The following is a 72,089-nucleotide window of genomic DNA, read 5'->3' on the forward strand; positions in this document are numbered from 1 at the left end:
CAATCCCCAACGTAAGCCCACTGCCCCGCTTTCTCCGCATAGCCCTGTGTTATATCCAAACTAATCCCTCTGCACCGTGCTCTCCCCATAGCCGTGTATCAATCCCAAACTAATCCCACTGCCCCACTCTCGCCTCTAGCCCTGTATCAATCACAAACTAATCCCACTGCCACGCTCACTCCCCATAGCCCCGGATCAATCCCACGCTTATACCGCTCCTGCTCACTATCCAGTGACCTCTGTGTTAGAGAGAGGGGAAATCAGCCAGGATACCTGCTCCTGGTCACTGTCCAGTGACCCATGGGTTAGAAACAGATGGGAAATCAGCCAGGGTTCCTGCTCCTGATTACTGTCCAGTGACTCCTTGGTTAGAGAGAGGGGAAATCAGCCAGGGTTCCTGCTCCTGATCACTGCCCAGTGAACCCTGGGTTAGAGAGAGGGGAAATCAGCCAGGGTTCCTGCTACTGATCACTGCCCAGTGACCACTGGTTTAGAGAGAGGGGGAAATCAACCGGGGTTCCTGCTCCTGATCACTGCCCAGTGACCCCTGGGTTAGAGAGAGGAGGAAATCAGCCAGGGTTCCTGCTCCTGATCACTGACCAGTGACCACTGGGTTAGAGAGTGGGGAATTCAGCCAGGGTTCCTGCTCCTGATCACTGTCCAGTGACCCCTGGGTTAGAGAGAGGGGAAATCAGCCAGGGTTCCTGCTCCTGATCACTGTCCAGTGACCCCTGAGTTAGAGAGAGGGGAAATCAGCCAGAGTTCGTGCTCCTGATCACTGTCCAGTGACCCCTGGGTTAGAGAGATGGGAAATCAGCCAGGGTTCGTGCTCCTGATCTCTGTCCAGTGACCCCTGGGTTAGAGAGATGGGAAACCAGCCAGGTTTCCTGCTCCTGACCACTGTCCAGTGACCCCTGGGTTAGAGAGATGGGAAATCAGCCAGGGTTCGTGCTCCTGATCTCTGTCCAGTGACGCCTGGGTTAGAGATAGAGGGGAAATCAGCCAGGGTTCGTGCTCCTGACCACTGTCCAGTGACCCCTGGGTTAGAGAGAGGGGAAATCAGCCAGGGTTCGTGCTCCTGATCACTATCCAGTGACCCCTGGGTTAGAGAGAGGTGAAATCAGCCAGGGTTCTTGCTCCTGATCACTGTCCAGTGACCCCTGGGTTAGAGAGAGAGGTGAAATCAGCCAGGGTTCCTGCTCCTGATCACAGTCCAGTGACCCCTGGGTTAGAGAGAGGAGGAAATCAGCCAGGGTTCCTGCTCCTGATCACTGACCAGTGACCACTGCGTTAGAGAGCGGGGAATTCAGCCAGGGTTCCTGATCATGATCACTGTCCAGTGACCCCTGGGTTAGAGAGAGGGGAAATCAGCCTGGCTTCCTGCTCCTGATCACTGCCCAGTGACCCTTGGGTTAGAGAGAGGAGAAATCAGCCAGGGTTCCTGCTCCTGATCACTGCCCAGTGACCCATGGGTTAGAGAGAGGGGAAATCAGCCAGGGGTCCTGCTCCTGATCACTGCCCAGTGACCCCTGGGTTAGATAGAGGGGAAATCAGCCAGGGTTCATGCTCCTGATCACAGTGCAGTGATCCCTGGGTTAGAGAGAGAGGGAAATCAGCCAGGTTTCCTGCTCCTGATCACTGCCCAGTGACCCCTGGGTTAGAGAGAGAGGTGCAATCAGCCAGGATTCCTGCTCCTGATCACAGTCCAGTGACCCCTGGGTTAGAGAGAGAGGGGAAATCAGCCTGGGTTCGTGCTCCTGATCACTGTCCAGTGACCCCTGGGTTAGAGAGAGAGGTGAAATCAGCCAGTGTTCCCGCTGATACAGGGCTTTGGGGTGAGAGCGGGGCAGTGGGATTAGTTTGGGGATTGATGCAGGGCTATGGGGAGAGAGCGGGGAAGTATGATTAGTTTGGGATTGGTACAGTGCTATGGGGAGACACGGGGGCAGTGGGATTAGTTTGGGATTGATGCAGGGGGAACGAGGCAGTGGGATTAGTTTGGGATTGATACAGGACTATGGGTTGAGAGCGGGGCAGTGTGATTAGTTTGGCATTGATACAGGGCTATCGGGAGAGAGCAGGACGGTGGGATTGGTTTGGGATTGATACAGGGCTCTCGGGAGTGATCGGGGCAGTGGGATAAGTTTGGGATTGATACAGAGCTATGTGGAGTGAGCGGGGCAGTGGGATTAGTTTGGGGATTGATACAGGGCTATGTGGAGAGAGCGGGGTAGGGTGATTAGTTTGGGATTGATACAGGGCTATCGGGAGAGAGCGAGGCATTGGGAATAGTTTGGGATTGATACAGGGCTATCGGGAGAGATACGGGCACTGTGATTACTTTGGCATTGATACAGGGCTATGGGGAGAGAGCGGGGCAGTGGGATTAGTTTGGGATTGATACAGGGCTATGGGGAGAGAGTGGGGCAGTGGGATTAGTTTGGGATTGATGCAGGACTATGGGGAGTGAGCAGGGCAGTGGGATTAGTTTGGGGATTGATACAGGGCTATCGGGAAAGATCGAGGCAGTGGGATTAGTTTGGGAATGATACAGGGCTCTCGGGAGTGAGCGGGGCAGTGGGATTAGTTTGGGATTGATACAGGGCTATGGGGGGAGAGCGGGGCAATGGGATTAGTTTGGGGATTGTTACTAGGCTATGGGGAGAGAGCGGGGCAGTGGGATTAGTTTGGGGATTGATACAGGACTATGGGGTGAGAGCAGGGCAGTCTGATTAGTTTGGGATTGATACAGGGTTATCGGGAGCGAGCGAAGCATTGGGAATAGTTTGGGATTGACAAAGGGCTATCGGGAGAGATCGGGGCAGTGTGATTAGATTGGGATTGAGACAGGGTGATGGGGAGAGAGCGGGGCAGTGGGATTAGTTTGGGATTGATACAGGGCTATGGGGAGAGAGCGGGGCAGTTGGATTAGTTTGGGATTGATAAAGGGCTATGGGGAGAGAGCGGGGCAGTGGGATTAGTTTTGGGGATTGATACAGGGCTATGGGGAGAGAGTGGGGCAGTGTGATTAGTTTGGGATTGATGCAGGACTATGGGAAGAGAGCGGGGCAGTGGGATTAGTTTAGGATTGATACAGGGCTATGGGGGGAGAGCGGGGCCGTGGGATTCGTTTGGAGATTGATACAGGGCTATGGGGAGAGAGCGGGGCAGTGGGATTAGTTTGGGGATTGAAACATGGCTATGGGGAGAGAGCGGGGCAGTGGGATTAGTTTAGGATTGATTCAGGGTTATGGGGAGAGAGCGGGGCAGTGTGATTAGTTTGGGATTGATACACGGCTATGGGGAGAGAGCGGGGCAGTTGGATTAGTTTGGGATTGATACAGGGCTATCGGGGAGATCAGGGCAGTGGGATTAGTTTGAGATTGATGCAGGGCTTTTGGGAGAGAGCGAGGCATTGGGAATAGTTTGGGATTGATACAGGGCTATCGGGAGAGATCGGGATAGCCCTGTATCAATCCCAAACTAATCACACTGTCCCGCTCTCTCCCGATAGCCCTGTATCAATCCCAAACTAATCCCAAAGACCCACTTTCTCCCGATAGCACTGCATCAATCCCAAACTAACCCCACTGCCCTGCTCTCTCCCCATACCCCTGTATCAATCCCAAAATATTCCCAATGCCTCACTCTCTCCCGATAGCCCTGTATCAATCTCAAACTAATCCAACTGCCCCGATCTCTCCTGATAGCCCTGTATCAATCCCAAACCAATCCCACTGCCCCGTGCTCTGCCCATAGCGCTGTATCAATCCCCAAACTAATCCCACTGCCCCGCTCTCTCCCGATACCCCTGTATCTATCCCAAACTAATCACATTGCCCCGCTCTCTCCCCATAGCCCTGTATCAATCCCAAACTAATCCCAAAGGCCCGCTTTCTCCCGGTGGCACTGTATCAATCGCAAAATAGTCCCACTGCCCCGCTCTCTCCCCATAGCCCTGTATCAATCCCAAACTAATCACACTGCCCCGATCTCTCCCGATAGCCCTGTATCAATCCCAAATTAATGTTACTGCCCCGATCTCTCCCGATAGCCCTGCATCATTCCCAAACTAACCCCACTGCCACGTTCTCTCCCCATAGCCCTGGGAGTGTTTGATGGGACAGTGTAGAGGGAGCATTACTATATATATCTAACCCGTGCAGCACCTGCCTTGGGAATGTTTGATGGGACAGTGTAGAGGGAGCTTTTTGTCTGTATCTAACCCGTGCGGTACCTGCCTTGGGAGTGTTTGATGGGACAGTGTAGAGGGAGCATTACTCTATATCTAACCCGTGCTGTACCTGCCTTGGGAGTGTTTGATGGGACAGCGTAGAGGGAGCTTTACTCTGTATCTAACCCGTGCAGCACCTGCCTTGGGAGTGTTTGATGGAACAGTGTAGAGGGAGCTTCACTCTGTATCTAACCCGTGTTGTTGCTGCCCTGGGAGTTTTTGATGGGCTGGTTTAAAGAGAGCTTTACTCTATCGATTCTGTAGCAAACCTTGATAGATTGCAAGTCCGGGGATTCAGCGCATACACAGCGCAGACGGAAACACGGAACTTGCGGGGCCTCTACCAAGGCTTAAGTCATTGGTACGGAGACCATGATTTCAGGGCCATTATCTTTGTTTGATGTAATCCTTCACTCCTGTGTATAAGACAGTGAGTCTCACGGCCTAAAATTCATTCAAATCTCAGTAAGAATACCCAGAACAGACTTTAATTGTCTTTTATTTGCTTCATTTTTCTAAGGAGTACCCAGATATCTGCAGACCAACATTCAACCGCATGTGAATCCCTCCTCTGCATTTAAATCAAATCACGGTAACACTTTTATTTAATCTACCGAGGATCAGTATTGAAATACACCAGGAGATCCAGGCACGTTTTGATAAAGCAGATTAACAATGAATTCAGTGGGGAAATTTAGCAAACAACAGGCCGATTTTAATATGATAAGGCAGGATCTGTCCAAAGTGGACTCGGAACAACTACTTGACAACCCTCTGTCTCAGTCACAAACTAATCCCACTGCCCTGCTCTCTCCTGTTAGCCCTTTATCAATCGCCAACCTAATCCCACTGCCTCGCTCTCTCCCCATAGCCCTGTATCAGTCCCCAACCTAATCCCACTGCCGCGCTCTCTCCCCATAGCCCTGTATCAATCTCCAAACTAATCCCACTGCCCTGCTTTCTCCCCATAGCCCTGTATCAATCACAAACTATTTCCACTGCCCTGCTCTCTCCCCATAGCCATGTATCAATCCCCAACGTAAGCCCACTGCCCGCTTTCTCCCCTTGGCCCTGTGTTATATCCAAACAAATCCCACTGCCCGCTTTCTCCCCATAGCCCTGTGTTATATCCAAACAAATCCCACTGCCCGCTTTCTCCCCATAGCCCTGTGTTATATCCAAACTAATCCCACTGCCTCGCTTTCTCCCCATAGCCCTGTATCTTTCCCCAAATTAATCGCACTGCCCCGCTTTCTCCCCATAGCTCTGTATCAATCCCAAACAAATCCCATAGCCCTGTATCAATCCCCAACATAAGCACACTGCCCCGCTTTCTCCGCATAGCCCTGTGTTATATCCAAACTAATCCCACTGCACTGCGCTCTCCCCATAGCTGTGTATCAATCCCAAACTAATCCCACTGCCCCGCTCACTCCCCATAGCCCCGGATCAATCCCATGCTTATCCCGCTCCTGATTACTATCCAGTGACCTCTGTGTTAGAGAGAGGGGAAATCAGCCAGGATTCCTGCTCCTGATCACTGTCCATTGACCCATAGGTTAGAGACAGATGGGAAATCAGCCAGGGATCCTGCTCCTGATTACTGTCCAGTGACTCTTGGGTTAGAGAGAGGGGAAATCAGGTAGGGTTCCTGCTCCTGATCACTGCCCAGTGACCCCTGGGTTAGAGAGAGGGGAAATCAGCCAGGGTTCCTGCTCCTGATCACTGCCCAGTGACCACTGGTTTAGAGAGAGGGGGAAATCAGCCGGGGTTCCTGCTCCTGATCACTTCCCAGTGACTCCTGGGTTAGAGAGAGGAGGAAATCAGCCAGGGTTCCTGCTCCTGATCACTGACCAGTGACCACTGGGTTAGAGAGCGGGGAATTCAGCCAGGGTTCCTGATCCTGATCACTGTCCAGTGACCCCTGGGTTAGAGAGAGGGGAAATCAGCCAGGGTTCCTGCTCCTGATCACTGTCCAGTGATCCCTGAGTTAGAGAGAGGGGAAATCAGCCAGGGTTCCTGCTCCTGATCACTGTCCAGTGACCCCTGGGTTAGAGAGAGGGGAAATCAGCCAGGGTTCCTGCTCCTGATCACTGTCGAGTGACCCCTGGGTTAAAGAGATGGGAAATCAGCCAGGGTTCGTGCTCCTGATCTCTGTCCAGTGATGCCTGGGTTAGAGATAGAGGGGAAATCAGCCAGGGTTCCTGCTCCTGATCACTGTCCAGTGACCCTGGAGTTAGAGAGAGGGGAAATCAGCCAGGGTTCCTGCTCCTGACCACTGTCCAGTGACCCCTGGATTAGAGAGATGGGAAATCAGCCAGGGTTCGTGCTCCTGATCTCTGTCCAGTGACGCCTGGGTTAGAGATAGAGGGGAAATCAGCCAGGGTTCGTGCTCCTGATCACTGTCCAGTGACCCCTGGGTTAGAGAGATGGGAAATCAGTCAGGGTTCGTGCTCCTGATCTCTGTCCAGTGACGCCTGGGTTAGAGATAGAGGGGAAATCAGCCAGGGTTCGTGCTCCTGATCACTGCCCAGTGATCCCTGGGTTAGAGAGAGGGGAAACCAGCCAGGGTTCCTGCTCCTGATCACTGTCCAGTGACCACTGGGTTAGAGAGAGAGGGGATATCAGCAAGGTTTCCTGCTCCTGATCATTGTCCAGTGACCCCTGTGTTCGAGAGAGGGGAAATCAGCCAGGGTTCGTGCTCCTGATCACTGTCCAGTGACCCCTGGGTTAGAGAGACGGGAAATCAGCCCGGGTTCCAGCTCCTGATCACTGCCCAGTGATCCCTGGGTTAGAGAGAGGGGAAATCGGCCTGGGTTCCTGCTATTGATCACTGCCCAGTGATCCCTGGGTTAGAGAGAGGGGAAATCAACCAGGATTCCTGCTCCTGATCACAGTCTAGTGACCCCTGGGTTAGAGAGAGGGTAAATCAGCCAGGGTTCCTGCTCCTGATCACTGCCCAGTGACCCCTGGGTTAGAGGGAGAGGGAAATCAGCCAGGTTTCCTGCTCCTGATCACTGTCCAGTGACCCCTGGGTTAGAGAGAGAGGGGAAATCAGCCAGGGTTCCTGCTCCTGATCGCAGTCCAGTGACCCCTGGGTTAGAGAGAGGGGAAATCAGCCAGGGTTCATGCTCCTGATCACAGTCCAGTGACCCCTGGGTTAGAGAGACAGGTGAATTCAGCCAGCGTTCGTGCTCCTGATCACTGTCCAGTGACCCCTGGGTTAGAGGGAGGGGAAATCAGCCAGGGTTCCTCCTCCTGATCACTGCCCAGTGACCCCTGGGTTAGAGAGAGGGGAAATCTGCCAGGGTTCGTGCTCCTGATCACTGTCCAGTCACCCCTGGGTTAGAGAGAGAGGTGAAATCAGCCAGGGTTCCTGCTCCTGATCACAGTCCAGTGACCCCTGGGTTAGAGAGAGAGGGGAAATCAGCCAGGGTTCATGCTCCTGATCACTGTCCAGTCACCCCTGGGTTAGAGAGAGAGGCGAAATCAGCCAGGGTTCCTGCTGATACAGAGCAATGGGGAGACACGGGGGCAGTGGGATTAGTTTGGGATTGATGCAGGGGGGAGCGAGGCAGTGGGATTAGTTTGGGATTGATGCAGTACTATGGGAAGAGAGCAGGTCAGTGTGATTAGCTTGGGATTGATACAGGGCTATGGGGAGAGTGCCGGGCAGTGGGATTAGTTTGGGATTGATACAGGGCTATGGGGAGAGAGCGGGGCAGTGGGGTTAGTTTGGGGATTGTTACAGGGCTATCGGGAGAGATCGGGGCAGTGTGATTAGTTTGGGAATGATGCAGGACTATGGGGAGAGAGCGGGGCAGTGGGATTAGTTTGGGATTGGTACAGGGCTTTGGGGTGAGAGCAGGTCAGTGGGACTCGTTTGGGATTGATACCGAGCTATGGGCAGAGAGCGGGGCAGTGGGATTAGTTTGGGGATTGATACAGGTTAATGGGGTGAGACCGGGGAAGGGTGATTAGTTTGGCATTGATACAGGACTATGGGGAGAGAGCGGGGCAGTGGGATTAGTTTGGGTTTGATGCAGGGCTATGGGGTGAGAGCGCGGCAGTGGGATTAGTTTGGGATTGACGCAGGGCTATGGGGTGAGAGCAGAGCAGAGTGATTAGTTCAGGATTGATGCAGGCCTATGGGAAGAGAGCGGGGCAGTGGGATTAGTTTGGGATTGTTACAGGACTATGGGGAGAGAGCGTGGCAGCGGGATTATTTTGCGATTGATACAGGGCTATGGGGAGAGAGCGGGGCAGTGGGATTAGTTTGAGATTGATACAGAGCTATGGGGAGAGAGCGAGGCAGTGAGCTTAGTTTGGCATTGATACACGGCTATGGGGAGAGAGCAGGGCAGTGGGATTAGTTTGGGGATTGATACAGGGCTATGGGGAGAGCGTGGGGCAGTGGGATTAGTTTGGGATTGATACAGGGCTATCATGAGAGAACGGGGCAGTGTGATTAGTTTGTGATTGGTACAGGGCTATGGGGAGAGAGCAGGCATTGGGATTAGTTTGGGATTGATACAGGGCTATCGGGAGAGGGCAGGACAGTGGGATTAGTTTGGGATTGATACAGGGCTATCGGGAGTGAGCGGGGCAGTGGGATTAGTTTGGGATTGATGCAGGGCTATGGGGAGTGAGCGGGGCCGTGGGATTAGTTTGGGGATTGATACAGGGCTATGGGGAGTGAGCAGGGCAGTGGGATTAGTTTGGGATTGATAAAGGGCTATGGGGAGGGAGCGGGGCAATGTGATTAGTTTGGGATTGATACAGGGCTATGTGGAGAGTTCGGGGCAGTGGGATTATTTTGGGGATTGATACAGGGCTTTGGGAAGAGAGCGGGGCAGTGGGATTAGTTTGGGGATTGATACAGTGCTATCAGGAGAGATCAGGGCAGTGCGATTAGTTTGGGAATGATGCAGGATTATGGGGAGAGCGGGGCAGTGGGATTAGTTTGGGATTGATGCCGGGCTATGGGGAGAGAGCGAGGCAGTTTGATTAGTTTGGGATAGATACAGGGCTATCGGGAGAGTTTGGGGCTGTGGGATTAGTTTGAGATTGATACCGGGCTATCGGGAGAGAGCGAGACATTGGGAATAGTTTAGGATTGATACAGGGCTATCGGGAGAGATCAGGGCAATGTGATTTGTTTGGGATTGATACAGGGCTATGGGTTGTGAGCGGGGTGTAAAGCTACCTCTACACTGTCCCATCAAACACTCCCAGGGCAGGTACAGCATGGGGTTAGATACAGAGTAAAGCTCCCTCTACACTGTCCCATCAAACACTCCCAGGGCAGATACAGCACGGGTTAGATACAGAGTAAAGCTCCCTCTACACTGTCCCATCAAACACTCCCAGGGCAGGTACAGCACGGGGTTAGATACAGAGTAAAGCTCCCTCTACACTGTTCCATCAAACACTCCCAGGGCAGGTACAGGGCAGACAGGGTATCCCTGTATCAGCCAGATTCGGCCAACCGGCCCCGAGAGCCTGCTCCGCCATTCAATAAGATCATGGCTGATCTGATCCTAACCGCCAATCCACTATCACAGAACCATCTCCTGAATCTAACAGAATTAGACACACGAAATAGGAACAGGATCAGGCTACACGGCCCCTGGGCCCGCTCCGCTACCCACAGGGCCATGACCGATCCGAACCTAGACTCATGTCCAAATTCCTGCCTGCTCCCCGTAACCCTTAATTCCCTTTACTTCTCGGAAACTGTCTATTTCTGTTTTAAATTTATGTAATGATGTAGCTTCTACAGCTTTTTGGGGCAGCATATTCCATAGACCTACAACCCTCTGAGTGAAGTAGTTCCTCCTCATCTCAGTTTTGAAAGAGCAGACCCTTATTCTAAGACTATGCCCCCTAGTTCTAGTTTCACCCATCATCGAGAACATCCTCCCCACATCCACCCAATCCAACCCCTTCACAATCTTATATGTTTCAATAAGATCGCCTCTCATTCTTCTGAACTCCTATGAGTAGAGTCCCAATCTACTCAACCTCTCCTCATATGTCCATCTCCTCATCCCCGGGATTAACCGAGTGAACCTTCTTTGTACTGACTCGAGAGCAAGTATGTCCTTTTTTAAGTATGGACACCTCCCTCCTGAGGTTTACATACATCAATGTTAAAATAGGGAGAGCTGTGAAATGGGAGGCTGATTCACAATCACCCGGTTTGTTCTATAGCGCCAAGTCAAAACCTACACCAGTGTTATTTCCCTCTGTGTCTCTGCCTCTGTCCTGTGGGTAAATGGAGTCGAGGTGCAGATCAGCCACAATCCAACATTGTTGGGACAGGCTCGATGGGCTGAATGGCCTCCTATGTCAACCAATGTTTGTCTCTTTTCTCTGTTCAGGGTTCAGGGACACCCAGCTCAGGTTTTGTTTCCCAGTACACTGATGGGGATTGGAGGGGGGAGGGGAACATCTTCCTGCAGTGAGGAATACGGCTGGAGCTGGGATCGTACTGTGCGTAAAGGTTGGGAATGACAGTCAACCTCTGCATGTCTCCATGTCTGCCCCTCTGATCTCCAATGCCACCCATCTCACTTACCATCCTGTATCCCCAGGCTTCTCAATCTCTCTCCAATTAGGTTCCAGACACTCATTATACAGTGAGCGGCGGCAGCCATTTTGCGCTCGGTGCGGGGGGGCAGCCATTTTGTGCTCGGTGCGGGGTGGTGTGGAGTGTTACAGAGTTTGTGTTTGTCTGGACATGAATTAAACTAAATTAAAGAGTGTCATGAGTTGGATCCACACCAGGTAAGTGAGCCACACGAGGGGCAAAATAAAGTTTCACCAGCAGTGGGGAGGGAGATTGACCGGGCGGGGCGGGGGGATTATACAGGGATGGAGATATATGGGGGTCTTATACAGGGGGGGGCTGTGGAGTTTCACCAAGGGGGAGGAGGGAAGGAGTTTCACAGAGGGAGAGAGATACAGGGGGGAGTGTACAGGGAGATGGGTGAATTATACAGGGGGGAGTTATTGTACAGGGGTGGCGTACGGGTGGATTATACAGTGGGAGTGGCGGGGCGATTATACAGGGGCGTTGACGGGGGAAATTATACGTGGGTGCAGGAGATAAGCAGAGTGGAATTAAATGGGGTGGAATTCACAGGGGGATTAAAAGGGGCATTTCATAGCGGGGCGGGGGAGCTTCACGAGGGGCTGTAGTATACAGAGGTACTATACGGGGGTGGGTTTAACGGGGTGGGGTATACCAGGGCAGGGGTGGAAGATTCGCAGGGCTACAGTATAGAGCGGGGGTGGGGGTTTCCACAGAGGGCAGCTTCACCAGGGCTATTATACAGTGGCGGGGGGAGGAGAGTTTCACGGGGGTATTATATACAGGCTGGAGGACATGGGGAGGGGTGGGGAATTAGACAGTGGAGGGGAGGAATTACCAGGGGCAATAAAAAGGGCAGTTGACAGGGCTGGAGTTAGGAAGAAACAAACGTTTGGTGCGTGAGCGGCGACAGCCATTTTGGGCTTGGTGTGAGGGGCAGCCATTTTGGGCTTGGTGTGAGGGGTAGCCATTTTGGGCTCTGTGCAGGGGGGCAGCCATTTTGTTCATGGTGCTGCTAGGGCAGCCATTTTGGGTCATAATTTGGATCCACATCAGGTAAGTTAGTCACACAAGGGGCAAAATAGAGTTTCACCAGCAGTGGGGAGGGAGATCGACAGGGCGGGGCGGGGGGATTATGCAGGGATGGAGATATATGGGGGTCTTATACAGGGGGGGCTGTGGAGCTTCACCAAGGGGGAGGAGGGAAGGAGTTCCACAGAGGGAGAGAGATACAGGGGGGAGTGTACAGGGAGATGGGTGAATTATACAGGGGGGAGTTATTGTACAGGAGTGGCGTACAGGTGGATTATACAGCAGGTGGGGGCAGGAGAGTTTCAAGGTGGGGGAGCTTCACGAAGGTTTAGTAGGCAGGGGTATTTAGGGGGGTTGGGGGATTTTAATGGTGCGGGGGGTGAAACAGCGGGGGGGGGGAAACAGCAGGGGGGGAAACAGCGGGGGGGGAAACAGCGGGGGGGAAAACAGCGGGGGGGAAAACAGCGGGGGGGGAAACAGCGGGGTTTCTTTGATGTAATGTTTTCCTGACTAACCTGTTTGGACACCATTCACACCTTGATTGCTGTGATTATCTCTCTGCCGAGGTGTGATAGATGGCAGTTAGAAAGATTACCTGTAAACATCTGACATTATTCTCTGACTATATAAGCTGTGTTTTTATGCATATCTCCACTTCACCTGACGAAGGAGCAGCGCTCTGAAAGCTTGTGATTTCAAATAAAACTGTTGGACTATAACCTGGTGTTGTGTGACTTCTTACCTCTGCTAAGGGAAATAGATCCTTCCTAACTACTCTCACTAGGCCCCTCATAATTTTATACACCTCAATTAAATTTTTCCTCAGCCTTCACTGTTCCGAGGAAAACTACCCCAGCCTATCCAATCCTTCCACATAGCTAAGTTTTTCCATTCCTGGCAAGATCCTCGTAAATCTCCTCTGCACCCTCTCCAGTGCAACCACATCCTTCCTGTAATATGGTGACCAGAACTGCACGCAGTATTCAAGCTGTGGCCTAAACATTGTTGTATGCAGTTTTAGCATAACATGCCTGCTCTTATATTCTATGCCTCCGCTAATGAAGGAAATATTCTGTACAACTTTTTAACTACTTTATCGACATATCAACGCACCTTTAACGATCTGTGGACATACATTCCAAGGTCCGTCTGTTCCTCCACACGTCTCAGTATCCTCCCATGAATTGTGTATTCCCTTGCCTCGTTGCCCCTCCCCAAATGCATTACCTCACACTTTTCCGGATTGAATTCCATTTGCCACTTTTCTGCCCAGCTGACCAGTTGATCGATATCTCCCTGCAGTCTAAAGCCTTCCTCCTCACTGTCAACTAGACAGCCAATTATTGTATCATCTGCAAATTTCTTTATTATCCCATCTGCATTTAACTCTAAATAGAAACATAGAAAATAGGAGCAGGAGTAGGCCATTCGTCCCCTCTAGCCTGCTCCGCCATTCAATGCGATCATGGCTGATCATCCAAGTTCAGTACCCGGTCCCTGATTTCTCCCCATACCCCTTGGTCTCTTTAGCCTCAAGAAATATATCCAACTCCTTCTTGAATATATATAATGAATTGGCCTCTACTGCCTTCTGTGGTAGAGAATTCCACAGTTTCACCACTCTCTGGGTGAAGAAATTCCTCCTAATTTCTGTCCTGAAAGGCTTACCCCTTATCCTTAGACTGTGACACTTGGTTCTGGATTCCCCGACCATCGGGAACATCCTCCCTGCATCTAGTCTGTCCAGTCCTGCCAGTATTTTATAAGTTTCAACGAGATCCCCTCTCAATCTTCTAAACTCCAGCGAGTACAAGCCCAATCGACACAATCTCTCCTAATACGTCATTCCTGCCATCCCAGGTATCAGCCTGGTGAATCTTCGCTGATAATCCTTCCATGGAAAGAGTATCCTTCCTCAGATAGGGCGGCCAAAACTGCACACAATACTCAAGATGTGGCCTCACCAAGGCCCTGTACAACTGCAGCAAGGCATCCTTGTTCCTGTACTCAAACCCTCTCGCTACAAAGGCCAACATACCATTTGCCTTCTTAACCGCCTGCTGCACCTGCATGCTTACCTTCAGCGACTGGTGCACAAGGACACCCAGGTCTCGTTGCACTTCCCCTTCTCCCAATCTATTGCCATTCAGATAATAATCTGCTTTCCTGTTTTTGAAACCAAAGTGGATAACCTCACATTTATCCACGTTATATTGCATCTGCCATGCGTCTGCCCAATCACCCAACCTGTCCAAATCGCCCTATATTTTCTCAGCATCATCCTCACAGCACACAAGCCCACCCAGCTTTGTGCCGTCTGCAAATTTGGAGATATTACATCTAGTTCCCTTGTATAGATCATTAATATATATTGTGAATAGCTGGGGTCCAAGGACTGATCCCTGCGGTAACCCACTAGTCACTGCCTGCCACTCGGAAAATGACCCATTTATTCCAACTCTTTGCTTTCTATCTGCCAACCAGTTCTCTATCCAAGTCAATACCTTGCCCCCAATCCCATGTGCATTAATTTTACACGCTAATCTCTTATGCGGGACCTTATCGAAAGCCTTCTGAACGTCCAAATACACCACATCCACTGGTTCTCCCTTATCTATTTTACTAGTTATATCCTCAAAAAATTCCAGTAGATTAGTCGAGCACGATTTACCTTTTGTAAATCCATGTTGACTTTGTCCGATCCTGTCAGTGTTTTCCAAGTGCTCTGCTATTATATCTTTTATAATGGACTCTAGCATTTTCCCCACTACCGATGTCAGGCTTACCGGTCTGTAATTCCCTGTTTTGTCCCTACCACCTTTTTTGAATAGTGGGGTAACATTAGCTACCCTCCAATCCATGGGTACTGTTCCAGATTCCATCGAATGTTGGAAGATGATCAGCAATGCATCTACTATTTCTAGGGGCACTTCCTTAAGTACCCTAGGAGGTAGATTATCAGGCTCTGGGGATTTATCGGCCTTCAATCCCATCAATTTCCCTAACACCATTTCCCTACAAATATTAATAAAAAATACAAAAGAATGGGACCATGTAGTGAACCCTTTGGAGCACCACTGGAAACAACCTTCCAGTCGCAAAAGCTTCCCTCAACTATGAGTATATCATTTAATTGTAGTGTAATTAGTGGTATTGAATTGATTTAAATTAATTTGAGTTAATTAAAGGGTAATTCATGGCAGGGCAGCTCGGTGCCGTGGCATGCTCTTCCTGCGCTATGTGGGAAGTCAGGGACACTTCCTGTGTCCCTGACGACCATGTGTGCGGGAAGTGTATCCAGCTGCAGCTACGGACAGACCGCATTGCGGCGCTGGAGCTGCCATTGGATACATACTGGAGATTTCGCAATGCTGAGGACATCATGGATAGCTGGTTTAGGGATTTGGATACACTGCAGGTAAAGTTTTCACAGGCAGAAACGGAATGCGTGACCACCAGTCAGATTAGTAGGTGCAGGTGGGTAGTGCAGGGGACCACTGTGGCCATCCCCCTCTCAAACAGATATACCACTGGGAGAGCGATAGTGATAGGGGAACTATTGTAAGTGTAATAGATAGGATTGTCTGCGGCCACCAAGGAGACTCCAGCATGTTATGTTGCCTGCCTGGTGCAATGGTCAATGATATCTCGGGGTGGCTGCAGGGCATTCTGGAGGGGGAGGGTGAACAGCCAGTTGTCGTGGTGCATATAGGTACCAACGAAATAGGTAACAAACGGGATGAGTTATTAAAGCTGAAAATAGTGAGTAAGGAGGTAAATTAAAAAATAGAACCTCAAAGGTAGTAATCTCAGGATTGCTACTAGTGCCATGAGCTCGTCAGAGCAGAAATAGAAGGATATTTCAGATGAATACGTGGCTAGAGGAATGGAGCAAGGGGGAGTGATTCAATTTCCTGGGACATTGGAACCGGTTCTGGGGGACTTGGGACCAGTACAAACTGGAAAGTTTGCACCTGGGCGGTAACGGGACCAATGTTATAGGGGGAGTGTTTGCTAGTGCCGTTGGGGAGGGTTTAAACTAAGAGAGCAGGTGTGTGGGAACATCTGCAGGGAGACAGAGGGAAGTGAAGCAAGGATAGAAACAAAATGCAGCAAGGAGCAAAGCAAAAGTGGAAGGCAGAGAAATCAAGGGTGTAAATCAAACAGGGCGACAGTAAATAATAATTCTAAAAGGATTAAGAGTGTTATAAAATCAAGCCTGAAGGTGTGTCTTAATGCGAGGAGCGTTCCTAATAAGGTGGATGATTTAGCTGCGCAAATAGATGTAAACGGATATGATGTAATTGGAATTACGGAGACATGGCTCCAGGGTTACACAGGCTGGAAATGCAACATCTAGGGTTATTCAATATTCAGGAAGGACAGGCAAAAATCTAAAGTAGGTGGGGTAGCATTGCTGGTTAAAGAGCAGTATAACACAATAGTAAGGAAGGATGTTAGCTCTGATGATGTGGAATCTGTATGGGTAGAGCTGAGAAGTACCAAGGGGCAGAAAACGCTAGTGGGAGATGCATACAGACCTCCAAACAGTAATGCTGAGTTTGGGGATGGCATTAAATGGGAAATTAGAGATGTACAATAAGGGCAAAGCAGTTATCATGGGTGACTTTAATGTACATATAGATTGGGCTAACCAAATAAGTAACAATTCTGTGGAGGAGGAATTTCTAGAGTATAGATGGCTCCCGGGACCAATATGTCGAGGAACCAACTAGAGATCAGGCCATCTTTGACTGGGTATTATGTAATGAGAAAGGATTAATTAGCAATGTTTTTGTGTGAAGCCCCTTGGGTCGGAGAGATCATAACATGAAATAATTCGTCATTAAGATGGAGAGTGAAGTAGTTGAATCAGAGACAAGGGTCCTGAATTTAAATAAAGGAATGTACGATGGTATGAGGCCCAAGTTGGCTAGGATGGATTGGGTAACGTTACGTAAAGGTTGACGGTCGATTGGCAATGGCAATCATTTAAAGATCGCATGGATAAACTACAGAATTTCTTCATCCCTGTTTGGCATGAAAATAAAACAAAAATGTGACTCAACCGTGGCTAACAAGGGAAGTTAGGGATAGCATAAGAGCCAAGTAGAGGACTTATAAATTGGACAGAAAAAGCAGCAGAATCGAGGATTGGGAAGAGTTAGAGATTCAGCAAAGGAGGACAATGGGATTAATTAAGAGGGGGGAAACAAAATATGAGACTAAGCTTGCAGGGAACAGAAAAACTGACTGTAAAAGCTTCCATAGATATGTGGAGAGTAAATGATTGGTGAAGTCAAGCGTAGGTCCCTTGCAGTCAGAATCAGGAGACTTTATAAAGGGGAGCAAAGAAATGGCAGGCCAATTAAATACATACTTTGGATCTGTCTTCACAAAGGAGGGCACAAATAACCTTCCAGAGATTTCGGGGAACATCGGGTCTAATTAGAGGGAGGAATTGAATGAAATCATTATTTGTAGGGAAATGGTGTTAGGGAAATTCACGGGATTGAAGGCCGATAAATCCCCAGGGCCTGATAATGTACATCCTAGGGTACTTAAGGAATTGGCCCAGAAATGGTAGATGCATTGCTGGTCATCTTCCAGAATTCGATAGACTCTAGAATAGTACCCATGGATTGGAGGGTAGCTAATGTTACCCCACTATTCAAAAAAGGTGGTCGAGAGAAAAGGGGCAATTATAGACCGGTATGCCTCACATTGGTATTGGGGTAAATGCTAGAGCCATTATAAAAGATGTAATAGCAGAGCACTTGGAAAACAGTGACAAGATCGGACAAAGTCAACATGGATTTTCAAAAGGTAAAGCATGCTTGACTAATCTACTGGAATTTTTTGATGATGTAACTGGTAGAATAGATAAGGGAGAACCAGTGGATGTGGTGTATTTGGACTTTCAGAAGGCATTCGATAAGATCCCGCATAAGAGATTAGCGTGCAAAGTTAAAGCACATGGGATTGGGGGTAAGGTACTGACTTGGATAGATTACTGGTTGGCAGATAGGAAGCAAATAATTGGAATAAAAGTGTCTTTTTCCGAGTGGCAGGCAGTGACTAGTGGGGTACCGCAGGGATCAGTGCTAGGACCCCAGATATTCACAATATATATTATTGATCTAGACGAGGGAACTAGATGTAATATCTCCAAATGTGCAGATGGCACACAGCTGGGTGGGTGTGTATGTGGTGAGGAGGATGCCGAGAAACTCCATTATGATTTGGACAGGTTGGGCGATTGGGCAGATGCAAGGCAGATGCAGTATAATGTGGATAAATGTGAGGTTATCCACTTTGTTGGCAAAAACAGGAAGACAGATTAATATCTGAATGGCAATAGATTGCGAAAAGGGGAAGTGCAACGAGACCTGGGCGCCCTTGTGCACCAGTTGCTGACGGTAAGCATGCAGGTGCAGCAGGCGGTTAAGAAGGCAAATGGTATGTTGGCCTTCGTAGCGAGAGGGTTTGAGTACAGGAACAAGGATATCTTGTTGCAGTTGTACAGGGCCTTGGTGAGACCACACCTTGAGTATTGTGTGCAGTTTTGGTCGCCTTATCTGAGGAAGGATGTTCTTGCCATGGAGTGGGTGCAGCGAAGATTCACCAGACGGATACCTGGGATGGCAGGAATTAGGTATGAAGAGAGATTGAGTCGATTAGGCTTATATTCGCTGGAGTTCAGAAGAATGAGAGGGGATTTATTGAAACCTATAACATTCTAACAGGACTAGACACACTACATGAAGGAAGGATGTTCACGATGGCGGGGGAGTCCAGCACCAGGGGTCACACACTAAGGATAAGGGGTAAGCCATTTACGACTGAGATGAGGAGGAATTTCTTCACCCAGAGAGCGGTGAACCTGTGGAACTCTCTACCACAGAAGGCAGTTGAGGCCAATTCATTAAATATATTCAAGAAGGAGTTGGATATATTTCCTAAGGCTAAAGGGATCAAGGGATATGTGGAGAAGGCAGGGACAGGGTGCTGAATTTGGATGATCAGCCATGATCTCATTAAATGGCGGATTGGGCTCGAGGGGCCGAATGGCCGACTCCTGCTCCTAACTTCTTTGTTTCTATGTTTCTAATACCCTTTGCTTCCTGACACTGAGCCAATTATGGATCCAATTTGACATTCTCTATTTACATTTTTGATGAGCCTGCAATGTGGGACCTCGACAAAAGCCTTGCTTAAATCCATGTCGATTACATCAAACGCACTGCCCTCATCGACCTTCCATGTTACCTCATGAAAGAATTCAATCAAGTAAGTCAGACACGGCCTTCCCTTCACAACACCATGCTGACTGTTCTTGATTACCTACACGTGTACAGGTCAAACCAATTTTAAAATGCTCATGAACTTTTACAGTATTTGTTGTATCCGTGTGTTAATGGAGACACGGAATGCAGGAATTGGTTTAACAGGTGTTTACTGGACAAAGTCTGGAGGTGAACTAACAGATACAAGACACTATACAGGCTTATATACCCGAGTGGCCACTACCGGCATTACAGTACACAGGGGCTCTTAAAGGCACATACACCACAGTATTTAATACATTATCAGTTCTGTATTGTCCTGTAAAAATAATTCAAAAACACAACTATTTCATTTACATAAATTATCAAGGACAGGGGCCATTGGCGAGCGGGGTACGAAGCGGAACATTTGTCCATATATTTCATGGAAAGTGGAGGACTGGGTTCCAGGAAATAGGAGACTGGGGAAGTACAGTCTAGTGGTGGTGAAGGGGGCAGAGGGGGTCTGATGGCTGAGGCACAGATCTCAGTTGAACAGCATGCTGAGGTTGTGTACAGTCAGATTAAAACTGAGCCAGCAGCCACGGGAGAGAAGGGAGTCCGGGGCTGACTATGGAGAGTTCCTCCAGGCCCAGAAAATGATGGGATGGGATGGGTCTATGCATTTGTCAATGGGAGGAAATTCTGGATCGTCTGTGATTGAACGTTACTCACAGTCTGGGAGCACAGCCGTGGCGCAGTGGTAATGGGGCAGGCAAAACAACAACAACAACCTACATTTATATAGGGCCTTTAATGGAGCTAAACGGTGTCATAGACAATCCACTGGGAGTTGATCGTGTCCACACATCATGTCACCGAGTGGCAGTGTACAGTTTCGAAAGAGCAGGGACTGAGGGTATATCCTCAGGAAATTCCACAGAAGATCAGGTGAGTGCTGGAGGATGAGCAACTGTTGGAGGTGCATTGAACAGTATGGCGATTCTACAATCCCAATATCCATCCCCTCTTGGTAAACTCCGCCACATTACCAGCTTATCCAGACCCGCAATCTCCCCGACCATTGCTCCTCCATCTCTTAGCAGTCGTACTCCCATTGTGGCTAATTTTCTACTGTGTATATACTTCATAGAATGGTTTGTCAGTGCCATTTATGTTGCTCATTCCTCCCCTGTTGTACCTTAAAGGTTATAACCTCCCTTTAATCCGCCCATGAAAAGAAAGTTTTCATAGCAGAACCCATCAATGCCAAGTGTTGGCCTTTCCTATGCTCTCTCACATGTTTCACAATTATACATTTATTATATATCACAGAATCATAGAATGATACCACACAGAGCAAGTTATTATCTTAATGGCAAGAAACTTGAAAGTACTGAAGTACAAAGGGATCTGGGGGTCCTGGTGCACGAAACTCAAAAGGTTAGTATGCAGGTGCAGCAAGTGATTAAGAAGGCCAATGGAATGTTGGCTTTCATTGCTAGGGGGATAGAATATAAAAACAGGGAGGTATTGCTTCAGTTGTACAAGGTCTTGGTGAGACCGCACCTGGAATACTGCGTACAGTTTTGGTGTCCATACTTAAGAAAAGGACATACTTGCTCTCGAGTCAGTACAAAGAAGGTTCACTCGGTTAATCCCGGGGATGAGGGGATGGACATATGAGGAGAGGTTGAGTAGATTGGGACTCTACTCATTGGAGTTCAGAAGAATGAGAGGCGATCTTATTGAAACATATAAGATTGTGAAGGGGTTTGATTGGGTGGATGCGGGGAGGATGTTCCCGATGATGGGTGAAACTAGAACCAGGGGGCATAGTCTTAGAATAAGGGGCTGCTCTTTCAAAACTGAGATGAGGAGGAACTACTTCACTCAGAGGGTGGTTGGTCCATGGAAGATGCTGCCCCAAAAAGCTGTAGAATCTACATCATTACATAAATTTAAAACAGAAATAGACAGTTTCCTAGAAGTAAAGGGAATTAAGGGTTACGGGGAGCGGGCAGGAATTTGGACATGAGTCTAGGTTCGGATCGGTCATGGACCTATGGGTAGCGGAGCGGGCCCAGGGGCCGTGTAGCCTGATCCTGCTCCTATTTCGTGTGTCTAATTCTGTTAGATTCAGGAGATGGTTCTGTGATAGTAGATTGGCGGTTAGGATCAGATCAGCCATGATCTTATTGAATGGCGGAGCAGGCTCGAGGGGCCGATTGGCCTACTCCTGCTCCTATTTCTTATGTTCTTAGAAGGTGCTAATTCGGCTCATCCTGTCTATGCTTTAAGCACAAGTCTATATTAATTCACCTAATAAATAGCTACTGTATAAAGACAACTCTTTACTTTGTTAATCTATGTCTTTCCACAGTTCCAGTGCCAAGTTACAGTCTGCAGCTAACATCATTACCCTGTTCCCTTTCATCCATCCAAGAATCTACTCACATCCTGTGTTTGTACCAAAAAAGGATATTAATGGATTTTAAATCAGCTGTGAATTTCATCATTTGTAATCTGTGCTACTTCAATATTATTTACCTCAATATAGAATCTAATAAATAGGTCAACTCCTTGCTGCTCGAGTTCACATGATTAAGAGGGCAATAGAGTGAGGAAGCTCAATGTCCTTTCGAGGTTCCATGTAATAATGAGCAACGTTTATTTTCTAAACAGATCGATAATCCAGTCAGCTTGTTAATGTCGGTACTGTTCTCATAGTTCTGTGGATGTGGCTGACGCCGATCCCTAGTTTCCTGGGAATGGGCTGTTGACCATTGGCCTCGGACCATTGCCGTTCCTGTACGGATGGTGCTCACAGGATCCCGCAAGGTCGGGAATTCATAATCATAATCATAATCATCTTTATTGTCATTGTTAATGCACAAGTGCAGTACAACAAAATGTAGGCTTGCGGCTTCCGAGAGTGTACATTTAGGTTAAGACATTTAAACATTCAACATTCATTTGGCTTGTAATACATTAACATAAACATAATAAAGTGCATTGACAGATGTGCAGGCATTCGAGTTTATTTGTGGAGTTCAGTAGGATGACAGCCCTGGGAAAGAAGCTGTTCCTAAATCTGGTCGTTCGGGTGCGAATGCATCTGTAGCGTCTCCCAGACGACAGGGGGGCGAACAGACTGTGGCTGGGGTGGGTAGGGTCTTTGATGATGGTCCGTGACCTCTGTAAACAGCGTTTCTGGTATATGTGCTCGGTAGCCGGGTGCCGGTCATGCATTGGGCAGTTTTGACTACCCGCTGCAGGGCTTTCCGGTCATAGTAGCTACAGCTGCCATACCACACTGTGATACAATTCGTCAGGATGCTCTCTATTGTGCAGCGGTAACAGTTAGAGAGGATCAGGGGTGACAGGTTACATCCCTTCAGCCTCCTTAGGAAATATAGGCGCTGCTGGGCCTTCTTCACGAGAGAGGAGGTATTGAGGGACCAGGAGAGGTCTTCCGTGATGTGGACTCCGAGGAACTTAAAGCTGTCCACCCTTTCCATGGATGTGGATGGGGGTGTGACTTCTGCCTTTAGACTTCCTGAAGTCCACAATGATTTCTTTGGTTTTCTTGATGTTAAGGGCCAGGTTGTTATCAGCACACCACTTCACGAGATGCTGGACCTCCTCTCTGAAGGCTGACTCATCGTTGTTGGTGCATCAGTGAGGGTGACGGGACGACCGTGTGTGTTCAGGTCAGGACGGTTGGTGAGTTGGAGATAAATGTGCGACCACGACATTGCTGCTCTTGTCGTTCTCGGTGAAGTGGGGGGCAGGGGTTGGAGCCGCGGGCCAATAACTTTGGTCCAGTTACTGCAGAACTTCCTGTAGAGCGGAGTTACAGCAGTCACAGGGCACATGTGCAGCAGGCGATGCAGCAAACAGGCCGACACTCACCACTGGAACTAATGTAATATTCCACAATTCCAGCGGTTTAGTTTATTGAAATAAGTTGCATAAAACACGACAAGTTTAGACACGCTTGACCTTAATTTGTTTGTTTAAAGGACTGTAACAAATTCCACTCCCACAGCACATTAGCTGCATCCCGGGAGATTCCCTTTTTGGTACAAATAACGGCGGCTCTGGGTGAATATTGTCTGTGTCACTGCCACAAACGGGACTGCCCACTTGTCATTGCTCCCTGCTCCCAGAAAATGGAAATACCAGTCATCCTGCAGATAGTCTTCAGCTACTATCACGTCCTTGCGTTCTTTGGACTTCCTGGTGAGATTTCAAACCAGATGTGTTGTTTTCTGTTTGACTGCCGGGTTGTTCTTTTTGTCTGCCTGATATTGTAACGTGGGTTCTTTTCTCCTCTGGTGCAGTTCATGATTCCTTTTATTATTCTAATAAGGAGAGTGGCTCCATTGATCATATTTATGGTTTATGATGTCCTTTTTGCATCTATATTATGTTCTGAGCTCCGAGGGAATCATTTTATTCTGAATATGTTCCTCCTGATTCAGGACCCCGCAGAATGGAATGGAAAGACCCTAGGCAAGACGGAGGGTCAGAGGGATCTGGGTGTACAAGTACACAGATCCCTGAAGGCGGCGTAACATGTGGATAAGGTGGGAAAAAAGGCATATGGGATACTTGCCTTTATTAGCCGAGGCATAGAATATAACAGCTAGGAGGTTATGATGGAGCTGTATAAAACACTGGTTAGGCCACAGCTTGAATATTGTGTGCAGTTCTGGTCGCCACACTACAGGAAGGATGCGATAGCTTTGGAGATGGTGCAGAGGAGATTCACCAGGATGTTACCAGGGCTGGAGCACTTCAGCTATGAAGAGAGACTGGGCAGATTGGGTTTGTTTTCCTTGGAGCAGAGGAGGCTGAGGGGGGGACATGATTGAGGTGTACAAAATTATGAGGGGCACAGATAGGATGGATACTAAGGAGCTTTTTCCCTTAGTAGAAGGGTCAATAACTAGGGGGCATAGATTCAAGGTAAAAAGGCGGGAGGTTTAGAGGGGATTTGAGAAAGAACTTTTTCACCCAGAGGGTGGTTGGAATCTGGAACTCACTGCCTGAAAGGGTTGTGGAGGCTGGAACCCTCACAATATTCAAGAAGCATTTGGATGAACACTTGAAATGCCATAGCATACAAGGCTACGGACCAAATGCTGGACTATGGGATTAGATTAGACAGGGCGTGATGGCCGGCGCAGACACGATGGGCCTCTATCCGTGCTGTATAACTCTATGACTCTATGAACTTTAGATTCACTTATTTACTGTTCCGAAACCCATGAGTTCTTGTCCAATCATCTCTTTGCAGAGAGAGAGGAACCACGGACAGCATGGAAGGAAGTGCACCCTCTTATCTACACTGGGGTCTTCACACACACCCTGCTGTGATAAATAGCCTGCCTGGCATCGCTCTGTGTCTCTCACTAGTGTGTTTAAAAGCTTCTGTATTATATCATTCTGCATAATGTCAATTCGCTATTTCTGTTGAATAATCTATACATGCTTGCCCTTACACACTCCATGTTCTAATGGTCCCGTGTGTGAAATGAGCCGACTGACTCCACCTTCAATCTTGTATTTACTGAGTCCTAATGACCTGATTGACAAACTGTTAGCAACAAGCACGTATTATTGAAATTCTCAGATTCATTCATAATTAACCTAATTTCTTACTGTCAATGTTAAATCGATATATAAAGGCTCAGATTTACCATTGAATATTTCTCAGCATGTGTCAGTGTTCCGTCGTGCTCAACCTATCCCATACTGACCCATTCACCCCATCTATTCCCATTCTCCTCATCCTATCCCATTCTCCACATCCTGTCCCATTCTCCTCACCCTGTCCCTAGCCCCCATCCTGTCCCATTCTCCCCATCCTGCTCCATTCACACCGACCTGTCCCATTCTCCCCATCCTGTCCCATTCTCCCCATCCTATCCCATTCTCCCCATCCTGTCCCATTCTCCCCATCCTGTCCCATTCTCCCCATCCTGCCCCTTTCTCCTCACCCTGTCCCATTCTCCCCATCCTGTCCCATTCTCCCCATCCTGCTCCATTCACACCGCCCTGTCCCATTAACCCCATCATGCCACAACCTGCTCCACTCTGTCGATTCTGTCACATCCTGAACCAGGTGATGCACAAATATCAACATCTTAAACTGATCCCCATTTGCAAACATTAGTTACTGCTTCACAGATGGAGTATTACTCCTTCAACCACGCTGCCCTGTTACTAATCGAGTTCTCAATTCATTGCGGCATTTTGTTATCTATCCTATTAAAGTGTAACCTTGCTCCTGATTTTTGCCATCTTTCTCTTTCCTCTACAGCGAATTTACTGACGATCGTCATTCTCTTCAGAGGCAACTGTGGTCTTTCTAAAGGTGTCACTCTCTACCTATTGGCCATGACCACAGCGGATCTGCTGGTTATCGTTTCTAATGTAATGGTCAGTTATATTCTTTGTTACTATTTCCCAATTTCATTCCTGCACTACACAGCCGTGCGTTCCTTGAACGAGGTTATCAACTATGTGTCCATTGACTGCTCTGTCTGGTTCACGGTCGCTTTCACTTTTGATCGATTTGTGGCCATTTGTTGGCAGAAGCTGAAACCTAATTATTGCACTGAGAAAGCGGCGGCGGTGGTTATATGCACCTTGTGCGTTGTGTTCTGTTTAAAGAACCTCCTCTTGTACTTCGCCTTTCAGCCAGTCTCTATAATTGATGACACAGAGTGGGGAGCTGGCTTCAAACCCAGCTACCACGAGCAACCTGGCTGGCTGGCGTTTGACTGGCTCGACACAATCCTCTGCCCACTGCTGCCGTATTTTCTGATTTGATTCTTCAATGCTCTGACCATAAGGCATGTTTTGCTGGCCAATGCAATCCGTCGGGCCCTTCGGGGGCAGTGCTCGAGTGGTAATGACAGTGATCTAGAGACCCAGAGCCGAAGAAAATCCATCATTTTACTCTTCACCATTTCTGGCAGCTTCATCGTGTTGTGGATGCCTTATGTTACGTTTTTCCTGGTTTCCCGGATCATATTGAAGCATTACAACCCTAGAGATTACAACGACCCTTTCTTTATCGCTGATCACACCGGTGAAATGTTTCAACTGCTTAGCTCCTGTACAAACACATGTATTTATGCGCTGGCTCAGACTAAATTCAGAAAAGAGTTGCTTAAGGTGGTAAAATATCCATTTACTCGAATTGTTAAGTTGATCAAATAAGAAAGGACACTTTCTGCTGTCAGTGTTGAAATGGACTTCCAGGGTGTCGCGTCACTCCTGCACTCATCTCTCACTTGGAGCCAGATGGATGATGAGGCACCACCCTCTGTGAGTGCCACTGGTTTATAGAGTCAATGCGGCACAGAAGGAGGCCATTCGGCCCTTCGAGTCCATGTCGGCTCTCTGTAAAGATACCCAGTCAGTCCCATTCCCCCGCTCTATCCCCGTAGCCCTGTAAGATTATTCCCCTCGGGTGCCTTTCCAATCTCCCTTTGACAATAGTGATTGTCTCCGCTTCCACCACTTCTGTGGGCAGCGAGTTCCAGGTCCTCACCACTCGCTGGGTAAATATGTTTTTCCTCACTATCTCATGCACCTGGCTGATTTCCCTCTCTCTCTAACCCAGGTGTCACTGGGCCGTGATCAGGAGCAGGAACCCTGGCTGATTTCCCCTCTCGAAGGGGAGAGAGCGGGGCAGTGGGATTAGATTGTGATTGATACAGGGCTATTGGGAGAGAGTGAGGCATTGGGAATATTTTGGGATTGATACAGGGTTATTGGGAGTGAGCGGGGCAATGGGATTAGTTTGGGATTAAGACAGACCTATGGGGGGAGAGCAAGGCAGTGGGATTAGTTTGGGATTGATACAGGGCTATCAGGAGAGATAGGGGCAGTGGGATTAGTTTGGGATTGATGCAGGGCTATGGGGAGAGAGCGGGGCAGTGTGATTAGTTCGGGATTGATACAGGGCTATCGGGAGAGAGCGAGGCATTGGGAAAAGTTTGGGATTGATGCAGGGCTATGGGGTGAGAGCGGGGGAGTGGGATTAGATTGGGATTGATACAGGGCTATTGGGAGAGAGTGAGGCATTGGGAATATTTTGGGATTGATACAGGGTTATTGGGAGTGAGCGGGGCAATGGGATTAGTTTGGGATTAAGACAGACCTATGGGGGGAGAGCAAGGCAGTGGGATTAGTTTGGGATTGATACAGGGCTATCAGGAGAGGTAGGGGCAGTGGGATTAGTTTGGGATTGATGCAGGGCTATGGGGAGAGAGCGGGGCAGTGTGATTAGTTTGGGATTGATACAGGGCTATGGGGAGAGACGGGGGCATTGGGATTAGTTTGGGATTGATGCAGGACTATGAGGAGAGAGCGGGTCAGTGGGATTAGTTTGGGGACTAATACAGGGCAATGGGTTCAGAGTGGGCCAGTGTGATTAGTTTGGGAGTGATACAGGGCTATGGGGAGAGATTGGGGCAGTGTGATTAGTTTGGGATTGATGCAGGGCTATCGGGAGTGAGCGGGGCAGTGGGATTAGTTTGAGATTGATTCAGGGCTATGGGGAGAGAGCGGGGCAGGGGGATTAGTTTGGCGATTGATGCAGGGCTATGGGGGGAGAGCGGGGCAGTGTGATTAGTTTGGGATTGATGCAGGACTATGGAGAGAGAGTGGGGCAGTGGGATTCGTTTGGGATTGATACAGGGCTATGGGGAGTGAGCGGGGCAGTCGGATTAGTTTGGGATTGATACAGGGCTATCGGGATAGAGCAGAGCAGTGTGATTAGTTTGGGATTGATACAGGGCTTTGGGGAGACACCGGGGCAGTGGGAATAGTTTGGGATTGATACAGGACTATGGGGAGAGAGCGGGGCAGTGGGATTAGTTTGGGATTGATGCAGGGCTATGGGGTGAGAGCGGGGAAGTGTGATTATTTTGGGATTGATGCAGGACTATGGGGTGAGACGGGTGCAGTGGGATTGTTTGGGATTGATTCAGGGCTATGGGGAGAGAGCGGGCCTGTGGGGTTAGTTTGGGATTGGTAAAGGGCTATCGGGATAGAGCGGGACAATTGGATTAGTTTGGGATTGATACAGGGCTATGGGGAAAGAGTGGGTCAGGAGGATTAGTTTGGGATTGATACAGGCTATGGGGAGAGAGCGGGGCAGTGTGATTAGTTTGGGGATTAGTACAGGGCTTTGGGGTGAGAGCGGGGCAGTGTGATTAGTTTGGGATTGATGCAGGACTATGGGGAGAGATCAGGGCCTGTGGGGTTAGTTTGGGATTGGTAAAGGGCTATCGGGAGAGAGCGGGACAATGGGATTAGTTTGGGATTGATACAGGGCTATGGGGAAAGAGCGGGTCAGGGGGATTAATTTGGGATTGATACAGGCTATGGGGAGAGAGCGGGGCAGTGTGATTAGTTTGGGGATTAGTACAGGGCTTTGGGGTGAGAGCGGGGCAGTGTGATTAGTTTGGGATTGATGCAGGACTATGGGGAGAGATCAGGGCAGTGTGATCAGTTTGGGATTGATACAGGGCTATGGGGAGAGCGCGGGGCAGTGTGAATAGTTTGGGATTGATGCAGTGCTATCGGGGGAGAGCGGGGCAGTGGGATTAGTTTGAGATTGATACAGGGCTATCGGGAGAGAGTGAGGCAGAGTAATTAGTTTGGGATTGATACAGGGCTATGGGAAGAGAGCGGGGCAGTGTGATTAGTTTGGGAATGATACAGGGCTATCGGGAGAGATGGGGCAGTGTGATTAGTTTGGGATTGATACAGGGCTATGGGGAGAGAGCGGGGCATGGTGATTAGTTTGGGATTGATACAGGGCTATGGGGAGAGAGCAGGACAGTGGGATTAGTTTGGGATTGATACAGGGCTATCGGGACAGAGCGAGGCAGTGTGATTAGTTTGTGATAGATACAGGGCTATCGGGAGAGATCGGGGCAGTGGGATTAGTTTGAGATTGATATAGGGCTATGGGGAGAGAGCGGGGCAGTGTGATTAGATTGGGATTGAAACAGGGCTATGGGGAAAAAGCGGGTCAGGGGGATTAGTTTGGGATTGATACAGGGCTATGGGGAGTGAGCGGGGCAGTGCGATTAGTTTGGGGATTGATACAGGGCTATGGGTTGAGAGCGGGGCAGTGTGATTAGTTTGGGATTGATACAGGGCTATGGGGATTGAGCGGGGCAGTGCGATAAGATTGGAATTGAAACAGGGCTATGGGGAATGAGCGGGTAAGGGGGATTAGTTTGGGATTGATACAGGGCTATGGGGAGTGAGCGGGGCAGTGCGATTAGTTTGGGGATTGATACAGGGCTTTGGGGTGAGAGTGGGGCAGGGGGATTAGTTTGGGATTGATGCAGGACTGTGGGGAGAGAGTGGGGCATGTCATTCGTTTGGGATTGATACAGGGCTGTCGGGAGAGAGCGGGTCAGTGGGATTAGTTTGGGGATTGATACAGGGCTATGGTTTGAGAGCGGGGCAGTATGATTAGTTTGGGATTGATACAGGGCTATTGGGGTTTGAGCAGGGCAGTGTGATTAGTTTGGGATTGATACAGCGCTATGGGGAGAGCGCAGGGAATTGTGATTAGTTTGGGATTGATACAGGACTATGGGGAGAGAGCGGGGCAGTGGGATTAGTTTGGGATTGATACAGGGCTATGGGGTTTTGTATATTCCACATGTCCTGTGCTTGAAGTCTCTGTCATTGGCCAGACATTGTTTAATCATTTCATTGTCTTGGGCTGTTTACTATGAACACCTTTGATGAAATGTGCCATTCATCAGGCACTATATTCCCTGTGTTTAGTTTAGTTTCAGTTTCATTTCCTTACCTGTATTGTATTGTGTGTAGGGCTCCGCCCATACTTAAGCAAGCCACAGCGTGTCTCACAGAAGTAAAGCAGATCTCTGGATGAGAGACACTTCTCCAATGTGTATTACTTTGAGTATTAACTTGCTTTGCTCCGTTATCGTGTAGTCTCGGATTCATTGAGGCACATCAACCTTTACCTGTTTCTGATCTACACAGGATGCAACAGATCAGAAAAAGCTCCATTCAGCAATGCCTCTGCAAAGACATCATACTGTTCCACAATGCAGGAATGTCACAAACAGTCTTTGATCCCATAAGCTGAGATTAACTTTAAACATTCAAATCTTTCAGGTAAAGGAAATTCTAGATTCCGAGCCACAAATTGAATCGTTTAAGACAAAAAATGTCACAGAAATGTGATTTATTGCTGTTATTTTACAATTTACAAATATACACACAATTTGTGTCATTGAATTATACATAGATACATAGAAGATAGGAGCAGGAGTAGGCCATTCGGCCCTTCGTGCCTGCTCCGCCATTCGATGAGATCATGGCTGATCCTTTAATTCAGTATCCCGTCCCCGCCTTCTCTCCGTAACCCTTAACCCCTTTTGCCCGTAGAAATATATCTAATTCCCTCTTAAATATATTTAATGAGCTGGCGTACACTGCCCTCTGTGGCAATGAGTTCCACAGGTTCACCACTCTCTGAGTGAAGAAATTCCCCCTCATCTCTGTCCTAAATGGTTTAGCCCTTATCCTTAAATTATGTCCTCTAGTTCTGTTCTCACCCGCCAAGGGAAACATTCCTTCTGCATCCAGTCTGTCTAGACCTGTCAGAATTTTATACACTTCTATGAGGTCCCCTCTCAATCTTCTAAACTCCAGTGTGTACATCCCTAAACTACATAGTCTCTCCTCATAGGTCATTCCCGCCATTCCTGGTATCAGCCTGGTGAATCGCCGCTGCACCCCCTCCATGGCAAGAACATCCTTCCTCAGATGAGGCGACCAAAACTGTACACAGTACTCGAGGTGTGGTCTCACCAGTGCCCTGTACAGCTGCAGCAAGGTATCCCTGTTCCTGTATTCTAACCCTTTTGCTATGAAGGCCAGCATACCGTTTGCCTTCTTGACCGCCTGTTGCACCTGCATGCTCGCCTTCAGTGACTGGTGTACAAGAACACCCAGGTCTCTCTGTACTTCCCCCTCTCCCAATCTATTGCCATTTAAATAATAATTTGCCCTCCCGTTCCTGCACCCAAGGTGGATAACTTCGCACTTGTCCACATTATAGTGCATCTGCCATTTATCCGCCCAATCGCCCAGTCTGTCCAAATCGCTCTGGAGCTTCCTGGTCTCTTCCTCTGAGCCCACCCCCCCTCCTAGTTTAGTGTCGTCTGCAAATTTGGAAATGCTGCATCCGACTCCCTGATCCAGGTCATTAATGTAAATTGTGAACAGCTGGGGGCCCAGGACAGATCCCTGTGGTACCCCACTTGTTACTGCCTGCCATTCAGAAAATGAGCCGTTTATTCCAACTCTCTGTTTTCTATCTGACAGCCAGTTCCCTATCCACGCCAAAACTTTCCCCTTTATCCCATGAGCCTCAATTTTCCATGCTAATCTTTTATGTGGGACCTTATCGAAGGCCTTTTGGAAGTCCAGGTACACCACATCTACTGGCTCTCCCCCATCTATTCTACCAGTTACTCCCTCAAAAAATTCCAATAGATTAGTCAAGCACGATTTACCCTTTGTAAATCCATGTTGACTCTGTCCTATCCTGTCCCCATTTGCTAAGTGCTCCGCTATTTCATCCTTAATGATGGACTCCAGCATTTTGCCCACAACTGATGTAAGGCTTACAGGTCTGTAATTACCTGCTTTTTCCCTACCCCCCTTTTTGAATAGTGGGGTAACGTTAGCTACCCTCCAATCCATCGGCACTGTTCCCGAGTCTAATGAATTCTGAAAAATCATCCTTAGTGCATCCGCTATCTCTAGGGCCACCTCCTTCAGTACCCTAGGATGCATGTTATCAGGCCCTGGGGATTTGTCCACCTTCAATCCCTTTAGCTTCCTTAACACCATATCCTTAGAGATATTGATTTGCGTCAGTTCCTCCTTTGCCAATGTCCCTATTTTTTCCTGTGACTTAACAGAAATAAACACTTGTTTTTCTTCCTGGACAGCAAAATCAGTCAGACTGACTTGCAAATGTTTACTGATATGTTGACGTAAAGATATATAATTTACCAATTTCGCTTCTAATGTTTTTCTCTCAAACATTCTCCACAATATTATTCCCTGCTCTTGTCACAAGGAGTGTTGAATTATTTCAGGTACTTCGCAATTAAAAGCAGGAAACAAACTTCATTATACTCACAATTTTTAACCTCCTCTTTCAAACATTCAAACCAAATCGAATTGTACGTTATCACTTTAATCAAAGTATTTTCTGTGTCTCTCTCAAAAAACAAAGAGTGGTTTCTTCTAAAGTAGCTTCCTGCAATTTTTATACATCATTACATAACTCTTGCTTCAATTAACACTCCACTAAATGTTTAAGAGGAAATCTATATTTACGTTATTCCTGCGACTTGTTAGGACTATCGAACGACAGACATTATAAAATGGTTTGTGTTTTTCCCCGTTCGTGGTTCTCTTCCTAAATGTCTTAATGTTATATTTTTTTAAAGTAATTAAAAAGTAATATGTAACTCCTACAAATCCTCCCCGACCTTCCCACTCCTCAACACCATGGTTGCATGTTTGTGCAAAGCTGCTCACTTCAGTCAATCACTCAAAATCAAATCTTGAGATATTTCAATTTTAAAACATTTTAACCAGTTCAGAGCTCTTTAAAAGCGTTTGGACTTCAAGAACTGGTTGAAATTGTTGAGGTGAGGGGAAAATTGGCTTTTGCTTCAGTCTCTTCCAAAATCATGTTCGAAACTTTGGGGGAAAAAGAGTTTTTCACGCTCATTTTTGGTCAAAGTTTCATTAAAAATCTTTAAATTCGTTAAGTCTCACTGCAGCTTTGACAGAAGAAGTTGCTCCAAGTTTCTCCTTCCCCCTTCAATGCTCTCGTTAAACATCCGACAAAATAAAGTCTAATTCCAAATGGAGCTCCAATCAGAAAGAGAATAAAGTGGTTAAACTTCCTAAGAAGGCGGCGAGGTTATCTATGAGTTGGGATCAGTTTTTGGAGATGTTGTTTCCTCTTTTTCTGTTGGCGTTCCCTCCGTCTCTCAGACTCTGAGGTACAAACGGGGGCATAAAGTATTTCCCTTCCTCGCAACATGATTAAAATAACCCTGGCTGATTTCCCTCTCTCTCTAACCCAGGGGTCACTGGGCAGTGATCAGGAGCAGGAACCCTGGCTGATTTCCCCTCTCCCTAACCCAGGAGTCACTGGAGAGTGATCAGGAGCAGGAACCCTGGCTGATTTTCCCTCTCTCTAACCCAGGGGTCACTGGGCAGTGATCAGGAGCAGGAACCCTGGCTGATTTCCCCTCTCTCTAAACCAGGGGTCACTGGGCAGTGATCAGGAGCAGGAACCCTGGCTGATTTCCCCTCTCTCCAACCCAGGGGTCACTGGACAGTGATCAGGAGCAGAAACCCTGGCTGATTTCCCTCTCTCTTTAACACAGGGGTCCCTGGGCAGTGATCAGGAGCAGGGACCCAGGCTGATTTCCCCTCTCTAAGGGGAGAGAGCGGGGCAGTGGAATTAATTTGGGATTGATAAAGGCTATCGGGAGAGAGCGAGGCATTGGGAAAAGTTTGGGATTGATGCAGGGCTATGGGGTGAGAGCGGGGGAGTGGGATTAGATTGGGATTGATACAGGGCTATTGGGAGAGAGTGAGGCATTGGGAATAGTTTGGGATTGATACAGGACTATCGGGAGTGAGCGGGGCAGTGTGGTTAGTTTGGGATTGATGCAGGGCTATGGGGAGAGAGCGGGGCAGTGTGATTAGTTTGGGATTGATACAGGGCTATGGGGATTGAGCGGGGCAGTGGGATTAGTTTGGGATTCAGACAGACCTATGGGGTGGGAGCAGGGCAGTGGGATTAGTTTGGGATTAAGACAGACCTATGGGGAGGGAGCGGGGCAGTAAGATTAGTTTGGGATTGATACAGGGCTATCAGGAGAGATAGGGGCAGTGGGATTAGTTTGAGATTGATACAGGGCTATCGGGAGTGAGAGAGGCATTGGGAATAGTTTGGTATTGATACAGGGGTATCGGGAGTGATCGGGGCAGTGTGATTAGTTTGGGATTGATACAGGGCTATGGGGAGAGAGCGGGGCAGTGGGATTAGTTTGGAATTGATACAGGGCAATCGGGAGTGAGCGGGGCTGTGGGATTAGATTGGGATTGATACAGGGCTATCAGGAGAGATCAGGGCAGTGGGATTAGTTTGAGATTGATGCAGGTCTATCGGGAGAGAGCGAGGCATTGGGAATAGTTTGAGATTGATACAGGGTTATGGGGAGAGAGAGTGGGGCAGTGTGATTAGTTCGGGATTGATACAGGGCTATGGGGAGAGAAGGGGGCATTGGGATTAGTTTGGTATTGATGCAGTGCTATGGGGTGAGAGTGGGGCAGTGAGATTAGTTTAGGATTGATGCAGGAATATGAGGAGAGAGCGGGGCACTGGAATTAGTTTGGGATTGATGCAGGGCTATGGGGAGAGAGCGGGGCAGTGGGACTAGTTTGGGATTGATACAGGACTATGCGGAGAGAGCATGGCAGTGGGACTAGTTTGGGATTGATACAGGGCTATGGTGAGAGAGCGGGGCAGGGGGACTAGTTTGGGATTGATACAGGGCTATGGGGAGTGAGCTCGGCAGTGGGATTAGTTTGGGGATTGATACAGGGCTTTGGGGTGACAGCGGGGCAGTGGGATTAGTTTGGGACTGATGCAGGACAACGGGGAGAGAGCGGGGCAGTGGGATTAGTTTGGGATTGATACAGGGCTATCGGGAGAGAGCGAGGCAGTGTGATTAGTTTGGGTTAGATACAGGGCTATCGGGAGGAGATTGGGGCAGTGGGATTAGTTTGAGATTGATGCAGAGCTATGGGGAGAGAGCGGGGCAGTGAGATTAGTTTCGGGATTGATACAGTGCTATGGGTTGAGAGCGGGGCAGTGTGATTAGTTTGGGATTGATACAGGGCTATGGGGATTGAGCGGGGCAGTGTAATTAGATTGGGATTGAAACAGGGCTATGGGGAAAGAGCGGGTAAGGGGGATTAGTTTGGGATTGATACAGGGCTATGGTTTGAGAGCGGGGCAGTGCGATTAGTTTGGGATTGATACAGGGCTATGGGGATTGAGCAGGGCAGTGTGATTAGTTTGGGATTGATACAGGGCTATGGGGAGAGCGCGGGGAATTGTGATTAGTTTGGGATTGATACAGGACTATGGGGAGAGAGTGGGGCAGTGGGATTAGTTTGGGATTGATACAGGGCTATGGGGTTTTGTATATTCCACATGTCCTGTGCTTGAAGTCTCTGTCATTGGCCAGACATTGTTTAATCATTTCATTGTCTTGGGCTGTTTACTATGAACACCTTTGTGATGAAATGTGCCATTCATCAGGCACTGTATTCCCTGTGTTTAGTTTAGTTTCAGTTTCATTTCCTTACCTGTATTGTATTGTGTGTAGGGCTCCGCCCATACTTGGCCCCTACTTAAGCAAGCCCCAGCGTGTCTCACAGCAGTACAGCAGATCTCTGGATGAGAGACACTTCTCCAATGTGTATTACTTTCTGAGTTAATAAAAGCCTTGCTTTGCTCCGTTATCGTGTAGTCTCGGATTCATTGAGGCACATCAACCTTTACCTGTTTCTGATCAACACAGGATGCAACAGATCAGAAAAAGCTCCATTCAGCAATGCCTCTGCAAAGACATCATACTGTTCCACAATGCAGGAATGTCGCAAACAGTCTTTGATCCCATAAGCTGAGATCAACTTTAAACATTCAAATCTTTCAGGTAAAGAAACTGCTAGATTCCGAGCCAAAAATTGAATCGTTTAAGACATAAAGAATGTCACAGAAATGTGATTTATTGCTGTTATTTTACAATTTACAAATATACACACAATTTGTGTCACTGAATTATAAACAAAAAGCAGGCAAAGCTATGACTTAACAGAAATAAACATTTGTTTTTCTTCCTGGACAGCAAAACCAGTCAGACTGACTTGCAAATGTTTACTGATATGTTGACGTAAAGATTTATAATTTACCAATTTTGCTTCTAATGTTCTTCTCTCAAATATTCTCCACAATATTAATCCCTGCTCTTGTCACAAGGAGTGTTGAATTATTTGAGGTACTTCGCAATTAAAAGCAGGAAACAAACTTCATTATACTCACAATTTTTAATCTCCTATTTCAAACATTCAAACCAAATCGAATTGCACGTTATCACTTTAATCAAAGTATTTTCTGTGTCTCTCTCAATAAACAAAGAGTGGTTTCTTCTAAAGTAGCTTCCTGCAATTTTTATACATTACATAACTCTTGCTTCAATTAACACTCCACTAAATGTTTAAGAGGAAATCTATATTTACGTTATTCCTGCGACTTGTTAGGACTATCGAACGACAGACATTATAAAATGGTTTGTGTTTTTCCCCTTTCGTGGTTCTCTTCCTAAATGTCTTAATCGTGTATTTTTTAAAAGTCATTAAAAAGTAATATGTAACTCCGACAAATCCTCCCCTACCTTCCCCCTCCTCAACACCATGGTTGCATGTTTGTGTAAAGCTGCTCACTTCAGTCAATCACTCAAAATCAAATCTTGAGATATTTCAATTTTAAAACATTTTAACCAGTTCAGAGCTCTTTAAAAGTGTTTGGTTGAAATTGTTTAGGTGAGGGGAAGATTGGCTTCTGCTTCAGCCTCTTCCACAATCATGTTCGAAACTTAGGGGGAAAAAGTGTTTTTCACGCTCAGTTTTGGCGAAAGGTTCATTAAAAATCTTTAAATTCTTTCAAGTCTCACTGCAGCTTTGACAGAAGAAGTTGCTCCAAGTTTCTCCTTCCCCCTTCAATGCTGTCGTTAAACATACGACAGAATAAAGTCTAATTCCAAACGGAGCTCCAATCAGAAAGTGAATAAAGTGGTTAAACTTCCTAAGAAGGCGGCGATGTTATCTATCCCCAGCCTTGGCGATGAGTTGGGGTCAGTTTTTGGAGATGTTGTTTCCTCTTTTTCTGTTGCCGTTCCCTCCGTCTCTCAGACTCTGAGGTACAAACGGGGGGACAAACTATTTCCCTTCCTCGCAACATGATTAAAATAACCCTGGCTGATTTCCCTCTCTCTTTAACCCAGGGGGTCCCTGGACAGTGATCCGGAGCAGGAACCCTGGCTGATTTCCCCTCTCTCTCTAACACAGGGGTCACTGGACAGTGATCCGGAGCAGGAACCCTGGCTGATTTCCCCTCTCTCTCTAACACAGGGGTCACTGGGCACTGATCAGGAGCAGGAACCCTGGCTGATTTCCCCTCTCTCTCTCTAACCCAGGGGTCGCTGGGCAGAGATCAGGAGCAGGAACCCTGGCTGATTTCCTCTCTCTCTCTCTAACCCAGGGGTCGCTGGGCAGAGATCAGGAGCAGGAACCCTGGCTGATTTCCTCTCTCTCTAACCCAGGGGTCACTGGGCAGTGATCAGCAGCAGGAACCCTGGCTGATTTCCCCTCTCGAAGGGGAGAGAGCGGGGCAGTGGAATTAGTTTGGGATTGATACAGGGCTAATCGGGAGAGAGCGAGGCATTGGGAAAAGTTTGGGATTGATGCAGGGCTATGGGGAGAGAGCGGGGCAGTGGGATTAGTTTGGGATTGATACAGGGCTTTGGGGAGAGCGCAAGGCATTAGGAATAGTTTGGGATTGATGGAGGGCTAACAGAAGAGAGCAGGGCAGTGGCATTAGGTTGGGGACTGATACAGGGCTATGGGGAGAGAGCGCGGCAGTGGGATTAGGTTGGGGACTGATACAGGGCTATGGGGAGAGAGCGAGGCAGTGGGATTAGGTTGGTGATTGATAAAGGGCTAACAGGAGAGAGCAGGGCAGTGGGATTAGTTTGGGACTGAGACAGAGGGTTGTCAAGTAGCTGTTCCCAGTCCACTTTGGACAGATCCTGCCTTATCATATTAAAAGCGGCCTGTTGTTTGTTAAATTTCCCTACTAAACTCATTGTTAATCTGCTTTATCAGAACGTGCCTGGATCTCCTGGTATATTTCAATACTGAACCGCGGTAGATTAAATAAAAGTGTTACCGTGATTTGATTTAAATGCAGTGGAGTGATTAACATGTGGACGAATGTTGGTCTGCAGACATCTGGGTTCACCTTAGAAAAATGAAGCAAATAAAAGACAATTAAAGTCTGTTCTGGGCATTCTTACTGAGATTTGAATGAATTTTAGGCCGTGAGACTCACTGTCTTATACACAGGAGTGAAGGATTACATCAAACAAAGATAATGGCCCTGAAATCATGGTCTCCGTAACGACGAATTAGGCCTTGGTAGAGGCCCCGCAAGTTCCGTGTTTCCGTCTGCGCTGTGTATGCGCTGAATCCCCGGACTTCCAATCTGTCAAGGTTTGCAGCAGAATCGATAGAGTAAAGCTCTCTTTAAACCAGCCCATCGAAAACTCACAGGGCAGGAACAACACGGGTTAGATACAGAGTGAAGATCCCTCTACACTGTCCCATCAAACACTCCCAGGGCAGGTACTGCACTGGTTAGGTACAGAGTAAAGCTCCCTCTACGCTGTCCCATCAAACACTCCCAGGGCAGGTACAGCACGGGTTAGATATAGAGTAATGCTCCTTCTACACTGTCCCATCAAACACTCCCAAGGCAGGTACCGCACGGGTTAGATATAGAGTAATGCTCCCTCGACACTGTCCCATCAAACACTCCCAAGGCAGGTACCGCACGGGTTAGATACAGAGTAAAGCTCCCTCTACACTGTCCCATCAAACACTCCCAGGGCAGGTACAGTACGGGTAAGATACAGAGTAAAGCTCCCTCGACACTGTCCCATCAAACACTCCCAGGGCAGGTACAGCATGGGGTTAGATACAGAGTAAAGCTCCCTCTACACTGTCCCATCAAACACTCCCAGGGCAGGTACAGCATGGGTTAGATACAGAGTAAAGCTCCCTCTATACTGTCCCATCAAACACTCCCAACGCAGGTACCGCACGGGTTAGATACAAAGTAAAGATACCTCTACACTGTCCCATCAAACACTCCCAGGGCAGGTACAGCACGGGTTAGATACAGAGTAAAGATCCCTCTACACTGTCCCATCAAACACTCCCAGGGCAGGTACAGCACGGGTTAGATACAGAGTAAAGCTCCCTCTACACTGTCCCATCAAACACTCCCAGGGCAGCTACAGCACGGGGTTAGATACAGAGTAAAGCTCCCTCTACACTGTCCCATCAAACACTCCCAGGGCAGGTACAGCATGGGTTAGATACAGAGTAAAGCTCCCTCTGCACTGTCCCATCAAACACTCCCAAGGCAGGTACCGCACGGGTTAGATACAGAGTAAAGATCCCTCTACACTGTCCCATCAAACACTCCCAGGGCAGGTACAGCACGGGTTAGATACAGAGTAAAGATCCCTCTACACTGTCCCATTAAACACTCCCAGGGCAGGTGCAGCACGGGTTAGATACAGAGTAAAGCTCCCTCTACACTGTCCCATCAAACACTCCCAGGGCAGCTACAGCACGGGGTTAGATACAGAGTAAAGCTCCCTCTACACTGTTCCATCAAACACTCCCAGGACAGGTACAGGGCAGCCAGGGTATCCCTGTATCAGCCAGAGCCAGCCAATCGGCCCCTCGAGCCTGCTCCGCCATTCAATAATATCATGGCTGATCTGATCGTAACCGCCAATCCACTATCACAGAACCATCTCCTGAATCTAACAGAATTAGACACATGAAATAGGAGCAGGATCAGGCTACACGGCCCCTGGGCCCGCTCCGCTACCCACAGGGCCATGACCGATCCGAACCTAGACTCATGTCCAAATTCCTGCCCGCTCCCTGTAACCCTTTATTCCCTTTTCTTCTAGGAAACTGTCTATTTCTGTTTTAAATTTATGTAATGATGTAGCTTCTACAGCTTTTTGGGGCAGCATATTCCATGGACCTACCACCCTCTGAGTGAAGTAGTTCCTCCTCATCTCAGTTTTGAAAGAGCAGCCCCTTATTCTAAGACTATGCCCTCTAGTTCTAGTTTCACCCATCATCAAGAACATCCTCCCCGCATCCACCCAATCCAACCCCTTCACAATCTTATATGTTTCAATAAGATCGCCTCTCATTCTTCTGAACTCCAATGAGTAGAGTCCCAATCTACTCAACCTCTCCTCATATGTCCATCCCCTCATCCCCGGGATTAACCGAGTGAACCTTCTTTGTACTGACTCGAGAGCAAGTATGTCCTTTCTTAAGTATGGACACCTCTCTCCTGAGGTTTATATCCATCAATGTTAAAATAGGGAGAGCTGTGAAATGGGAGGCTGATTCACAATCACCCGGTTTGTTCTATAGCGCCAAGTCAAAACCTACACCAGTGTTATTTCCCTCTATGTCTCTGCCTCTGTCCTGTGGGTAAATGGAGTCGAGGTGCAGATCAGCCACAATCCAACATTGTTGGGACAGGCTCGATGGGCTGAATGGCCTCCTATGTCAACCAATGTTTGTCTCTTTTCTCTGTTCAGGGTTCAGGGACACCCAGCTCAGGTTTTGTTTCCCAGTACACTGATGGGGGTTGGAGGGGGGCGGGGGGAACATCTTCCTGCAGTGAGGAATACGGCTGGAGCTGGGATCGTACTGTGCGTAAAGGTTGGGAATGTCAGTCAACCTCTGCATGTCTCCATGTCTGACCCTCTGATCTCTAATGTCACCCATCTCACTCACCATCCTGTATCCCCAGGCTTCTCAATCTCTCTCCAATTAGGTTCCAGACACTCATTATACAGTGAGCGGCGGCAGCCATTTTGTGCTCGGTGCGGGGTGGTGTGGAGTGTTACAGAGTTTGTGTTTGTCTGGACATGAATTAAACTAAATTAAAGAGTGTCATGAGTTGGATCCACACCAGGTAAGTGAGCCACACGAGGGGCAAAATAAAGTTTCACCAGCAGTGGGGAGGGAGATTGACCGGGTGGGGCGGGGGGATTATACAGGGATGGAGATATATGGGTGTCTTATACAGGGGGGGGGCTGTGGAGTTTCACCAAGGGGAGGAGGGAAGGAGTTTCACAGAGGGAGAGAGATACAGGGGGGAGTGTACAGGGAGATGGGTGAATTATACAGGGGGGAATTACTGTACAGGAGTGGCGTACGGGTGGATTATACAGTGGGAGTGGCGGGGCGATTATACAGGGGCGTTGACGGGGGAAATTATACGTGGGTGCAGGAGATAAGCAGAGTGGAATTAAATGGGGTGGAATTCACAGGGGGATTAAAAGGGGCATTTCATAGCGGGGCGGGGGAGCTTCACGAGGGGCTGTAGTATGCAGAGGTACTATACGGGGGTGGGTTTAACGGGGTGGGGTATACCAGGGCAGGGGTGGAAGATTCGCAGGGCTACAGTATAGAGCGGGGGTGGGGGCTTCCACAGAGGGCAGCTTCACCAGGGCTATTATACAGTGGCGGGGGGAGGAGAGTTTCACGGGGGTATTATATACAGGCTGGAGGACATGGGGAGGGGTGGGGAATTAGACAGTGGAGGGGAGGAATTAACAGGGGCAAGAAAAAGGGCAGTTGACAGGGCTGGAGTTAGGAAGAAACAAACGTTTGGTGCGTGAGCGGCGACAGCCATTTTGGGCTTGGTGTGAGGGGCAGCCATTTTGGGCTTGTTGTGAGGGGCAGCCATTTTGGGCTCTGTGCAGGGGGGCAGCCATTTTGTGCATGGTGCTGATAGGGCAGCCATTTTGGGTCATAATTTGGATCCACACCAGGTAAGTTAGTCACACAAGGGGCAAAATAGAGTTTCACCAGCAGTGGGGAGGGAGATCGACAGGGCGGGGCGGGGGGGTTATGCAGGGATGGAGATATATGGGGTTCTTATACAGGGGGGGCTGTGGAGCTTCAACAAGGGGGAGGAGGGAAGGAGTTCCACAGAGGGAGAGAGATACAGGGGGGAGTATACAGGGAGATGGGTGAATTATACAGGGGGGAGTTATTGTACAGGAGTGGCGTACGGGTGGATTATACAGCAGGTGGGGGCAGGAGAGTTTCAAGGTGGGGGAGCTTCATGAAGGTTTAGTAGGCAGGGTTATTTAGGGGGGTTGGGGGTTTTAATGGTGCGGGGGGGAAAACAGCGGGGGGGGAAACAGCGGGGGGGGAAACAGCGGGGGGGGAACAGCGGGGTTTCTTTGATGTAATGTTTTCCTGACTAACCTGTTTGGACACCATTCACACCTTGATTGCTGTGATTTTCTCTCTGCCGAGGTGTGATAAATGGCAGTTAGAAAGATTACCTGTAAACATCTGACATTATTCTCTGACTATATAAGTTGTGTCTTTATGCATATCTCCACTTCACCTGACGAAGGAGCAGCGCTCTGAAAGCTTGTGATTTCAAATAAAACTGTTGGACTATAACCTGGTGTTGTGTGACTTCTTACCTCTGCTAAGGGAAATAGATCCTTCCTAACTACTCTCACTAGGCCCCTCATAATTTTATACACCTCAATTAAATTTTTCCTCAGCCTTCACTGTTCCGAGGAAAAATACCCAAGCCTATCCAATCCTTCCACATAGCTAAGTTTTTCCATTCCTGGCAAGACCCTCGTAAATCTCCTCTGCACCCTCTCCAGTGCAACCACATCCTTCCTGTAATATGGTGACCAGAACTGCACGTTGTATTCAAGCTGTGGCCTAAACACTGTTGTATGCAGTTTTAGCATAACATGCCTGCTCTTATATTCTATGCCTCCGCTAATGAAGGAAATATTCTGTACAACTTTTTAACTACTTTATTGACATATCAACGTACCTTTAAGGATCTGTGGACATACATTCCAAGGTCCGCCTGTTCCTCTTCACGTCTCAGTATCCTCCCATTAATTGTGAATTCCCTTGCCTCGTTGCCCCTCCCCAAATGCATTACCTCACACTTTTCCGGATTGAATTCCATTTGCCACTTTTCTGCCCAACTGACCAGTTCATCGATATCTCCCTGCAGTCTAAAGCCTTCCTCCTCACTGTCAACCAGACGGCCAATTATTGTATCATCTGCAAATTTCTTTATTATCCCATCTGCATTTAACTCTATATACAAACATAGAAAATAGGAGCAGGAGTAGGCCATTCGTCCCCTCTAGCCTGCTCCGCCATTCAATGCAATCATGGCTGATCATCCAAGTTCAGTACCCGGTCCCTGATTTCTCCCCATACCCCTTGATCTCTTTAGCCTCAAGAAATATATCCAACTCCTTCTTGAATATATTTAATGAATTGGCCTCTACTGCCTTCTGTGGTAGAGAATTCCACAGGTTCACCACTCTCTGGGTGAAGAAATTCCTCCTCATTTCTGTCCTAAAAGGCCTACCCCTTATCCTTAGACTGTGACACTTGGTTCTGGATTACCCGACCATCGGGAACATCCTCCCTGCATCTAGTCTGTCCAGTCCTGCCAGTATTTTATAAGTTTCAATGAGATCCCCTCTCAATCTTCTAAACTCCAGTGAGTACAAACCCAATCGACACAATCTCTCCTCATACATCATTCCTGCCATCCCAGGTATCAGCCTGGTGAATCTTCACTGAACTCCTTCCATGGAAAGAGTATCCTTCCTCAGATAGGGCGGCCAAAACTGCACACAATACTCAAGATGTGGCCTCACTAAGGCCCTGTACAACTGCAGCAAGGCATCCTTGTTCCTGTACTCAAACCCTCTCGCTACAAAGGCCAACATACCATTTGCCTTCTTAACCGCCTGCTGCACCTGCATGCTTACCTTCAGCGACTGGTGCACAAGGACACCCAGGTCTCGTTGCACTTCCCCTTCTCCCAATCTATTGCCATTCAGATAATAATCTGCTTTCCTGTTTTTGAAACCAAAGTGGATAACCTCATATTTATCCACGTTATATTGCATCTGCTATGCTTCTGCTCAATCACCCAACCTGTCCAAATCACCCTATATTTTCTCAGCATCCTCCTCACAGCACACAAGCCCACCCAGCTTTGTGCCGTCTGCAAATTTGGAGATATTACATCTAGTTCCCTTGTATAGATCATTAATATATATTGTGAATAGCTGGGGTCCAAGGACTGATCCCTGCGGTAACCCACTAGTCACTGCCTGCCACTCGGAAAATGACCCATTTATTCCAACTCTTTGCTTTCTATCTGCCAACCAGTTCTCTATCCAAGTCAATACCTTGCCCCCAATCCCATGTGCATTAATTTTGCACGCTAATCTCTTATGCGGGACCTTATCGAAAGCCTTCTGAAAGTCCAAATACACCACATCCACTGGTTCTCCCTTACCTATTTTACGAGTTATATCCTCCAAAAACTCCAGTAGATTAGTCAAGCACGATTTACCTTTTGTAAATCCATGTTGACTTTGTCCGATCCTGTCACTGTTTTCCAAGTGCTCTGCTATTATATCTTTTATAATGGACTCTAGCATTTTCCCCACTACCGATGTCAGGCTTACCGGTCTGTAATTCCCTGTTTTGTCTCTACCACCTTTTTTGAATAGTGGGGTAACATTAGCTACCCCGCAATCCATGGGTACTTTTCCAGATTCCATCGAATGTTGGAAGATGATCAGCAATGCATCTACTATTTCTAGGGGCACTTCCTTAAGTACCCTAGGAGGTAGATTATCAGGCTCTGGGGATTTATCGGCCTTCAATCCCATCAATTTCCCGAACACCATTTCCCTACAAATATTAATATATAATACAAAAGAATGGGACCATGTAGTGAGCCCTTTGGAGCACCACTGGAAACAGACTTCCAGTCACAAAAGCTTCCCTCAACTATGAGTATATCATTTAATTGTAGTGTAATTAGTGGTATTGAATTGATTTAAATTAATTTGAATTAATTAAAGGGTAATTCATGGCAGGACAGCTCGGTGCCGTGGCATGCTCTTCCTGCGCTATGTGGGAAGTCAGGGACACTTCCTGTGTTCCTGACGACCATGTGTGCGGGAAGTGTATCCAGCTGCAGCTACGGACAGACCGCATTGCGGCGGTGGAGCTGCCGTTGGATACATACTGGAGATTTCGCAATGCTGAGGACATCATGGATAGCTGGTTTAGGGATTTGGACACACTGCAGGTAAAGTTTTCACAGGCAAGAAACGGAATGCGTGACCACCAGTCAGAGTAGTAGGTGCAGGTGGGTAGTGCAGGGGACCCCTGTGGCCATCCCCCTCTCAAACAGATATACCACTGGGAGAGCGATAGTGATAGGGGAACTATTTTAAGTGTAATAGATAGGATTGTCTGCGGCCACCAAGGAGACTCCAGCATGTTATGTTGCCTCCCTGGTGCAATGGTCAATGATGTCTTGGGGCGGCTGCAGGGCATTCTGGAGGGGGAGGGTGAACGGCCAGTTGTCGTGGTGCATATAGGTACCAAAGAAATAGGTAACAAACGGGATGAGTTATTAAAGCTGAAAATAGTGAGTAAGGAGGTAAATTAAAAAATAGAACCTCAAAGGTAGTAATCTCAGGATTGCTACCAGTGCCATGAGCTAGTCAGAGCAGAAATAGAAGGATATTTCAGATGAATACGTGGCTAGAGGAATGGAGCAAGGGGGAGTGATTCAATTTCCTGGGACATTGGAAACGGTTCTGGGGGACTTGGGACCAGTACAAACTGGAAAGTTTGCACCTGGGTGGTAACGGGACCAATGTCCCAGGGGGAGTGTTTGCTAGTGCCGTTGGGGAGGGTTTAAACTAAGAGAGCAGGTGTGTGGGAACATCTGCAGGGAGACAGAAGGAAGTGAAGCAAGGATAGAAACAAAATGCAGCAAGGAGCAAAGCAAAAGTGGAAGGCAGAGAAATCAAGGGTGTAAATCAAACAGGGCTGCAGTAAATAGTAATTCTAAAAGGATTAAGAGTGTTATAAAATCAAGCCTGAAGGTGTGTCTTTATGCGAGGAGCGTTCCTAATAAGGTGGATGATTTAGCTGCGCAAATAGATGTAAACGGATATGATGTAATTGGAATTACGGAGACATGGCTCCAGGGTTACACAGGCTGGAAATGCAACATCTAGGGTTATTCAATATTCAGGAAGGACAGGCAAAAATCTAAAGTAGGTGGGGTAGCATTGCTGGTTAAAGAGCAGTATAACACAATAGTAAGGAAGGATGTTAGCTCTGATGATGTGGAATCTGTATGGGTAGAGCTGAGAAGTACCAAGGGGCAGAAAACGCTAGTGGGAGATGCATACAGACCTCCAAACAGTAATGCTGAGTTTGGGGGTGGCATTAAATGGGAAATTAGAGATGTACAATAAAGGCAAAGCAGTTTTCATGGGTGACTTTAATGTACATATAGATTGGGCTAACCAAATAAGTAACAACACTGTGGAGGAGGAATTTCTAGAGTATAGATGGCTCCCGGGACCAATATGTCGAGGAACCAACTAGAGATCAGGCCATCTTAGACTGGGTATTATGTAATGAGAAAGGATTAATTAGCAATGTTATTGTGTGAAGCCCCTTGGGTTGGAGAGATCATAACATGAAATAATTCGTCATTAAGATGGAGAGTGAAGTAGTTGAATCAGAGACTAGGGTCCTGAATTTAAATAAAGGAATGTACGATGGTATGAGGCCCCAGTTGGCTAGGATGGATTGGGTAATGTTACGTAAAGGGTTGACGGTCGATTGGCAATGGCAATCATTTAAAGATCGCATGGATAAACTACAGAATTTCTTCATCCCTGTTTGGCATGAAAATAAAACAAAAATGTGACTCAACCGTGGCTAACAAGGGAAATTAGGGATAGCATAACATCCAAGTAGAGGACATATAAATTGGACAGAAAAAGCAGCAGAATCGAGGATTGGGAAGAGTTAGGGATTCAGCAAAGGAGGACAATGGGATTAATTAAGAGGGGGGAAATGAAATATGAGACTAAGCTTGCAGGGAACAGAAAAACTGACTGTAAAAGCTTCTATATATATGTGGAGGGTAAAAGATTGGTGAAGTCAAGCGTAGGTCCCTTGCAGTCAGAATCAGGAGACTTTATAAAGGGGAACAAAGAAATGGCAGGCCAATTAAATACATACTTTGGATCTGTCTTCACAAAGGAGGACACAAATAACCTTCCAGAGATTTCGGGGAACATCGGGTCTAATTAGAGGGAGGAATTGAATGAAATCATTATTTGTAGGGAAATGGTGTTAGGGAAATTGACGGGATTGAAGGCCGATAAATCCCCAGGGCCTGATAATCTACATCCTAGGGTACTTAAGGAATTGGCCCAGAAATGGTAGATGCATTGCTGGTCATCTTCCAGAACTCGATAGACTCTAGAATAGTACCCATGGATTGGAGGGTAGCTAATGTTACCCCACTGTTCAAAAAAGGTGGTCAAGAGAAAAGGGGGAATTATAGACTGGTAAGCCTCACATTGGTATTGGGGTAAATGCTAGAGTCCATTATAAAAGATGTAATAGCAGAGCACTCGGAAAACAGTGACAAGATCGGACAAAGTCAACATGGATTTACAAAAGGTAAAGCATGCTTGACTAATCTACTGGAATTTTTTGATGATGTAACTGGTAGAATAGATAAGGGAGAACCAGTGGATGTGGTGTATTTGGACTTTCAGAAGGCATTCGATAAGATCCCACATATGGGATTCGCCTGTAAATTTAAAGCACATGGGATTGGGGGTAAGGTACAGACTTGGATAGATTACTGGTTGGCAGATAGGAAGCAAATAATTGGAATTAAAGTGTCTTTTTCCGAGTGGCAGGCAGTGACTAGTGGGGTACCGCAGGGATCAGTGCTAGGACCCCAGATATTCACAATATATATTATTGATCTAGACGAGGGAACTAGATGTAATATCTCCAAATGTGCAGATGACACACAGCTGGGCGGGTGTGTATGTGGTGAGGAGGATGCCGAGAAACTCCATTATGATTTGGACAGGTTGGGCGACTGGGCAGATGCAAGGCAGATGCAGTATAATGTGGATAAATGTGAGGTTATCCACTTTGTTGGCAAAAACAGGAAGACAGATTAATATCTGAATGGCAATAGATTGCGAAAAGGGGAAGTGCAACGAGACCTGGGCGCCCTTGTGCACCAGTTGCTGATGGTAAGCATGCAGGTGCAGCAGGCGGTTAAGAAGGCAAATGGTATGTTGGCCTTCGTAGCGAGAGGGTTCGAGTACAGGAGCAAGGATGTCTTGCTGCAGTTGTACAGGGCCTTGGTGAGACCACACCTTGAGTATTGTGTGCAGTTTTGGTCACCTTATCCGAGGAAGGATGTTCTTGCCATGGAGTGGGTGCAGCGAAGATTCACCAGACGGATACCTGGGATCGCAGGAATGATGAATGAAGAGAGATTGAGTCGATTAGGCTTATATTCGCTGGAGTTCAGAAGAATGAGAGGGGATCTTATTGAAACCTATAACATTCTAACAGGACTAGACACACTACATGAAGGAAGGATGTTGACGATGGCGGGGGAGTCCAGCACCAGGGGTCACACACTAAGGATAAGGGGTAAGCCAATTCCGACTGAGATGAGGAGGAATTTCTTCACCCAGAGAGCGGTGAACCTGTGGAACTCTCTAACAAGCAGGCAGTAGAGGCCAATTCATTAAATATATTCAAGAAGGATTGGATATATTTCCTAAGGCTAAAGGGATCAAGGGATATGGGGAGAAGGCAGGGACAGGGTACTGAATTTGGATGATCAGCCATGATCTCATTAAATGGCGGATTGGGCTCGAGGGGCCGAATGGCCTACTCCTGCTCCTAACTTCTTTGTTTCTATGTTTCTAATACCCTTTGCTTCCTGACACTGAGCCAATTATGGATCCAATTTGACACTCTCGATTTACATTTTTGATGAGCCTGCAATGTGGGACCTCGACAAAAGCCTTGCTTAAATCCATGTAGATTACATCAAACGCACTGCCCTCATCGACCTTCCATGTTACCTCATGAAAGAATTCAATCAAGTAAGTCAGACACGGCCTTCCCTTCACAACACCATGCTGACTGTTCTTGATTACCTACACGTGTACAGGTCAAACCAATTTTAAAATGCTCATGAACTTTAACAGTATTTGATGTATCCGTGTGTTAATGGAGACACGGAATGCAGGAGTTGGTTTAACAGGTGTTTACTGGACAAAGTCTGGAGGTGAACTAACAGATACAAGACACTATACAGGCTTATATACCCGAGTGGCCACTACCGGCATTACAGTACACAGGGGCTCTTAAAGGCACATACACCACAGTATTTAATACGTTATCAGTTCTGTATTGTCCTGTAAAAATAATTCAAAAACACAACTATTTCATTTACATAAATTATCAAGGACAGGGGCCATTGGCGAGCGGGGTACGAAGCGGAACATTTGTCCATATATTTCATGGAAAGTGGAGGACTGGGTTCCAGGAAATAGGAGACTGGGGAAGTACAGTCTAGTGGTGGTGAAGGGGGCAGAGGGGGTCTGATGGCTGAGGCACAGATCTCAGTTGAACAGCATGCTGAGGTTGTGTACAGTCAGATTAAAACCGAGCCAGCAGCCACGGGAAAGAAGGGAGTCCGGGGCTGATTATGGAGAGTTCCTCCAGACCCAGAAAACGATGGGATGGGATGGGTCTATGCCTTTGTCAGTGGGAGGAAATTCTGGATCGTCTGCGATTGAACGTTACTCGCAGTCTGGGAGCACAGCCGTGGCGCAGTGGTAATGGGGCAGGCAAAACAACAACAACCTACATTTATATAGGGCCTTTAATGGAGCTAAACGGTGTCATAGACAATCCACTGGGAGTTGATCGTGTCCACACATCATGTCGCCGTGTGGCAGTGTACAGATTCGAAAGAGCAGGGACTGAGGGTATATGCTCATGAAATTCCACAGAAGATCAGGTGAGTGCTGGAGGATGAGCAATTGTTGGAGGTACATTGAACAGTATGGCGATTCTACAATCCCAATATCCATCTCCTCTTGGTAAACTCCGCCACATTACCAGCTTATCCAGACCCGCAATCTCCCCGACCATTGCTCCTCCATCTCTTAGCAGTCGCACTCCCATTGTGGCTAATTTTCTACTGTTTATATACTTCATAGAATGGTTTGTCAGTGCCATTTATGTTGCTGATTCCTCCCCTGTTGTATCTTAAAGGTTATAACCTTCCTTTAATCCACCCATGAAAAGAAAGTTTCCATAGCAGAACCCATCAATGCCAAGTGTTGGCCTTTCCTATGCTCTCTCACATGTTTCACAATTATACATTTATTATATATCACAGAATCATAGAATGATACCACACAGAGCAAGTTATTATCTTAATGGCAAGAAACTGGAAAGTAAGGAAGTACAAAGGGATCTGGGGGTCCTGGTGCACGAAACTCAAAAGGTTAGTATACAGGTGCAGCAAGTGATTAAGAAGGCCAATGGAATGTTGGCTTTCATTGCTAGGGGGATAGAATATAAAAACAGGGAGGTATTGCTTCAGTTATAGAGTCATAGAGTCATAGAGTAATACAGCACAGATAGAGGCCCTTCGGCCCATCGTGTCCATGCCGGCCATCAAGCCCTGTCTAATCTAATCCCATATTCCAGCATTTGGCCCGTAGCCTTGTATGCTATGGCATTTCAAATGCTCATCCAAATGCTTCTTAAATGTTGTGAGGGTTTCTGCCTCCACAACCCTTTCAGGCAGTGAGTTCCAGACTCCAACCACCCTCTGGGTGAAAAAGTTCTTTCTCAAATCCCCTCTAAACCTCCCTCCCTTTACCTTGAATCTATGCCCCCTAGTTATTGACCCCTCTACTAAGGGGAAAAGCTCCTCAGCATCCATCCTATCTATGCCCCTCACAATTTTGTACACCTCAATCATGTCCCCCCTCAGCCTCCTCTGCTCCAAGGAAAACAAACCCAATCTGCCCAGTCTCTCTTCATAGCTGAAGCGCTCCAGCCCTGGTAACATCCTGGTGAACCTCCTCTGCACCCTCTCTAACGCGATCACATCTTTCCTGTAGTGTGGCGACCAGAACTGCACACAGTATTCCAGCTGTGGCCTAACCAGTGTTTTATACAGCTCCATCATAACCTCCTTGCTCTTATATTCTATGCCTCGGCTAATGAAGGCAAGTATCCCATATGCCTTTTTTACCACCTTATCCACCTGTTCCGCCGCCTTCAGGGATCTGTGTACCTGCACACCCAGATCCCTCTGACCCTCCGTCTTGCCTAGGGTCTTACCATTCATTGTGTATTCCCTTGCCTTGTTAGACCCCCCAAAGTGCATCACCTCGCACTTTTCCGGGTTAAATTCCATTTGCCACTGTTCCGCCCATCTGACCAACCCATCTATATCGTTCTGCAGACTGAGGCTACCCTCCTCGCTATTTACCACCCTACCAATTTTAGTATCATCCGCGAATTTACTGATCATACCCTTTACATTCATATCCAAGTCATTAATGTAGACCACAAACAGCAAGGGACCCAGCACCGATCCCTGTGGTACCCCACTGGCCACAGGTTTCCAGTCACAAAAACAACCTTCGACCATCACCCTCTGCCTTCTGCCACTAAGCCAGTTTTGTATCCAATGTGCCAAGGCACCCTGGATTCCATGGGCTCTTACCTTCTTGACCAGTCTCCTGTGCGGGACTTTATCGAAGGCCTTACTGAAATCCATGTATACCACATCCACTGCGTTACCCTCATCCACACACCTAGTCACCCCCTCAAAAAATTCAATCAAATTAGTCAGACATGATCTTCCCTTGACAAAGCCATGTTGACTATCCCTGATTAATCCTTGCCTCTCCAAGTGGAGACAAATTTTGTCCCTCAGGATTTTTTCCAGTAATTTTCCTACCACTGATGTTAGGCTCACTGGCCTGTAGTTCCCCGGTTTTTCCCTACTACCCTTCTTGAATAATGGTACTACATTAGCGGTTCTCCAGTCCTCTGGCACATCCCCTGTGGCCAGAGAGGTCCTGAATATATGTGTTAGAGCCCCCGCAATCTCCTCCTTTGCCTCACACAGCAGCCTGGGGTACATTTCATCGGGGCCTGGGGATTTATCCATTTTTAGGCCAGCTAAAACCGCCAATACCTCCTCCCTCTCGATGTTAATATGTTCGAGCATATCACAGTCCCCCCGCCCTATTTCTATGTCTACATCGTCCTTCTCCATAGTGAAAACAGATGCAAAAAATTCATTTAGAACCCCTCCTACATCTTCCGGCTCCACACACAGATTGCCACTTTTGTCCCTAATGGGCCCTATTTTTTCCCTAGTTATCCTTTTACCCTTAATATACTTATAAAACATCTTCGGATTTTCCTTTATTTTGCTCGCCAGTGTTATTTCATGGCCCCTCCTTGATCTCCTAATTTCTTTTTTAAGTATCCCCCTGCACTTTTTGTACTCCTCTAGGGCTTCCTCCGTCTTTAGCCTTTTGTATCTACCAAAAGCCCTCCTTTTTTTCCTAATCCATTCCCGTATATCCCCTGACATCCACGGTTCCCTGTAGTTTTTGGAACCACTCTTGACCTTTATGGGAACATGTTGCCCTTGTATGATCTCAATCTCCCTTCTGAAAGCCTCCCATTGCTCCGATGCGGATTTTCCTACAAGTAGCTGATCCCAGTCCATTTTGGCCAGATCCTGCCTTATCCTATTAAAATCGGCCTTCCCCCAATTTAGAACCTTTATTTCCGGCCCATCCCTGTCCTTTTCCATGACCACCTTAAATCTTACCATATTATGGTCACTATCACCAAAGTGCTCACCTACTAGCACTTTTTCCACTTGGCCGGCCACATTCCCTAGAATTAGGTCCAGTACCACCCCCTCTCTTGTAGGACTTTCTACATGCTGGCTCAAAAAGCTCTCCTGGATGCACTTTAAGAATTCTACACCCTCTGAGCCTTTCACACTTTGACTATCCCAGTTAATATTGGGGAAGTTGAAATCCCCCATTATTATTACCCTATTATTTGCACATTTCTCTGAGATTTGCCTACATATCTGTTCCTCTATCTCCCCCTGACTGTTTGGAGGCCTATAGTACACTCCCAGCAAAGTGCTTGCCCCCTTTTTGTTTTTAAGCTCCACCCATATGGCCTCATTAGAGGACCCAGCTAATATATCATCCCTCCTTACTGCAGTAATTGACTCCTTAATTAATATTGCGACACCCCCTCCTCTTATACCTCCCCCTCTGTCTCGCCTGAAGATTCTGTACCCCGGAATATTGAGCTGCCAGTCTTGCCCCTCCCTCAACCATGTCTCAGTGATAGCAACAATATCATACTCCCATGTGTTTATCAACACCTTCAGTTCATCCACCTTATTTGCAAGGCTCCTTGCATTAAAATAGTTGTACAAGGTCTTGGTGAGACCGCACCTGGAATACTGCATACAGTTTTGGTGTCCATGCTTAAGAAAGGACATACTTGCTCTCGAGTCAGTACAAAGAAGGTTCACTCGGTTAATCCCGGGGATGAGGGGATGGACATATGAGGAGAGGTTGAGTAGATTGGGACTCTACTCATTGGAGTTCAGAAGAATGAGAGGCGATCTTATTGAAACATATAAGATTGTGAAGGGGTTGGATTAGGTGGATGCGGGGAGGATGTTCCCGATGATGGGTGAAACTAGAACTAGGGGGCATAGTCTTAGAATAAGGGGCTGCTCTTTCAAAACTGAGATGAGGAGGAACTACTTCACTCAGAGGGTGGTAGGCCCATGGAATATGCTGCCCCAAAAAAGCTGTAGAATCTACATCATTACATAAATTTAAAACAGAAATAGACAGTTTCCTAGAAGTAAAGGGAATTAAGGGTTACAGGGAGTTGGCAGGAATTTGGACATGAGTCTAGGTTCGGATCGGTCATGGCCCTATGGGTAGCGGAGTGGACCCAGGGGCCGTGTAGCCTGATCCTGCTCCTATTTCGTGTGTCTAATTCTGTTAGATTCAGGAGATGGTTCTGTGATAGTAGATTGGCGGTTAGGATCAGATCAGCCATGATCTTATTGAATGGCGGAGCAGGCTCGAGGGGCCGATTGGCCTACTCCTGCTCCTATTTCTTATGTTCTTAGAAGGTGCTAATTCGGCTCATCCTGTCTATGCCTTAAGCACAAGTCTATATTAATTCACCTAATAAACAGCTACTGTATAAAGACAACTCTTTACTTTGTTAATCTATGTCTTTCCACAGTTCCAGTGCCAAGTTAGTCTGCAGCTAACATCATTACCCTGTTCCCTTTCATCCATCCAAGAATCTACTCACATCCTGTGTTTGTACCTAAAAAGGATATTAATGGATTTTAAATCAGCTGTGAGTTTCATCATTTGTAATCTGTGCTACTTCAATATTATTTACCTCAATAAAGAATCTAATAAATAGGTCAACTCCTTGCTGCTCGAGTTCACATGATTAAGAGGGCAATAGAGTGAGGAAGCTCAATGTCCTTTCGAGGTTCCATGTAATAATGAGCACCGTTTATTTTCTAAACAGATCGATAATCCAGTCAGCTTGTTAATGTCGGTACTGTTCTCATAGTTCTGTGGATGTGGCTGACGCCGATCCCTAGTTTCCTGGGAATGGGCTGTTGACCATTGGCCTCGGACAATTGCCGTTGCTGTACTGATGGTGCTCACAGGATCCCGCAAGGTCGGGAATTCATAATCATAATCATAATCATCTTTATTGTCATTGTTAGTGCACAAGTGCAGTACAACAAAATGTAGGCTTGCGGCTCCCGAGAGTGTACATTTAGGTTAAGACATTTAAACATTCAACATTCATTTGGCTTGTAATACATTAACATAAACATAATAAAGTGCATTGACAGAGGTGCAGGCATTAGAGTTTATTTGAGGAGTTCAGTAGGATGACAGCCCTGGGAAAGAAGCTGTTCCTAAATCTGGTCGTACGGGTGCGAATGCATCTGTAGCGTCTCCCAGATGACAGGGGGGCGAACAGACTGTGGCTGGGGTGGGTAGGGTCTTTGATGATGGTCCGTGACCTCCGTAAACAGCGTTTCTGGTATATGTGCTCGGTAGCCGGGTGCCGGTAATGCGTTGGGCAGTTTTGACTACCCGCTGCAGGGCTTTCCAGTCATAGGAGCTACAGCTGCCATACCATACTGTGATACAGTTCGTCAGGATGCTCTCTGTTGTGCAGCGGTAACAGTTAGAGAGGATCAGGGGTGACAGGTTACATCCCTTCAGCCTCCTTAGGAAATATAGGCGCTGCTGGGCCTTCTTCACCAGAGAGGAGGTATTGAGGGACCAGGAGAGGTCTTCCGTGATGTGGACTCCGAGGAACTTAAAGCTGTCCACCCTTTCCACCACAGCCCCATGGATGTGGATGGGGGTGTGACTTCCGCCTTTAGACTTCCTGAAGTCCACAATGATTTCTTTGGTTTTCTTGATGTTAAGGGCCAGGTTGTTATCGGCGCACCACTTCACGAGATGCTGGACCTCCTCTCTGTCGGCTGACTCATCGTTGTTGGTGCATCAGTGAGGGTGACGGGACGACCGTGTGCATGTTCAGGTCAGGACGGTTGGCGAGTTGGAGATAAATGTGCGACCACGACATTGCTGCTCTTGTCGTTCTCGGTGAAGTGGGGGGCAGGGGTTGGAGCCGCGGGCCAATAACTTTGGTCCAGTTACTGCAGAACTTCCTGTAGACCGGAGTTACAGCAGTCACAGGGCACATGTGCAGCAGGCGATGCAGCAAACAGGCCGACACTCACCACTGGAACTAATGTAATATTCGACAATTCCAGCGGTTTAGTTTATTGAAATAAGTTGCATAAAACACGACAAGTTTAGACACGCTTGACCTTAATTTGTTTGTTTAAAGGACTGTAACAAATTCCACTCCCACAGCACATTAGCTGCATCCCGGGAGATTCCCTTTTTGGTACAAATAACGGCGGCTCTGGGTGAATATTGTCTGTGTCACTGCCACAAACGGGACTCCCCACTTGTCATTGCTCCCTGCTCCCAGAAAATGGAAATACCAGCCATCCTGCAGATAGTCTTCAGCTACTATCACGTCCTTGCGTTCTTTGGACTTCCTGGTGAGATTTCAAACCAGAATGTGTTGTTTTCTGTTTGACTGCCGGGTTGTTCTTTTTGTCTGCCTGATATTGTAACGTGGGTTCTTTTCTCCTCTGGTGCAGTTCATGATTCCTTTTATTATTCTAATAAGGAGAGTGGCTCCATTGATCATATTTATGGTTTATGATGTCCTTTTTGCATCTATATTATGTTCTGAGCTCCGAGGAAATCATTTTATTCTGAATATATTCCTCCTGATTCAGGACCCCGCAGAATTCAAGGTGGTAGCTCCGATTGCTGATCTGTTCGATGATCGCTATTCTTGGGCACTACAACAGGGCAGTAAAGTTGTGAATGTAGAATATATACTGAAGCTATAGGGTCCTCAATGCTCACTGTATTGTCATTGTTAGTGCACAAGTGCAGTACAACGAAATGTAGGCTTGCGGCTCCCGAGAGTGTACATTTAGATTAAGACATTTAAACATTCAACATACATTTGGCTTGTAATACATTAACATCAACATAACCATAATAAAGTACATTGACAGATGTACAGGCTTTAGAGGTTATTTGTGGAGTTCAGTAGGATGACAGCCCTGGGAAAGAAGCTGTTCCTAAATCTGGTCGTTCGGTTGCGAATGCATCTGCAGCGTCTCCCAGATGGCAGGAGGGCGAACAGACTGTGGCTGGGGTGGGTAGGGTCTTTGACGATGGTCCGTGACCTCCGTAGACGGCGTTTACGTGGGCGAGGTACCGGACAGTGAATGGTACGCTTGTGGAGTTAACTCCTTCAACAGAAGAAAGGAGAAATCTGAACGCCAAATAATAGACCGTTGCTTCCCAGTGACACTTCAGCAGGATTGTTGTGCTGATTCAAACTCTCCCAGCTTCACCATGTCATCATGGACCGACAATGAGGTACAAATCCGCCATGACCCAATTGAATTGTGGAACAGCCGCGAGGGGCTGAGAACCTTCTCCTGCCCCTATTTTCCTAACCAATCCCTCCTTATGAGTTGCCATGGCTTTGTTTGTCTCACAGGATCAGTTAACTGAAACAATGAATGGTCGCTCACTGCACAGAGTGACTGCCCCCTTAAATGGTCCAAATCATGTTTGTTGCTGTAGAGACCCAAGATTCTATCAACAAATGGTTGATGATAGGCCTCTCCTCCTCACTTGATCCATCCACATGATTGGCCATCTCTCACTCCCATCCCCAGGCTTCTTCCCTCGGCCTTTTTACTGACCGTCCCCTCTTGAATAGTGAAATATTTCCCATCAGCCTCCACTCCTGACTGACGGAGCATTTAGTCGCCCCCCTCCGAGAGCGGTACCTCAGTCTTTGCTGGGCTGGGACTTCCTCGCACACAGAGTGTTGTTGGCCACCAAGAGACAGGCTGGACTCAGTCATTCAGTGAGATCAGTCAACGTGCCAAGAGTTAAAAGTCTCTTTGGTTTGAAGGCTAGTACCAGTTTGGTCATGGAAGCAGACTGCCGTGAGCTTTCAATACGTGAACTTCCAAAAGTGCTTCGAGTTGATAAAGGCAGCGCATTGCTCAAGGTTTTTATATGTGTATGATTGGAGGAAATTTACCTAAGCTTTGTTAAATTATGCTGTCTGTTCAAATATGTGTGGATGAGGGTAACGCAGTGGATGTGGTATACATGGATTTCAGTAAGGCCTTCGATAAAGTCCCGCACAGGAGGCTGGTCAAGAAGGTAAGAGCCCATGGAATCCAGGGTGCCTTGGCACATTGCCTTCTGCCACTAAGCCAGTTTTGTATCCAGAGGGTGATGGTCGAAGGTTGTTTTTGTGACTGGAAGCCTGTGGCCAGTGGGGTACCACAGGGATCGGTGCTGGGTCCCTTGCTGTTTGTGGTCTACATTAATGACTTGGATATGAATGTAAAAGGTATGATCAGTAAGTTCGCGGATGATGCAAAAATTGGTAGGGTGGTAAATAGCGAGGAGGGTAGTCTCAGTCTGCAGGACGATATAGATGGGTTGGTCAGATGGGCGGAACAGTGGCAAATGGAATTTAACCCGGAAAAGTGCGAGGTGATGCACTTTGGGGGGGACTAACAAGGCAAGGGAATACACAATGAATGGTAAGACCCGAGGCAAGACGGAGGGTCAGAGGGATCTGGGTGTGCAAGTACACAGATCCCTGAAGGCGGCGGAACAGGTGGATAAGGTGGTAAAAAAGGCATATGGGATACTTGCCTTCATTAGCCGAGGCATAGAATATAAGAGCAAGGAGGTTATGATGGAGCTGTATAAAACACTGGTTAGGCCACAGCTGGAATACTGTGTGCAGTTCTGGTCGCCACACTACAGGAAGGATGTGATAGCTTTGGAGAGGGTGCAGAGGAGATTCACCAGGATGTTACCAGGGCTGGAGCGCTTCAGCTATGAAGAGAGACTGGGCAGATTGGGTTTGTTTTCCTTGGAGCAGAGGAGGCTGAGGGGGGACATGATTGAGGTGTACAAAATTATGAGGGGCATAGATAGGATGGACACTAAGGAGCGTTTTCCCTTAGTAGAAGGGTCAATAACTAGGGGGCATAGATTCAAGGTAAAAGGCGGGAGGTTTAGAGGGGATTTGAGAAAGAACTTTTTCACCCAGAGGGTGGTTGGAATCTGGAACTCACTGCCTGAAAGGGTTGTGGAGGCTGGAACCCTCACAACATTCAAGAAGCATTTGGATGAGCACTTGAAATGCCATAGCATACAAGGCTACGGACCAAATGCTGGACTATGGGATTAGATTAGACAGGGCGTGATGGCCGGCGCGGACACGATGGGCCTCTATCCGTGCTGTATAACTCTATGACTCTATGAACTTTAGATTCACTTATTTACTGTTCCGAAACCCATGAGTTCTTGTCCAATCATCTCTTTGCAGAGAGAGAGGAACCACGGACAGCATGGAAGGAAGTGCACCCTCTTATCTACACTGGGGTCTTCACACACACCCTGCTGTGATAAATAGCCTGCCTGGCATCGCTCTGTGTCTCTCACTAGTGTGTTTAAAAGCTTCTGTATTATATCATTCTGCATAATGTCAATTAGCTATTTCTGTTGAATAATCGATACATGCTTACCCTTACACACTCCATGTTCTAATGGCCCCGTGTGTGAAATGAGCCGACTGACTCCACCTTCAATCTTGTATTTACTGAGTCCTAATGACCTGATTGACAAACTGTTAGCAACAAGCACGTATTATTGAAATTCTCAGATTCATTCATAATTAACCTAATTTCTTACTGTAAATGTTAAATCGAGATATAAAGGCTCAGATTTACCATTGAATATTTCTCAGCATGTGTCAGTGTTTCGTCGTGCTCAACCTATCCCATACTGACCCATTCACCCCACCTATTCCCATTCTCCTCATCCTGCCCCATTCTCCCCATCCTGTCCCATTCTCCCCATCCTATCCCATTCTCCCCATCCTGTCTCATTCTCCACATCCTATCCCATTCTCCCCATCCTGCCCCATTCTCCTCACCCTGTCCCTAGACCCCATCCTGTCCCATTCTCCCCATCCTATCCCATTCGCCCCATCCTGTCCCATTCTCCCCATCCTATCCCATTCTCCCCATCCTGTCTCATTCTCCCCATCCTATCCCATTCTCCCCATCCTGTCCCATTCTCCACATCCTATCCCATTCTCCCCATCCTGCCCCATTCTCCCCATCCTGCCCCATTCTCCCCATCCTATCCCATTCTCCCCATCCTATCCCATTCTCCACATCCTATCCCATTCTCCCCATCCTGCCCCATTCTCCTCACCCTGTCCCTAGCCCCCATCCTGTCCCATTCTCCCCATCCTGCTCCATTCACCCCATCCTATCCCATTCTCCCCATCCTGTCCCATTCTCCCCATCCTATCCCATTCTCCCCATCCTGTCCCATTCTCCACATCCTATCCCATTCTCCCCATCCTATCCCATTCTCCTCACCCTGTCCCTAGCCCCCATCCTGTCCCACTCTCCCCATCCTGTCCCATTCTCCCCATCCTATCCCATTCTCCCCATCCTGTCCCATTCTCCACATCCTATCCCATTCTCCCCATCCTATCCCATTCTCCCCATCCTATCCCATTCTCCTCACCCTGTCCCTAGCCCCCATCCTGCTCCATTCTCCCCATCCTGTCCCATTCTCCCCATCCTATCCCATTCTCCCCATCCTGTCCCATTCTCCACATCCTGCCCCATTCTCCCCATCCTATCCCATTCTCCTCACCCTGTCCCTAGCCCCCATCCTGCTCCATTCTCCCCATCCTGTCCCATTCTCCCCATCCTATCCCATTCTCCCCATCCTGTCCCATTCTCCACATCCTGCCCCATTCTCCTCACCCTGTCCCATTCTCCCCATCCTGTCCCATTCTCCACATCCTGTCCCATTCTCCCCATCCTGCCCCATTCTCCTCACCCTGTCCCTAGCCCCCATCCTGTCCCATTCTCCCCATCCTATCCCATTCTCCACATCCTGTCCCATTCTCCCCATCCTGTCCCATTCTCCCCATTCTGTCTCATTCTCCCCATCCTATTCCATTCTCCCCATCCTGTCCCATTCTCCCCATCCTATCCCATTCTCCCCATCCTGCCCCATTCTCCACATCCTGCCCCATTCTCCCCATCCTATCCCATTCTCCCCATCCTATCCCATTCTCCCCATCCTGCCCCATTCTCCTCACCCTGTCCCTAGCCCCCATCCTGTCCCATTCTCCCCATCCTGTTCCATTCACCCCGGCCCTGTCCCATTAACCCCATCATGCCACAACCTGCTCCACTCAACCCACGCTGTCGATTCTGTCACATCCTGAACCAGGTGATGCACAAATATCAACATCTTAAACTGATCCCCATTTGCAAACATTAGTTACTGCTTCACAGATGGAGTATTACTCCTTCAACCACGCTGCCCTGTTACTAATCGAGTTCTCAATTCATTGCGGCATTTTGTTATCTATCCTATTAAAGTGTAACCTTGCTCCTGATTTTTGCCATCTTTCTCTTTCCTCTACAGCGAATTTACTGACGATCGTCGTTCTCTTCAGAGGCAACTGTGGTCTTTCTAAAGGTGTCACTCTCTACCTATTGGCCATGACCACAGCGGATCTGCTGGTTATCGTTTCTAATGTAATGGTCGGTTTTATTCTTCGTTACTATTTCCCAATTTCATTCCTGCACTACACAGCCGTGCGTTCCTTGAACGAGGTTATCAACTATGTGTCCATTGACTGCTCTGTCTGGTTCACGGTCGCTTTCACTTTTGATCGATTTGTGGCCATTTGTTGGCAGAAGCTGAAACCTAATTATTGCACTGAGAAAGCGGCGGCGGTGGTTATATGCACCTTGTGCGTTGTGTTCTGTTTAAAAAACCTCCCCTTGTACTTTGCCTTTCAGCCAGTCTCTATAATTGATGACACAGAGTGGGGAGCTGGCTTCAAACCCAGCTACCACGAGCAACCTGGCTGGCTGGCGTTTGACTGGCTCGACACAATCCTCTGCCCACTGCTGCCGTATTTTCTGATTTTATTCTTCAATGCTCTGACCATAAGGCATGTTTTGCTGGCCAATGCAATCCGTCGGGCCCTTCGGGGGCAGTGCTCGAGTGGTAATGACAGTGATCTAGAGACCCAGAGCCGAAGAAAATCCATCATTTTACTCTTCACCATTTCTGGCAGTTTCATCGTGTTGTGGATGCCTTATGTTACGTTTTTCCTGGTTTCTCGGATCATATTGAAGCATTACAACCCAAGAGATTACAACGACCCTTTCTTTATCGCTGATCACACTGGTGAAATGTTTCAACTGCTTAGCTCCTGTACAAACACATGTATTTATGCGCTGGCTCAGACTAAATTCAGAAAAGAGTTGCTTAAGGTGGTAAAATATCCATTTACTCGAATTGTTAAGTTGATCAAATAAGAAAGGACACTTTCTGCTGTCAGGGTTGAAATGGACTTCCAGGGTGTCGCGTCAATCCTGCACTCATCTCTCACTTGGAGCCAGATGGATGATGAGGCACCACCCTCTGTGAGTGCCACTGGTTTATAGAGTCAATGCGGCACAGAAGGAGGCCACTCGGCCCTTCGAGTCCATGTCGGCTCTCTGTAAAGATACCCAGTCAGTCCAGTTCCCCCGCTCTATCCCCATAGCCCTGTAAGATTATTCCCCTCGGGTGCCTTTCCAATCTCCCTTTGACAATAGTGATTGTCTCCGCTTCCACCACTTCTGTGGGCAGCGAGTTCCAGGTCCTCACCACTCGCTGGGTAAATATGTTTTTCCTCACTATCCCATGCACAGAATCTGAAATCTGTGTACCCTAGCCCTTAAACCATCAACTAGTGGGTACAGCCTTTCCACGTCTAGCCTATCCAAACCTGGCATAATCTTGTAAACCTCAATCTAATCAACCCACAACGTCCTTTGCTATAAAGAAAGGAACTCCAGCTGCTCCAACCTGTCCTGGTAGCTCAGATCACCCATCCCCGGAACCAATCTCGTCAATCTGCTCTGCGCCCTCTCAATGGCCTTCACATCCTTCATAAATTGTGGTGAACAGAACTGGATGTTGTGGACTAACCAGAGCTTTATAAAAGGTTCAGCATAACTTCGCTACTTGTGAAATCAATTACTCTGTTTATGAAGCCCAAGATCCCATGTGCTTTGTTAACTACTCTCTCAATATGTCCTGCCACCATCAGGGACCTAGGCACATGTCCCTCTCTCCCTGCACACTCTTTGAAACTGACCATTAAGTGTATATTGCCTCTCTCTATTCCTTCTGCGAAAATGCACCACCTCACACTTCTCTGTATTAACTTCCATCCGCTACACGTCTTCCCATTCTGCTAGCCTTTCTATGTCCTGTTGCAGTCGATCGGTATCATCAACACTGTTTCTCCAATATCGCAATTTTCGAAATGAAATGTTTATACTAAAATAAATAACTCATTGTTATTTAGTTAGTACCTTTTTCCCAGCTCAGGACATCCCCAATGGGATTTGAAGCCAAGTTTGGGGTCACAGGCGGCACGAGCTGAGCGTGGGGATGGAGCCGAAGACATCAGAAACTATCAGTCGTGGTCACTGAGACGTGCACAAGTACTGTGGCATTACCCACTGCAGGACAAAGGGCAAAGGCGGGTGGCTATTGTAATGATCAATAACATGTCATTCTATAGTGGACACTAGGTGGAGCTGTAGAGCTGTATATAGCTGTATGTATAAGACTACACTACCCAGCGGTATGTATATTAAGACTACATTACCCATGAGGCACTAGGCTACCCACAAGGCAGCAGTCAAGATGGATGCCTTTACAGATACTGTACCTAGTCCACATGTGCTCAATAAAAGTGTCCAGCAAAAGCTAGCTGTGTTCATAATAAGAATGTCTACTTATTAATGAACGTAAGAGCTATATTTGTGTGAAGTCAGGTCGGCCATGTTTGTCTGACTTACTGTGTGTCGACCACGATTGTGTGCTGTGTGATGTGGCGGCCATGATTTCCTGAAATTTTCGACCGTGTTTGATTGACATCAGGTCGGCTATGTTTGTATGCCTTGCGTTGGGTCACCCATGATTGTGTGAGGTACGCTGTATCGGCCATATTTGTGTAACATGTGGTCTAAATAGTACGAAGCAGTACATAATATTTACAGCAGACTAACTGAATGTGCGACCCATATGGTCTGTGCTGGAGTTTATGCTCTACACGAGCCTCCTCCCACCCCTCTTTAACACCCAATTGAGATCCTACATGCAGAATTCTGAAAAGGTATCCGGACTCAAAGGAAAACAGTAAACAATGCATGCAGGGCAGAACTAGGCCAATACCCATTAATAATCACTATCCAAAAAAGAGCCACCAAATTTTGGAAACACCTAGAAATGAGCAACCCCCAATGCTATCACTACGACGCCCTGAAATGCCAAGAGATGACCATAAAGAAGAATACCCTCAGTCAACTAGTCCTGGGACTCAGTGAAGTAACTACTAACACTACTAACAATAACCAGCCCCAGGACAGTGACAGCGTAACACAAAGTATTTGACCCAACACAATCGTCGCTAAGCAAAAGGAAAAATATCTGACATATTGGGCAGAAACAACAAAAACCCAAAGCAAACTCAATTGCTACTTGGCCCTAAACAGACAATACAACATAGCTGATTACCTGACCATGGTAAAGGACAGCAAACTGAGAAAAATCTTGGCAATGTGCAGACTTAGTGAACATAGCCTGGCGATCGAAAAAAGGTAGACACAGGCAGACCCGGCTACCAAGAGAGGACAGGATATGCTCTCACTGCAGTCAGGGAATGGTGGAGACAGAGATGCACTTCCTCACAGCTTGTAGAAAATATCAGGGCATAAGGGAGAATTTCTACCCAAAATTTACAAAAATATGCCCGGAATTCAGACATTTGAATGACGACCAAAAACTCCCATACCTACTAGGGGAAGAGAGAGATTGCGTAACACTAGCGGCACACTATGTTACAGCTTGCCATAAACAGAGGGACAACCACTAAAGGTAAGAGTATATATGACTTATATGAAAGTATATTTATACACTCATATGTTTATACACTGTACGGATAGATCTGTATTTTTGTGAACAAACATGAATGTTTTCCGATGCTTTGGCAACATAAGATGTAACTTGTCATGCCAATAAAGCGATTTGAATTGAATTGAATTGAATACATCCTTCCATTCATTCTTACTCATGTGCTTATCTAGTATAAACTTAAATGCATCTTTGTTATTCGCCCCAACTGATCCCTGTGTTATCCACTTCCACAATCTAACCACTCTCTGGGTTAAGAAGTCGCTCCTGAATTCCATTTGGTATTAATAAGGGACTATTTTATATTTCTGGCCCTACAGTCGCTCCCTATCAAACACTTTCATTATCGTAAAGAGCTCGATGAGTTCACCCCTCGGTGTTCTCTTTGCTCCAACCTGATGAGCTTCTCTTGATAGTTAGAAACTCTCACTTCTGGTATCATACTAATAAATCGACCTTGCACCTTGTCCAGTTCCTATATGTAATTTTTATAATATACAGATCAGAACTGTTCACAGAACTCCAAGCGTCTGAGGCTGCAGCAGGTGATTGGTGAGAGCGGGTGGCACAGGCGGCCAGAATGCCGTTGCTTTTCGCCACCTTCTCACTCCAGGAGACGAGGAACAGCGAGACGCTGACGGGTTTGTCGCTGTGGCTGAAATGCTGCTTCGAACTGTCGCTATTCGTGGGAGGTAGTATAGATGCATAGAAGCATAGAAGACAGGAGCAGGAGTAGGCCGTTCGGCCCCTTCGAGCCTGCTCCGCCATTCAATGAGATCGTGGCTGATCATCCAAATTCAGTACCCTGTCCCTGCCTTCTCCCCATGTCCCTTGATCCCTTTAGCCTCAAGAAATATATCCAACTCTTTCTTGAATATACTTAATGAACTGGCCTCCACCGCCCTCTGTGGCAGAGAATTCCACAGGTTCACCACTCTCTGGGTGAAGAAATTCCTCCTCATTTCAGTCCTAAATGGCTTACCCCTTATCCTTAGACTATGACTCCTGGTTCTGGACTCCCCGGCCATCATAAGCATCCTTCCTGCATCTAGTCGGTCCAGGCCTGACAGAATTTTATAGGTTTCGATGAGATCCCCTCTCAATCTTCTAAACTCCAGTGAGTATAAGCCCAATCGACGCAAACTCTCCTCGTACGTCATTCCTGCCATCCCAGGTATCAGCCTGGTGAATTTTCGCTGCACTCCTTCCATGGCAAGAACGTCCTTCCTCAGGTAATGCGACCAAAACTGCACACAATACTCAAGGTGCGGTCTCACCAAGGCCCTGTACAACTGCAGCAAGACATCCTTGTTCTTGTACTCGAACCCTCTCGCTACGAAGGCCAACACACCATTTGCCTTCTTAACCACCTGCTGCACCTGCATGCTTAACTTCAGCGACTGGTGCACAAGGACACCCAGGTCTCTTTGCATTTCCCCTTCTCCCAATCTATTGCCATTCAAATAATAATCTGCCTTCCTGTTTTTGCCACCAAAGTGGATAACCTCACATTTATCCACGTTATAGTGCATTGGCCATGTTTCTGCCCAATCACCCAATCAGTCCAAATGGTAGTGGATACAGGACCCTTTAATGATTTCTCCTGAATCCACTGAAATCCGTCGGAAATCAAATCAAATCAACTTTTATCGTCATCGTTAGCGCACGAGTGCAGTACAACGAAATGTAGGCTCGCGGCTCCCGAGAGTGGACATTTAGATTAAGACATTTCAACGTTCGACATTCACTTGGCTTGCAATACATTAACGTCAACATAACCATGATAAAGCGCATCGGCAGATGTGCAGGCTTTAGAGTTTATTTGTGGAGTTCATTAGGACGACAGCCCCGGGAAAGAAGCCGTTCCTAAATCTGGTCGTACGGGTGCGAATGCATCCGTAGCGTTTCCCAGACGGCAGGAGGGCGAACAGACCGTGGCTGGGGTGGGCAGCGTAGTGTCCGTGTGTAGATAAAGACACTGAAGACAGGAGTTGGTTCATAGGTATTTACTAAGCAAGTCTGGGGGGGTTTCTAAAGGATATGCACAATACACAGGCTTATATAGCCAAGTGGCAGTTACCGGCATTACGCACACCTGGGGCTCTTAAAGGCACATACACCACAATTCCTCCCCTTCTAGCTAACTAGTCCATTGTGGCGACACGCCACCACTGGACATAATCTGCTCACGGCGGCACAGACAGTCTAAGCAGAAGCCCCAGCCGGGGGCCCTTTCCTCCAGCAACTGGTTTCCCGCAGGGACAGGCTGCCGGGAGCACTTCCTCTCTGGGAAGTATTTAAGTGGATGTGCGGGCTTTTCTAGTTCCTGTTTGCCATGTGGTCAGAATAAAGCAGTTGTATTTTCAATAGCTCTGTCTCGACTCCCACGTTTGCCACGGTATCTCAACACTGGTGACCCCGACGCTCAGGACGAATCCTAAGCTAGCATGGCGGATACAAAGGCAGTCACGGTTAAATTACCAGACTTTTGGGAGAACCTCGCCGAAGCCTGGTTCGTTCAAGCTGAGTCCAGATTCCGGCTGAAAGGCATTACAGTCGACGCCACGAAGTACGACTACCTCGTCGCCTCGCTCACCTACGCTACAGTCCCCAAGGTTTGGGCAGCGCTGCAGAATCCACCAACGGATGGCAAGTACGAACATCTGAAGGCTGCGCTACTTAAAAAATTTCAAACGTCCTCTTACCAGCGCCACTGCCAACTCCTGCACCTCCCCGGCCTTGGTGACGCTTCACCATCAGACCTGCTTTCCCACATGCTGTCCCTCTCAGACGACAAAAATCCCGGCGCCCTTTTTCGCATGCTTTTCATTCGGCAGCTCCCCGCCAGCATCCGCCCGCTCATTCTCATTGTGGAGTCTGACTCCACGGACCTGAATGATATAGCCGAAAAGGCCGACCGGCTGCTCTCTGCACAGGCAGCTGGCGACGTCGCGCCCGACCTCACGGCAACGACCACAAGGTCTTCCCGGGCCGCTAGGCCCGACCGCCCTACCACTCCGGGTCACTGCTACTACCACACCCGTTTTGGTGCTAGGGCTCAACGCTGCACGCCACCGTGTACCTTCAAACCCCCCCGCCGCACCGGCCCCCGCGATGGCCGCGGGGCAGAAGGAGCCCCTACTGTACGTCACTGACGACAGAACCAACCGCCGATTTCTGTGCGACACAGGGGCCCAGCACAGCATCACCCCCGCCTCCGCCCTCGAGATCCAACGCGGCACACGGGATATCACACTGGCTGCAGCCAACGGCTCTGAAATCCGCACATATGGCGCCCGCATGGTCACGCTCGAACTCGTGAGCCGCCGCTACCGCTGGGAGTTCCTCACAGCCAAGGTCCTCTGCCCACTCATCGGCGCCGATTTCCTACGCGCCCACGGCCTCCTTGTCGATATTCCGAGGCACCGCCTCGTCGACATCAACACTATGGCCCCCATCCCCGACGCCTTTACCCCGGCCCGTTCGGCCGGCCCGATGACCTACTGCCTTGCCAGAGCCACGGACGACTACTCGGCACTCCTAGCTGAGTTTCCCGCCCTCACTAACCCGACCTTTTCGGCCAAAGCCGCCAAGCATGGTGTGGAACACTATATCCCCACCACCGGCCCCCCAGTTTCTGCCCACGCCCGCAGACTCAACCCGGCCAAGCTGGAAATCGCGCGGGCCGAGTTTACCAACATGGAACAACTGGGCATCATCCGCCGCTCCAGCAGCCCTTGGGCCTCACCCCTCCACATCGCCCCCAAGCCCGGCGGAGGCTGGCGCCCTTGCGGGGACTACCGCCGCCTCAACGACGCCACCACCCCCGATCGGTACCCGGTGCCACACATCCAGGAGTTCTCGGCCCGACTGGCCGGACGAACCGTCTTTTCCAAAGTCGACCTGGTGCGCGGTTACCACCAAGTCCCCGTACACCCCGCGGACATCCCCAAAACGGCCGTCATCACCCCATTCGGCCTGTTCGAGTTCCTGAGGATGCCCTTCGGCCTCAAGAATGCAGCACAGGCTTTCCAGCGCCTTATGGACTCAGTCCTCCGGGACCTGAACTTCCTATTCATCTATCTAGACGACATTCTCGTGGCCAGCTCCTCCAAACAGGAACACCTCGAACACCTTCGCATCCTGTTCGGGCGCCTAGCCCAACACGGGCTCATCCTCAGCCCGGCAAAGTGCCAATTCGGCCTAACCGAGATCGATTTTCTCGGTCACCACATCACCCCTGCTGTGGCCGTCCCCCTGCCAACAAGGTGCAGGCCGTCCAGCAATTCCCCCGCCCCACAACCATCAAGGGCCTCCAGGAGTTCCTCGGGATGGTGAACTTCTACAACAGGTTCATCCCCAGAGCCGCAGCCCTCATGAAGCCCCTATACGACTCCCTCCGAGGAAAATCCGGCAAGATGGACGTAGCCTGGACCACTGACACGGCAGCCGCCTTCGACGCCACCAAAAACGCGCTCGCCGACGCCACTCTGCTCGAGCACCCGAGGGCCGATGCCTGGGTCGCGCTCACCACCGGCGCCTCCGACCACGCGGTCGGGGCCGTGTTCGAGCAGTGGGTCAATGGCGCGTGGCAGCCACTTGCCTTCTACAGCCACCAACTGCGCCCCCCGGAGGTCAAATACTCCACTTTCGACCGCGAGCTTCTCGCACTCCACCTGTCGGTCCGCCATTGCAGGTTCCTCCTGGAAGGCCGCCCCTTCACCGCGTATGTGGACCACAAGCCACTCACATACGCGATGGCCAAGCACACCGAACCCTGGTCCGCTAGGCAGCAACGCCAGCTCGCGGCCGTCTCCGAGTTTACTACGGACATTCAGCACGTCTCCGGTAGAGACAACTTGGTCGCCGACTGCCTTTCCCATCCCGCCGTCTGTGCGAATCACCTCGTGGTCGACTACGCACAACTAGCAGCGGCCCAGCTCACGGACCCAGACCTCCTCTCGGCGGCTACCAGCCTGCCAGGGCTACGCCTAGCCAAGGTCACGCACCGGCCCGAAGCCACGGCAGTCACGTGCGACGTCTCACTCGGCCAACCCAGGCCGGTCATCCCTGAGACCTGGCGCCGCCGCGTCTTCAACGCGCTCCACGGGCTCTCTCACCCGGGTTCCCGCGCATCCGTCAAACTCCTCTGCAAGCGCTTCGTCTGGCGCGGCCTTAGCAGAGATGTTCGGACTTGGGCCACCTCCTGCCTCACCTGCCAACGGGCTAAGGTACAGCTGCACACCAAAGCACCCCTGGGAGACTTCGAGGTACCCAGCCGTCGCTTCGACCACGTACACGTCGACATCGTCGGTCCCCTGCCACCATCGCAAGGCCAAACTTATCTCCTCACGATGGTCGACCGCTACACACGCTGGCCTGAGGCAGTGCCGCTGACCTCCACCACCACAGCCGACATCGCCAGGGCATTCGTTAACACCTGGGTTGCGAGGTTCGGCGTACCGGCCGACATAACCTCCGACAGAGGCGCCCAGTTCACCTCCGAACTCTGGACGGCCACAGCACGCAACCTCGGGGTGACGCTCCACCGCACCACGGCGTACCACCCGCAGGCCAACGGACTTTGTGAATGCTTCCACAGGTCACTCAAGGCCTCACTCCGCGCCGGCCTGCAGGACAGTACCTGGACTGACCGCCTACCGTGGGTGCTACTCGGCCTACGCACCGCGGTCAAGGAAGACCTCCAGTCCTCGGCAGCGGAGTTAGTCTACGGACAACCGCTGCGCGTCCCAGGCGAATTAATTCCGGAGCCTACCAAGCCTTGGTCGGCCGAACAGCAGCGGCTCGACTCTTTCTCTTCCGCTCAGCAGTTCGCCCCACTTCCGGTCAATCGACACGGCGAACTCGCACCTCACGTCCCGCCAAATTTACAGCAGGCGCGCTTCGTCTTCGTGCGACACGACGCGCACCGCGGGCCCCTGCGACCCCCGTACGACGGTCCGTACGAGGTACTACAAACCGGGGACAAGGTATTCAAGCTGCGACTCGGCGACAGGGTCGAGACAGTCTCCATCGACCGGCTCAAACCAGCACACACAGAACCAGGGGAACAGGTCCCCGTGGCCCAGCCTCCAACTAGAGGCCGTCCCCCCGGCAAGCCAGCACAGCCGGCGGCGAACCGCCCGACCCAACCAACCAGACCGGCGACCACTCAGAGCCGCTGCGGCAGAACCATTAGACCACCGTCACGACTCGTCCACTCCTCCTAAGCGGATTCTGGGGGGAGCTCTGTGGCGACACGCCACCACTGGACATAATCCGCTCACGGCGGCACAGACAGTCGAAGCAGAAGCCCCCAGCCGGGGGCCCTTTCCTCCAGCAACTTGTTTCCCGCAGGGACAGGCTGCCGGGAGCACTTCCTGTCTGGGAAGTATTTAAGTGGATGCGCGGCCTTTTCTAGTTCCTGTTTGCCATGTGGATGGAATAAAGCAGTTGTGTTTTCAATAGCTCTGGTCTCGACTCCCACGTTTGCCGCGGTATCTCAACAAAACCACTCTTTGTTTATTGAGAGAGACACAGAAAATACTTTGATTGAAGTGATAACGTACAATTCGATTTGGTTCGAATGTTTGAAATAGGAGATTAAAATTTGTGAGTATAATGACGTTTGTTTCCTGCTTTTAATTGCGAAGTACCTAAAATAATTCAACACTCCTTGTGACAAGAGCAGGGATTAATATTGTGGAGAATGTTTGAGAGAAAAACACTAGAAGCGAAATTGGTAAATTATAAATCTTTACGTCAACATATCAGTAAACATTTGCAAGTCAGTCTGACTGGTTTTGCTGTCCAGGAAGAAAAACAAGTGTTTATTTCTGTTAAGTCATAGCTTTGCCTGCTTTTTGTTTATAATTCAGTGACACAAATTGTGTGTATATTTGTAAATTGTAAAATAACAGCAATAAATCACATTTCTGTGACATTCTTTCTGTCTTAAACGATTCAATTTGTGGCTCGGAATCTTGAAGCTTCTGTACCTGAAAGGTTTGAATGGTTAAAGTTGATCTCAGCTATCTAAAGCTGTTTGCGACATTCCTGCATTGTGGAACAGTATGATGTCTTTGCAGAGACAGGAATTCGCATTGTTGAATGGAAGTTTTTCTGATCTGTTGCATCCTGTGCAGATCAGAAACAGGTAAAGGTGTTCATAGTAAACAGCCCAAGACAATGCTTAAACAATG

This window comes from Somniosus microcephalus, unplaced genomic scaffold, assembly GCF_052327205.1.
Source record: "Somniosus microcephalus isolate GS21.2 unplaced genomic scaffold, FLI_Smic_1.0 unresolved_chr6, whole genome shotgun sequence".
NCBI classification, from domain to species: domain Eukaryota; kingdom Metazoa; phylum Chordata; class Chondrichthyes; order Squaliformes; family Somniosidae; genus Somniosus; species Somniosus microcephalus.